Raw genomic sequence first — 72,089 nt, 5'->3', positions numbered from 1 at the left:
AAGCACTCATCCTCTCGCTAGAAAAATGAAAAGACTTAAGCTGGCAAAAGCACAGCAAAGAACTGTGCGTTCTTCTAAATCACAAATCCCCAAGGAGAGTCCAATTGTGTCGGTTGCGATGCCTGACCTTCCCAAGACTGGACGGGAAGAGCTTGCGCCTTCCACCATTTGCACGCCCCCTGCAAGTGCTGGAAGGAGCACCCGCAGTCCAGTTCCTGATAGTCAAATTGAAGATGTCACTGTTGAAGTACACCAGGATGAGGATATGGGTGTTGCTGGCGCTGGGGAGGAAATTGACAAGGAGGATTCTGATGGTGAGGTGGTTTGTTTAAGTCAGGCACCCGGGGAGACACCTGTTATCCGTGGGACGAATATGGCCATTGACATGCCTGGTCAAAATACAAAAAAAATCACCTCTTTGGTGTGGAATTATTTCAACACAAATGCGGACAACAGGTGTCAAGCCGTGTGTTGCCTTTGTCAAGCTGTAATAAGTAGGGGTAAGGACGTTAACCACCTAGGAACATCCTCCTTTATACGTCACCTGGACCGCATTCATCAGAAGTCAGTGACAAGTTCAAAAACTTTGGATGACAGCGGAAGCAGTCCACTGACCACTAAATCCCTGACCACTAAAGCTGTTGTTGCTGCTGGGAGTCGATCGTCATCCCAGAGGGGAAGTCAGAAGACCACTTGTACTACTTCCAGTAAGCAATTGACTGTCCAACAGTCCTTTGCGAAGAAGATGAAATATCACAGTAGTCATCCTGCTGCAAAGCAGATAACTCAGGCCTTGGCAGCCTGGGCGGTGAGAAACGTGGTTCCGGTATCCACCGTTAATTCAGAGGCAACTAGAGACTTGATTGAGGTACTGTGTCCCCGGTACCAAATACCATCTAGGTTCCATTTCTCTAGGCAGGCGATACCGAAAATGTACACAGACGTCAGAAAAAGAGTCACCAGTGTCCTAAAAAATGCAGTTGTACCCAATGTCCACTTAACCACGGACATGTGGACAAGTGGAGCAGGGCAGACTCAGGACTATATGACTGTGACAGCCCACTGGGTAGATGTATTGCCTCCCGCAGCAAGAACAGCAGTGGCGGCACCAGTAGCAGCATCTCGCAAACGCCAACTCGTTCCTAGGCAGGCTACGCTTTGTATCACCGCTTTCCAGTAGAGGCACACAGCTGACAACCTCTTACGGAAACTGAGGAAGATCATCGCAGAATGGCTTACCCCAATTGGACTCTCCTGGGGATTTGTGACATCGGACAACGCCTGCAATATTGTGCGTGCATTACATCTGGGCAAATTCCAGCACGTCCCATGTTTTGCACATACATTGAATTTGGTGGTGCAGAATTATTTAAAAAACGACAGGGGCGTGCAAGAGATGCTGTCGGTGGCCCGAAGAATTGCGGGCGACTTTCGGCATTCAGCCACCGCGTACAGAAGACTGGAGCACCACCAAACAATCCTGAACCTGCCCTGCCATCATCTGAAGCAAGAGGTGGTAACGAGGTGGAATTCAACCCTTTATATGCTTCAGAGGACGGAGGAGCAGCAAAAGGCCATTCAAGCCTATACATCTGCCCACGATATAGGCAAAGGAGGGGGAATGCACCTGACTCAAGCGCAGTGGAGAATGATTTCAACGTTGTGCAAGGTTCTGCAACCCCTTGAACTTGCCACATGTGAAGTTAGTTCCGACACTGCCAGCCTGAGTCAGGTCATTCCCCTCATCAGGCTTTTGCAGAAGAAGCTGGAGACATTGAAGGAGGAGCTAAAACAGAGCGATTCCGCTAGGCATGTGGGACTTGTGGATGGAGCCCATAATTCACTTAACCAGGATTCACGGGTGGTCAACCTGTTGAAATCAGAGCACTACATTTTGGCCACTGTGCTCGATCCTAGATTTAAAACCTACGTTGTATCTCTCTTTCCGGCAGACACAAGTCTGCAGAGGTTCAAAGACCTGCTGGTGAGAAAATTGTCAAGTCAAGCGGAACGTGACCCGTCAACATCTCCTCCTTCACATTCTCCCGCAACTGGGGGTGCGAGGAAAAGGCTGAGAATTCCGAGCCCACCCGCTGGCGGTGATGCAGGGCAGTCTGGAGCGAGCGCTGACATCTGGTCCGGACTGAAGGACCTGCCAACGATTACTGACATGTCGTCTACTGTCACTGCATATGATTCTCTCACCATTGAAAGAATGGTGGAGGATTATATGAGTGACCGCATCCAAGTAGGCACGTCAGACAGTCCGTACGTATACTGGCAGGAAAAAGAGGCAATTTGGAGGCCCTTGCACAAACTGGCTTTATTCTACCTAAGTTGCCCTCCCTCCAGTGTGTACCCCGAAAGAGTGTTTAGTGCAGCCGCTCACCTTGTCAGCAATCGGCGTACGAGGTTACTTCCAGAAAATGTGGAAAAGATGATATTCATCAAAATGAATTATAATCAATTCCTCCGTGGAGACATTCACCAGCAATTGCCTCCAGAAAGTACACAGGGATCTGAGATGATGGATTCCAGTGAGGACGAATTAATAATCTGTGAGGAGGGGGATGTACACAGTGAAAGGGGTGAGGAATCGGAGGATGATGATGAGGAGGACATCTTGCCTCTGTAGAGCCAGTTTGTGCAAGGAGAGATTGATTGCTTCTTTTTTGGTGGGGGCCCAAACCAACCAGTCATTTCAGTCACAGTCGTGTGGCAGACCCTGTCGCTGAAATGATGGGTTCGTTAAAGTGTGCATGTCCTGTTTATACAACATAAGGGTGGGTGGGAGGGCCCAAGGACAATTCCATCTTGTACCTCTTTTTTCTTTCATATTTCTTTGCATCATGTGCTGTTTGGGGACAATTTTTTTGAAGTGCAATCCTGTCTGACACTGCAGTGCCACTCCTAGATGGGCCAGGTATTTGTGTCGGCCACTTGTGTCGCTTAGCTTAGTCACACAGCGACCTTGGTGCACCTCTTTTTTTCTTTGCATCATGTGCTGTTTGGGGACAATTTTTTTGAAGCGCCATCCTGTCTGACACTGCAGTGCCACTCCTAGATGGGCCAGGTGTTTGTGTCGGCCACTTGTGTCGCTTAGCTTAGCCATCCAGCGACCTCGGTGCAAATTTTAGGACTAAAAATAATATTGTGAGGTGTGAGGTGTTCAGAATAGACTGGAAATGAGTGGAAATTATGGTTATTGAGGTTAATAATACTATGGGATCAAAATGACCCCCAAATTCTATGATTTAAGCTGTTTTTTAGGGTTTTTTGAAAAAAAACACCCAAATACAAAACACACCCGAATCCGACAAAAAATTTTCGGTGAGGTTTTGCCAAAACGCGTCCGAATCCAAAACACGGCCGCGGAACCGAATCCAAAACCAAAACACAAAACCCGAAAAATGTCCGGTGCACATCACTAGTTTCAATAAAACGAGTTGCCTTAATAAATTGATGTACAGGTCATCTAAAGCTATAATTAGGAACATTGTTTACAGACTGTAACCAGGATTAGTTAACCACTTAACTGGCTACATTTTTTCCCCAAAATGTCCAAAACAGTGTAATTTTTATTTGTTATCAAATTATGTAAATTAGAGGTATTCTGACCCGATCGCACCTCTGCGATAAACTGCAGCGTGGGATCGGGTCAGAATGACCCCCATAGTGTTTCACAGGATATACTGCCTTGGTATTTTTCTCTGTGTATTTCAGTCACCATATGCCACTTAAATCCTCTGTTTGTGTTCTGCATCTGCAGTCACACTCTACAGGGATTTTTTGTCTGGTACTTTGTCTGGCTAATTGTACAGTTACGCCCTAAGGCAACATTTCCAAATAATGTCTGCTATACAGGGCGGGGGATCCGTGGTGGATCCTGCGTCATGCAGTGCTGACGCCGCGGATGCACCTGAGGAAAATATTCCAGCTGAGGGTTCAGGTACTGGGGGTCCACTACCCCTTGGTCAGCCTGCAGCACCGGTGGCGCACCAAGACCCAACTTGGGCTGCTTTTTCTAATCTGCTGACTACGCTAGTAATGAGACTTATGCCCCCTGTGGGACCTCCTGTGCCATTGCAGCCACATATTGTCCCTGCAGTTAATCCGCCATGGGCGGATACTCTGTCAACTCAGTTACAGCAATTAAATCAGTCTTTGTTTAAAGAAAAACCTAACCCTCGCCCTCCTAGGACCAAAGGGTCATCTAAGCGGGCCATTACTTTCTCACAATCCACGCATGTTTCGGATACTTTATCCGATGAAGATGGCGTATACACTGACCTCTCAGACAATGATGCAGATGCTTCTGAAGGGGAATCTATTTCACAGGTGGATGTTCCTGACCTTTTGGAGGCTATCAAACTGATTCTTCAGATTGATGATGAATCTGCACCTCCAGATATGTCTAAGAAACCTGATAAGTTCAAACATCAGAAGGTCACTAAATTAGTCTTGCCCCATTCTGACCATTTAGTTGACATACGTCAGGAATCCAGGGAGTCTCCAGGAAAGAAATTCTCCCTGTCTAAGAAGATGCTAGCTTGTTATCCCCTCACTGCAGAGTTATGTAAAAATTGGGAAACGCTGCCGCCGGTAGACTCACATGTCGCACGTCTGGTGGTGTCATCTACTCTGCCTGTTACTACTGTCACCTCTCTGAAGGAACCAATGGATAAACATGTGGAGGATTGCTTGAAGTCTATTTACACCCTTGCAGGTGCTGTGCATCGACCCACTATAGCGGCTTCTTGGGTGGCAAAGGCTATTGAAGCCTGGGCTCAAGAAGTTGAAGCGGAGCTACCTACTACTTTCACTGATAATACCAGACAGTATCATTCATATATTATCACAGCCTCCCATTATATTCAGGAGGCGGCCTCTGATGCCGGTGTCCTGTCGGCCAAAGCGTCTACTACGTCTATTCTGGATTGCCGGATTCTGTGGTTGCGGTCATGGTCTGTGGATCTGGACTCTAAGGGAGACTCTCCTTTTAAGGGAGACATCCTTTTTGGGGAAGATCTAAACAAGATTGTTGCTGGCTTAGCGTCTACTAAAACCGCATGTCTGCCGAGTACCAATCCTTCGGCTCCGAAGGCTAAAAGTACCACCTTTCATTCCTTTCGATCTCCAAGTAAAGCAAAGGGTCAGGCATACCCAAAACAGGCTTAAACTTCCAAAACCTCCAAGCCCAAACCTAAACGTTCCTGGGCTGTCCGTCAGCCTGCTTCCAAACTAGACAAGCCTGCTGCATGACGGGGTGGGCCTCCTCCTGGGGGATCCCAGTGTGGGAGGCCGACGTCTAAGGTTTGCTCACTTCGGACGCCTGGGTGAGGGAAGTAGTCACTCAATGATATGCCATCTCTTTCAAGTACCGTCCCCCTCGCCAGTTTTGCTCAACAAATATCCCTTCAGATCTAGTGAAAGCAAAAACTCTCCATTTGGTGGTACAATCCCTCCAGGACACAGGAGTGGTAGTGCCGGTGCCTCTAGCTCAGAGAGGCAGGGGGTACTATTCAATGCTGTTCCTAGTTCCAAAACCGAATGGAACCTCACAGCCCATTCTCAACCTCAAGTCTTTGAACAAATTTTTGAAGGTTTCTAAATTCCGTATGGAAACTCTTCGCTCTATTGTTCTGGCTTTGGAGCCCAAGGACTATATGGTATCCCTGGACATTCAGGATGCTTACCTACATATACCTATTGCCATGTCGCATTAGCAGTACCTGCAGTTTGCTATTGGCAACCTACATTATCAATTTCAGGCCTTACCTTTTGTACTGGCCACGGCTCTGAGAATCTTCACCAAGGTCATGGCGGTTATGACGGGTCCCGGGGTTCTCCTTCGTCATCTGGAATTGACGGTCCAATTCCTGCAAGCCCACGGGAGGCTCATCAACTGGAAGACATCCTCCCTGGTCCCTGCTCAGAGCATGGTGCACCTGGGGGCATTGTTGGACACACACAACCAACGGTTGTTCTTGTCTCCGTAGAAAGTCCTGAAGCTTCAGGACAGGATAAGATACTTCCTTTCTCACCCAAGAGTGTCGATACACTCGGCGATGCAAGTACTGAATCTCATGGTGTCGGCTTTCGACATGGTAGAGTATGCTCAATTTCATTCCCGCCCTCTGCAGAGGTTAATCCTCTCCAAGTAGGACGGCCTGCCTCACTGGATCAGATCTCACATGATCTCCTTGACTCCTGAAGTTCATCTGTCACTGAGCTGGTGGCTTCAGGACCAACAACTGAGCAGGGGTTGTCCCTTCTGGTTCTCCAACTGGGTCCTTCTAATGATGGATGCCAGTCTGTGGAGTTGGGGCGCTGTGTTGGAGCAACACTCTCTCCAGGGTTGGTGGACCAGGGAGCAATATCCCCTCCTGATAAATATTCTGGAGTTGCGGGCAGTATTCAATGCTTTGGAACTGGCCCTGCCTCTGGTACAGAACAGGCCTGTTCAAGTACAGTCGGACAACGCCACCACGGTGGCATACATAAATCATCAAGGCGGCATTCGAAGCCGCATGGCGATGTTGGAAGTGTCAAAGATTCTTCAATGGGCAGAACGCCATCTGCCAGTCATATCGGAAGTGTTCATTCCGGGTGTCCTCAACTGGGAAGCGGACTTCCTCAGTCGTCAGGACGTACATGCCAGAGAGTGGAGCCTTCATCCAGAAGTATTTCAACTCCTAGTGGACAAGTGGGGCCTACCGGATGTAGACCTGATGGCGTCTTGACACAATCACAAGGTTCCGGTCTTCAGAGCAAGGACAAGGGATCCTCAAGCAGTCTTCTTGGATGCACTGGCAATTCCTTGGAACTTTCGGCTGCTGTTACAGAGTAATTTCCTTATATCCATTTTAGAGACAACCTGAGCCAATTAACACCTCTACACTGTAGCCTTGGACTAGTTAGCATTTGAATAGACAATCCCAGCTCACATGGCCTGAGCTGGCCATATGAGCTAGCCCACACACTCCCTGTGAAAGACACACCCACAAGTTGCAGATATGATATTACTGTACCTATTTGAAATCAGAGACCACTCTCCCTAAACCACTGAGACAGATGTACAGTAGCTGGACACAGCTACAAAGACTCTCTCAGAAGCATGGGCCTCCAAACATCGGGGATGCTTGGAAGTTATTCCCCTGGATGGCTAAGTATCATACTCTCTATATCTCATAGATAAATGGCATGGAATAGTTAAATATATGTTTGTGGTACAGTAGTTGTGAAACGATTGGCATAGAATAGTTAATTTGGAAATACATTTGACTTTAAGGTTAATGGTGCTCGTGCAATTATGTGATTGTTATGTGTTTGTGATAATACTCTGTGAAATCTGTAATGGTAATTGGAACATTAGACAATCTGTAGCATAGCATTCCTGGTATGGTGATTTATAACAGATTGTAGTGGTTTTATATAGTGTATCTTGCTGAAATATAGAAGTCGGCACATACTTCCTTTTGTTACTGTAGTCATGTGCTTGTAGCAATGGCATGCTGACATTTGTGGTTACTTGGTGATCTGATATTGGAAGGCTGAAGAGTTAGCATAATGTAGGATGTGTTTATTCCAAAGGTACAGGCCCGGGATTGGCATATAATTACAGGCTACATTATATAGCATAGCCAGCATAAAATATGCTCTGGTTATTGAGATACTGTGTTGGCTTGGAATTGTGAAATGTGATTAGATGGCTTGGTATTGTAAAATCAGCACATATGCATTATGTTGTAGCTTATACATTCTGGAATATAGTGGAGTCTTTCAGAGATATGTAGTTTATATATGGCTTCTGCTATGTGACTTTATGGCCTAGCAAAGAATGCCATGTGTTTGAACCTGCGAACCTAAAATGGCTGCTGGCATCCCCTTTTGAACCATGAGTTACAGACTTTGGAATCATGGGAGTTTTCCCAAAATGGAGTCTAGCTTCTGTCCCATGCGGTCTGTGGACCATGCAGTCACATGCTGCCCCTCCCCCCCCCCCCCCCACACACACACACACATAAACCAAAACCAATCCCCTAAGATATTTCTCTAAGGTTGATATTTTTCCAACATGTATCAATAAATCTAGGATTTCATTTTATGCAATCTGTGATTTAGCCGAGTGCTTTGAGTGATATCTCCCCAGTAATAAATACACACACACACACACACACACACACACACACACACACACACACACACACACACACACACACACACACACACACATTTCTCACTTATTTCATCCTGTTTCTTTCTTATATAGTTTGAATCTGTAATCTAGAAGGAGAAAAGAAGACTCTATTTTGGGGGCACTCTTCAAAATACAGACAAGGCCAAATGTATCCACAAGTACAAGCAGTGAAGTGAGCAAGCCTACGGGTGAAACGCGTTTGGCACGGCTGGTATCAGCATGGCAATGTCGCCCTGTTAAAGATAGAATCACTGGTTCTACAACCAACATACACTGCTCTGCCCAGAATCGACCGCTGCTATCAGTACGGTAATCTTTCTGTTCTCGGCTAGCGCTCATCCACGGATTGCTATGTCCTGTGATATCAAGGCGCCGCAACCTCTCTAACATGGATAGCAGTACAGCTACTTATCTTTCTTCCTGCCAGTAACACCCGAAGCGCTGCTGTTTTCCTATTTACCGTCCGCTGTACCGGTCCTAGTGACCAGAGTACATGACGGAAAAGTGATCTCAGCGGCAGGACTTGGTTTGCTGTCAAAAATTCTCTCTATTCTAGCTGGGTTTGCTGTTAAATCCTTCTCATTTAGCCCAATGCATACTGCTCAGTGACCTTTGTTTATACACTTTGGGTAATGTTAGAGAAAGTAATAGATTGTGTAAGGGTGAGCCTAACTATTATCAGCATGCCGATAATCTAATACTTGAAAATATTCATTTAAAGGAAAGTACACTGCCATTTGCTTATGTGGAGAACGGCTTAGTGGTGAAAATTATATCCAATGTGAGAATGTGCATGGCACTAGTTTAATGTTGAACCTCCCCATGTCACCTCTCTGTCGTCATCTACTATCTATTAGGCAGAAACTGTACCAAATGTCGGTTAACACTCATCCCCGGATTGCGGTGCAGTATCCTGCAATGTCCTAGGATATCAGGATATTCCATCCGCTCTAACAGGGAAAGCAGTGCGGCCATCTATCTTCCTTCTGGTCAGAATTTTCCAGGTTGCTACTAGAGATGAGCGGGTTCGGTTTCTCTGAATCCGAACCCGCACGAACTTCATGTTTTTTTTCACGGGTCCGAGCGACTCGGATCTTCCCGCCTTGCTCGGTTAACCCGAGCGCGCCCGAACGTCATCATGACGCTGTCGGATTCTCGCGAGACTCGGATTCTATATAAGGAGCCGCGCGTCGCCGCCATTTTCACACGTGCATTGAGATTGATAGGGAGAGGACGTGGCTGGCGTCCTCTCCATTTAGATTAGGAGAGAGAGAGAGAGATTGACCTGAGGCTGATACTGTAGAAGAGAGTGCAGAGTTTAGTGACTGACCACAGTGACCACCAGCAGTGCAGTTGTTTTATTTAATATATCCGTTCTCTGCCTGAAAAAAACGGTACACACAGTGACTCAGTCACATACCATATCTGTGTGCACTGCTCAGCCCAGTGTGCTGCATGCCTGCATCATCTATGTATATATTATATATCTGACTGTGCTCAGCTCACACAGCTTATAATTGTGGGGGAGACTGGGGAGCACTGCAGTGCCAGTTATAGGTTATAGCAGGAGCCAGGAGTACAAGACAGTCACATACCATATCTGTGTGCACTGCTCAGCCCAGTGTGCTGCATCATCTATGTATATATTATATATCTGACTGTGCTCAGCTCACACAGCTTATAATTGTGGGGGAGACTGGGGAGCACTGCAGTGCCAGTTATAGGTTATAGCAGGAGCCAGGAGTACATATTATATTAAAATTAAACAGTGCACACTTTTGCTGCAGGAGTGCCACTGCCAGTGTGACTGACCAGTGACCTGACCACACTGACCACCAGTATAGTTAGTAGTATACTATATTGTGATTGCCTGAAAAAGTTAAACACTCGTCGTGTGACTTCACTTGTGTGGTGTTTTTTTTTTAATTCTATAAAAAACTCATTCTGCTGACAGACAGTGTCCAGCAGGTCCGTCATTATATAATATATATACCTGTCCGGCTGCAGTAGTGATATATATATATTTTTTATATCATTATTTATCATCCAGTCGCAGCAGACACAGTACGGTAGTTCACGGCTGTAGCTACCTCTGTGTCGGCACTCGGCAGTCCATCCATAATTGTATGCCACCTACCAGTGGTTTTTTTTTCTTTCTTCTTTATACATACATACTACTACATCTCTTTATCAACCAGTCTATATTAGCAGCAGACACAGTACAGTACGATAGTTCACGGCTGTGGCTACCTCTGTGTCGGCACTCGGCAGTCCGTCCATAATTGTATACCACCTAACCGTGGTTTTTTTTTCTTTCTTCTTTATACATACATACTACGACATCTCTTTATCAACCAGTCTATATTAGCAGCAGACACAGTACAGTACGGTAGTTCACGGCTGTGGCTACCTCTGTGTCGGCACTCGGCAGTCCGTCCATAATTGTATACCACCTAACCGTGGTTTTTTTTTCTTTCTTCTTCATACATACATACTACGACATCTCTTTATCAACCAGTCTATATTAGCAGCAGACACAGTACAGTACGGTAGTTCACGGCTGTGGCTACCTCTGTGTCGGCACTCGGCAGTCCGTCCATAATTGTATACCACCTAACCGTGTTTTTTTTTTCTTTCTTCTTTATACATACCTACTACGACATCTCTTTATCAACCAGTCTATATTAGCAGCAGACACAGTACAGTACGGTAGTTCACGGCTGTGGCTACCTCTGTGTCGGCACTCGGCAGTCCGTCCATAATTGTATACCACCTAACCGTGGTTTTTTTTTCTTTCTTCTTCATACATACATACTACGACATCTCTTTATCAACCAGTCTATATTAGCAGCAGACACAGTACAGTACGGTAGTTCACGGCTGTGGCTACCTCTGTGTCGGCACTCGGCAGTCCGTCCATAATTGTATACCACCTACCCGTGGTTTTTTTTTCTTTCTTCTTTATACATACATACTACTACATCTCTTTATCAACCAGTCTATATTAGCAGCAGACACAGTACAGTACGGTAGTTCACGGCTGTAGCTACCTCTGTGTCGGCACTCGGCAGTCCATCCATAATTGTATACCACCTACCCGTGGTTTTTTTTTCTTTCTTCTTTATACATACATACTACTACATCTCTTTATCAACCAGTCTATATTAGCAGCAGACACAGTACAGTACGGTAGTTCACGGCTGTGGCTACCTCTGTGTCGGCACTCGGCAGTCCGTCCATAATTGTATACCACCTAACCGTGGTTTTTTTTTCTTTCTTCTTTATACATACATACTACGACATCTCTTTATCAACCAGTCTATATTAGCAGCAGACACAGTACAGTACGGTAGTTCTCGGCTGTGGCTACCTCTGTGTCGGCACTCGGCAGTCCGTCCATAATTGTATACCACCTAACCGTGGTTTTTTTTTCTTTCTTCTTCATACATACATACTACGACATCTCTTTATCAACCAGTCTATATTAGCAGCAGACACAGTACAGTACGGTAGTTCACGGCTGTGGCTACCTCTGTGTCGGCACTCGGCAGTCCGTCCATAATTGTATACCACCTAACCGTGGTTTTTTTTTCTTTCTTCTTTATACATACCTACTACGACATCTCTTTATCAACCAGTCTATATTAGCAGCAGACACAGTACAGTACGGTAGTTCACGGCTGTGGCTACCTCTGTGTCGGCACTCGGCAGTCCGTCCATAATTGTATACCACCTAACCGTGGTTTTTTTTTCTTTCTTCTTCATACATACATACTACGACATCTCTTTATCAACCAGTCTATATTAGCAGCAGACACAGTACAGTACGGTAGTTCACGGCTGTGGCTACCTCTGTGTCGGCACTCGGCAGTCCGTCCATAATTGTATACCACCTACCCGTGGTTTTTTTTTCTTTCTTCTTTATACATACATACTACTACATCTCTTTATCAACCAGTCTATATTAGCAGCAGACACAGTACAGTACGATAGTTCACGGCTGTGGCTACCTCTGTGTCGGCACTCGGCAGTCCGTCCATAATTGTATACCACCTACCCGTGGTTTTTTTTTCTTTCTTCTTCATACATACATACTACGACATCTCTTTATCAACCAGTCTATATTAGCAGCAGACACAGTACAGTACGGTAGTTCACGGCTGTGGCTACCTCTGTGTCGGCACTCGGCAGTCCGTCCATAATTGTATACCACCTAACCGTGGTTTTTTTTTCTTTCTTCTTCATACATACATACTACGACATCTCTTTATCAACCAGTCTATATTAGCAGCAGACACAGTACGGTAGTTCACGGCTGTAGCTACCTCTGTGTCGGCACTCGGCAGTCCGTCCATAATTGTATACTAGTATCCATCCATCTCCATTGTTTACCTGAGGTGCCTTTTAGTTGTGCCTATTAAAATATGGAGAACAAAAATGTTGAGGTTCCAAAATTAGGGAAAGATCAAGATCCACTTCCACCTCGTGCTGAAGCTGCTGCCACTAGTCATGGCCGAGACGATGAAATGCCAGCAACGTCGTCTGCCAAGGCCGATGCCCAATGTCATAGTACAGAGCATGTCAAATCCAAAACACCAAATATCAGTAAAAAAAGGACTCCAAAACCTAAAATAAAATTGTCGGAGGAGAAGCGTAAACTTGCCAATATGCCATTTACCACACGGAGTGGCAAGGAACGGCTGAGGCCCTGGCCTATGTTCATGGCTAGTGGTTCAGCTTCACATGAGGATGGAGGCACTCAGCCTCTCGCTAGAAAAATGAAAAGACTCAAGCTGGCAAAAGCAGTAGCACCGCAAAGAACTGTGCGTTCTTCGAAATCCCAAATCCACAAGGAGAGTCCAATTGTGTCGGTTGCGATGCCTGACCTTCCCAACACTGGACGTGAAGAGCATGCGCCTTCCACCATTTGCACGCCCCCTGCAAGTGCTGGAAGGAGCACCCGCAGTCCAGTTCCTGATAGTCAGATTGAAGATGTCAGTGTTGAAGTACACCAGGATGAGGAGGATATGGGTGTTGCTGGCGCTGGGGAGGAAATTGACCAGGAGGATTCTGATGGTGAGGTGGTTTGTTTAAGTCAGGCACCCGGGGAGACACCTGTTGTCCGTGGGAGGAATATGGCCGTTGACATGCCTGGTGAAAATACCAAAAAAATCAGCTCTTCGGTGTGGAACTATTTCAACAGAAATGCGGACAACAGGTGTCAAGCCGTGTGTTCCCTTTGTCAAGCTGTAATAAGTAGGGGTAAGGACGTTAACCACCTCGGAACATCCTCCCTTATACGTCACCTGCAGCGCATTCATAATAAGTCAGTGACAAGTTCAAAAACTTTGGGTGACAGCGGAAGCAGTCCACTGACCAGTAAATCCCTTCCTCTTGTAACCAAGCTCACGCAAACCACCCCACCAACTCCCTCAGTGTCAATTTCCTCCTTCCCCAGGAATGCCAATAGTCCTGCAGGCAATGTCACTGGCAATTCTGACGAGTCCTCTCCTGCCTGGGATTCCTCCGATGCATCCTTGCGTGTAACGCCTACTGCTGCTGGCGCTGCTGTTGTTGCTGCTGGGAGTCGATGGTCATCCCAGAGGGGAAGTCGTAAGCCCACTTGTACTACTTCCAGTAAGCAATTGACTGTTCAACAGTCCTTTGCGAGGAAGATGAAATATCACAGCAGTCATCCTGCTGCAAAGCGGATAACTGAGGCCTTGACAACTATGTTGGTGTTAGACGTGCGTCCGGTATCCGCCGTTAGTTCACAGGGAACTAGACAATTTATTGAGGCAGTGTGCCCCCGTTACCAAATACCATCTAGGTTCCACTTCTCTAGGCAGGCGATACCGAGAATGTACACGGACGTCAGAAAAAGACTCACCAGTGTCCTAAAAAATGCAGTTGTACCCAATGTCCACTTAACCACGGACATGTGGACAAGTGGAGCAGGGCAGGGTCAGGACTATATGACTGTGACAGCCCACTGGGTAGATGTATGGACTCCCGCCGCAAGAACAGCAGCGGTGGCACCAGTAGCAGCATCTCGCAAACGCCAACTCTTTCCTAGGCAGGCTACGCTTTGTATCACCGCTTTCCAGAATACGCATCACAGCTGAAAACCTCTTACGGCAACTGAGGAAGATCATCGCGGAATGGCTTACCCCAATTGGACTCTCCTGTGGATTTGTGGCATCGGACAACGCCAGCAATATTGTGTGTGCATTAAATATGGGCAAATTCCAGCACGTCCCATGTTTTGCACATACCTTGAATTTGGTGGTGCAGAATTATTTAAAAAACGACAGGGGCGTGCAAGAGATGCTGTCGGTGGCCAGAAAAATTGCGGGACACTTTCGGCGTACAGGCACCACGTACAGAAGACTGGAGCACCACCAAAAACTACTGAACCTGCCCTGCCATCATCTGAAGCAAGAAGTGGTAACGAGGTGGAATTCAACCCTCTATATGCTTCAGAGGTTGGAGGAGCAGCAAAAGGCCATTCAAGCCTATACAATTGAGCACGATATAGGAGGTGGAATGCACCTGTCTCAAGCGCAGTGGAGAATGATTTCAACGTTGTGCAAGGTTCTGATGCCCTTTGAACTTGCCACACGTGAAGTCAGTTCAGACACTGCCAGCCTGAGTCAGGTCATTCCCCTCATCAGGCTTTTGCAGAAGAAGCTGGAGACATTGAAGGAGGAGCTAACACGGAGCGATTCCGCTAGGCATGTGGGACTTGTGGATGGAGCCCTTAATTCGCTTAACAAGGATTCACGGGTGGTCAATCTGTTGAAATCAGAGCACTACATTTTGGCCACCGTGCTCGATCCTAGATTTAAAGCCTACCTTGGATCTCTCTTTCCGGCAGACACAAGTCTGCTGGGGTTGAAAGACCTGCTGGTGAGAAAATTGTCAAGTCAAGCGGAACGCGACCTGTCAACATCTCCTCCTTCACATTCTCCCGCAACTGGGGGTGCGAGGAAAAGGCTCAGAATTCCGAGCCCACCCGCTGGCGGTGATGCAGGGCAGTCTGGAGCGACTGCTGATGCTGACATCTGGTCCGGACTGAAGGACCTGACAACGATTACGGACATGTCGTCTACTGTCACTGCATATGATTCTCTCACCATTGAAAGAATGGTGGAGGATTATATGAGTGACCGCATCCAAGTAGGCACGTCACACAGTCCATACTTATACTGGCAGGAAAAAGAGGCAATTTGGAGGCCATTGCACAAACTGGCTTTATTCTACCTAAGTTGCCCTCCCACAAGTGTGTACTCCGAAAGAGTGTTTAGTGCCGCCGCTCACCTTGTCAGCAATCGGCGTACGAGGTTACATCCAGAAAATGTGGAGAAGATGATGTTCATTAAAATGAATTATAATCAATTCCTCCGCGGAGACATTGACCAGCAGCAATTGCCTCCACAAAGTACACAGGGAGCTGAGATGGTGGATTCCAGTGGGGACGAATTGATAATCTGTGAGGAGGGGGATGTACACGGTGATATATCGGAGGGTGATGATGAGGTGGACATCTTGCCTCTGTAGAGCCAGTTTGTGCAAGGAGAGATTAATTGCTTCTTTTTTGGGGGGGGTCCAAACCAACCCGTCATATCAGTCACAGTCGTGTGGCAGACCCTGTCACTGAAATGATGGGTTGGTTAAAGTGTGCATGTCCTGTTTTGTTTATACAACATAAGGGTGGGTGGGAGGGCCCAAGGACAATTCCATCTTGCACCTCTTTTTTCTTTTATTTTTCTTTGCGTCATGTGCTGTTTGGGGAGGGTTTTTTGGAAGGGACATCCTGCGTGACACTGCAGTGCCACTCCTAAATGGGCCCGGTGTTTGTGTCGGCCACTAGGGTCGCTAATCTTACTCACACAGTCAGCTACCTCATTGCGCCTCTTTTTTTCTTTGCGTCATGTGCTGATTGGGGAGGGTTTTTTGGAAGGGACATCCTGCGTGACACTGCAGTGCCACTCCTAAATGGGCCCGGTGTTTGTGTCGGCCACTAGGGTCGCTAATTTTACTCACACAGTCAGCTACCTCATTGCGCCTCTTTTTTTCTTTGCGTCATGTGCTGATTGGGGAGGGTTTTTTGGAAGGGACATCCTGCGTGACACTGCAGTGCCACTCCTAAATGGGCCCGGTGTTTGTGTCGGCCACTAGGGTCGCTAATCTTACTCACACAGTCAGCTACCTCATTGCGCCTCTTTTTTTCTTTGCGTCATGTGCTGATTGGGGAGGGTTTTTTGGAAGGGACATCCTGCGTGACACTGCAGTGCCACTCCTAAATGGGCCCGGTGTTTGTGTCGGCCACTAGGGTCGCTAATCTTACTCACACAGTCAGCTACCTCATTGCGCCTCTTTTTTTCTTTGCGTCATGTGCTGATTGGGGAGGGTTTTTTGGAAGGGACATCCTGCGTGACACTGCAGTGCCACTCCTAAATGGGCCCGGTGTTTGTGTCGGCCACTAGGGTCGCTAATCTTACTCACACAGTCAGCTACCTCATTGCGCCTCTTTTTTTCTTTGCGTCATGTGCTGATTGGGGAGGGTTTTTTGGAAGGGACATCCTGCGTGACACTGCAGTGCCACTCCTAAATGGGCCCGGTGTTTGTGTCGGCCACTAGGGTCGCTAATCTTACTCACACAGTCAGCTACCTCATTGCGCCTCTTTTTTTCTTTGCGTCATGTGCTGTTTGGGGAGGGTTTTTTGGAAGGGACATCCTGCGTGACACTGCAGTGCCACTCCTAAATGGGCCCGGTGTTTGTGTCGGCCACTAGGGTCGCTAATCTTACTCACACAGTCAGCTACCTCATTGCGCCTCTTTTTTTCTTTGCGTCATGTGCTGATTGGGGAGGGTTTTTTGGAAGGGACATCCTGCGTGACACTGCAGTGCCACTCCTAAATGGGCCCGGTGTTTGTGTCGGCACTAGGGTCGCTAATCTTACTCACACAGCTACCTTTGGAATTCTGGGCAGGTTCAGTAGTTTTTGGTGGTGCTCCAGTCTTCTGTACGTGGTGCCTGTACGCCGAAAGTGTCCCGCAATTCTTCTGGCCACCGACAGCATCTCTTGCACGCCCCTGTCGTTTTTTAAAAAATTCTGCACCACCAAATTCAAGGTATGTGCAAAACATGGGACGTGCTGGAATTTGCCCATATTTAATGCACACACAATATTGCTGGCGTTGTCCGATGCCACAAATCCACAGGAGAGTCCAATTTGGGTAAGCCATTCCGCGATGATCTTCCTCAGTTGCCGTAAGAGGTTTTCAGCTGTGTGCGTATTCTGGAAAGCGGTGATACAAAGCGTAGCCTGCCTAGGAAAGAGTTGGCGTTTGCGAGATGCTGCTACTGGTGCCGCCGCTGCTGTTCTTGCGGCGGGAGTCCATACATCTACCCAGTGGGCTGTCACAGTCATATAGTCCTGACCCTGCCCTGCTCCACTTGTCCACATGTCCGTGGTTAAGTGGACATTGGGTACAACTGCATTTTTTAGGACACTTGTGAGTCTTTTTCTGACGTCCGTGTACATTCTCGGTATCGCCTGCCTAGAGAAGTGGAACCTAGATGGTATTTGGTAACGGGGGCACACTGCCTCAATAAATTGTCTAGTTCCCTGTGAACTAACGGCGGATACCGGACGCACGTCTAACACCAACATAGTTGTCAAGGCCTCAGTTATCCGCTTTGCAGTAGGATGACTGCTGTGATATTTCATCTTCCTCGCAAAGGACTGTTGAACAGTCAATTGCTTACTGGAAGTAGTACAAGTGGGCTTACGACTTCCCCTCTGGGATGACCATCGACTCCCAGCGGCAACAACAGCAGCGCCAGCAGCAGTAGGCGTTACACGCAAGGATGCATCGGAGGAATCCCAGGCAGGAGAGGACTCGTCAGAATTGCCAGTGACATGGCCTGCAGGACTATTGGCATTCCTGGGGAAGGAGGAAATTGACACTGAGGGAGTTGGTGGGGTGGTTTGCGTGAGCTTGGTTACAAGAGGAAGGGATTTACTGGTCAGTGGACTGCTTCCGCTGTCACCCAAAGTTTTTGAACTTGTCACTGACTTATTATGAATGCGCTGCAGGTGACGTATAAGGGAGGATGTTCCGAGGTGGTTAACGTCCTTACCCCTACTTATTACAGCTTGACAAAGGGAACACACGGCTTGACACCTGTTGTCCGCATTTCTGGTGAAATACCTCCACACCGAAGAGCTGATTTTTTTGGTATTTTCACCTGGCATGTCAACGGCCATATTCCTCCCACGGACAACAGGTGTCTCCCCGGGTGCCTGACTTAAACAAACCACCTCACCATCAGAATCCTCCTGGTCAATTTCCTCCCCAGCGCCAGCAACACCCATATCCTCCTCATCCTGGTGTACTTCAACACTGACATCTTCAATCTGACTATCAGGAACTGGACTGCGGGTGCTCCTTCCAGCACTTGCAGGGGGCGTGCAAATGGTGGAAGGCGCATGCTCTTCACGTCCAGTGTTGGGAAGGTCAGGCATCGCAACCGACACAATTGGACTCTCCTTGTGGATTTGGGATTTCGAAGAATGCACAGTTCTTTGCTATGCTGCTTTTGCCAGCTTGAGTCTTTTCATTTTTCTAGCGAGAGGCTGAGTGCTTCCATCCTCATGTGAAGCTGAACCACTAGCCATGAACATAGGCCAGGGCCTCAGCCGTTCCTTGCCACTCCGTGTGGTAAATGGCATATTGGCAAGTTTACGCTTCTCCTCCGACAATTTTATTTTAGGTTTTGGAGTCCTTTTTTTTCTGATATTTGGTGTTTTGGATTTGACATGCTCTGTACTATGACATTGGGCATCGGCCTTGGCAGACGACGTTGCTGGCATTTCATCGTCTCGGCCATGACTAGTGGCAGCAGCTTCAGCACGAGGTGGAAGTGGATCTTGATCTTTCCCTAATTTTGGAACCTCAACATTTTTGTTCTCCATATTTTAATAGGCACAACTAAAAGGCACCTCAGGTAAACAATGGAGATGGATACTAGTATACAATTATGGACTGCCTGCCGACTGCAGACACAGAGGTAGCCACAGCCGTGAACTACCGTACTGTACTGTGTCTGCAGCTAATATAGACTGGTTGATAAAGAGAAGATGTCTATGTAACTATGTATGTATAAAGAAGACTGAAAAAAATCCACGGTTAGGTGGTATACAATTATGGACGGACTGCCTGCCGAGTGCAGACACAGAGGTAGCCACAGCCGTGAACTACCGTACTGTACTGTGTCTGCAGCTAATATAGACTGGTTGATAAAGAGAAGATGTCTATGTAACTATGTATGTATAAAGAAGAATGAAAAAAAACCACGGTTAGGTGGTATACAATTATGGACGGACTGCCTGCCGAGTGCAGACACAGAGGTAGCCACAGCCGTGAACTACCGTACTGTACTGTGTCTGCAGCTAATATAGACTGGTTGATAAAGAGAAGATGTCTATGTAACTATGTATGTATAAAGAAGAATGAAAAAAATCCACGGTTAGGTGGTATTACAATTATGGACGGACTGCCTGCCGAGTGCAGAGACACAGAGGTAGCCAAAGCCGTGAACTACCGTACTGTGTCTGCTGCGACTGGATGATAAATGATATAAAAAATATATATATATCACTACTGCAGCCGGACAGGTATATATTATATATTATATAATGACGGACCTGCTGGACACTGTCTGTCAGCAGAATGAGTTTTATTTTTATAGAATAAAAAAAAAAAAAACACACAAGTGAAGTCACACGACGAGTGTTTAACTTTTTCAGGCAATCACAATATAAGTATACTACTAACTATACTGGTGGTCAGTGTGGTCAGGTCACTGGTCAGTCACACTGGCAGTGGCACTCCTGCAGCAAAAGTGTGCACTATTTAATTTTAATATAATATGTACTCCTGGCTCCTGCTATAACCTATAACTGGCACTGCAGTAGTGCTCCCCAGTCTCCCCCACAATTATAAGCTGTGTGAGCTGAGCAGTCAGACAGATATATAATATATATAGATGATGCAGCACACTGGCCTGAGCCTGAGCAGTGCACACAGATATGGTATGTGACTGACTGAGTCACTGTGTGTATCGCTTTTTTCAGGCAGAGAACGGATATATTAAATAAACTGCACTGTGTGTCTGGTGGTCACTCACTATATAATATATTATGTACTCCTGGCTCCTGCTATAACCTATAACTGGCACTGCAGTAGTGCTCCCCAGTCTCCCCCACAATTATAAGCTGTGTGAGCTGAGCAGTCAGACAGATATATATAATATTATATATAGATAATAGATGATGCAGCACACTGGCCTGAGCCTGAGCAGTGCACACAGATATGGTATGTGACTGACTGAGTCACTGTGTGTATCGCTTTTTTCAGGCAGAGAACGGATATATTAAATAAACTGCACTGTGTGTCTGGTGGTCACTCACTATATAATATATTATGTACTCCTGGCTCCTGCTATAACATATAACTGGCACTGCAGTAGTGCTCCCCAGTCTCCCCCACAATTATAAGCTGTGTGAGCTGAGCAGTCAGACAGATATATATAATATTATATATAGATAATAGATGATGCAGCACACTGGCCTGAGCCTGAGCAGTGCACACAGATATGGTATGTGACTGACTGAGTCACTGTGTGTATCGCTTTTTTCAGGCAGAGAACGGATATATTAAATAAACTGCACTGTGTGTCTGGTGGTCACTCACTATATAATATATTATGTACTCCTGGCTCCTGCTATAACCTATAACTGGCACTGCAGTAGTGCTCCCCAGTCTCCCCCACAATTATAAGCTGTGTGAGCTGAGCAGTCAGACAGATATATATAATATTATATATAGATAATAGATGATGCAGCACACTGGCCTGAGCCTGAGCAGTGCACACAGATATGGTATGTGACTGAGTCACTGTGTGCTGTGTATCGCTTTTTTCAGGCAGAGAACGGATTATAAAGTAAACTGCACTGTCCTCACTAGTAAACTCTCTCCACTCAGTCTCTACACTTCTACAGTAACAGTACTCCTCCTAGTCAGCTCCAGTAAATCTCTCTCAGTCTCTTATAATCTAAATGGAGAGGACGCCAGCCACGTCCTCTCCCTATCAATCTCAATGCACGTGTGAAAATGGCGGCGACGCGCGGCTCCTTATATAGAATCCGAGTCTCGCGATAGAATCCGAGCCTCGCGAGAATCCGACAGCGTCATGATGACGTTCGGGCGCGCTCGGGTTAACCGAGCAAGGCGGGAAGATCCGAGTCGCTCGGACCCGTGAAAAAAAACATGAAGTTCTGGCGGGTTCGGATTCAGAGAAACCGAACCCGCTCATCTCTAGTTTAAATATGTATGTGTGTTTTTTCTCCCTTTTCCCCCCCTATTTTAAGGAACAATTAAAGGTTATATTTTAACGATACTTGTGGGTACATTTGGCCTTGTCTGTATTTTGAAGAGTGCCCCCAAAATAGAGTCTTCTTTTCTCCTTCTAGATTACTTGTTTTTCTGACTCTGGGGAGCAACGCCAACCCTGTATTATGATGAATCAACCTCAGTAATTATAGGCATTTGGTTTTCGCTGTAGAATTACCCCTTGTATGTTTATATTGTTTGAAATTTTGTCATCCATTTACTAACAAGGGGGTATCTTGTTGCGGATCATCACAAATGTTTCTCTCTATAGTTTGAATCTGTGAAACTATTATATGGTGACTTGCATTGTGTTTGACCAATACTGTTTAATGATAAAAGTGAATTCTATGAGTAGCAATTGTTTGTTGAAATACATTCTTACGTTTTACATTCTATATGACTGGCGTGCATTCTTCCATGAACAGAATATTCCTAATGATTTAAAGATATATATGTCTAGATGCAACCTCTGCGGGTTTGTTATTAAAAGGTACACAATTAGTGATGGATTATTATAAATCACTAAAAGAGTTAAAATTATACATTTGCTTCAAAGATATGAAATATAGTAATATAATACAAACAATAGAATCAGACAGAGAAAAGGAGGGGAAGAAAAAAGAATAAAATATACCCCTTATCAGCTGCCATACGTGGTCCCTCCAGTGTCACTCCTGCCCAGGGTAATTCAGAAGTTCAAGCAAGTAGGAGGAATGCTTCTTCTACTCGCTCCAGCGTGGCCCAGACGGCATTGGTTCTCAGACCTGCAGGGTCTCCCGATAGAGCGTCCTCTTCTACTTCCTCAACGCCTAGACCTCCTCGTTCTTGGCCCCTCTGTATACCAGGATTTGGCCCAACTGGCTTTGACGGCGTGGCTCTTGAAGCTTCAGTCCTGAGGGCCAAAGGCTTTTCTGAGGCGGTCATTCAGACGATGTTGAAAGCCTGCAAACCGGCTTCGGCTCGGATTTATCATAGAGTCTGGAATTCTTACTTCACCTGGTGTGTGGCTAAGAATTTTGATGCATACAAGTTCAGTACTGCCAAACTTTTGGCGTATATGCAACAGGGCCTGGACTCAGGCCTTTATCTGGCCTCCCTCAAGGTTCATATATCTGCCTCGTCAGTGTAGTTTCAGAGAAAAATTGCAACTCTGCCTGACGTTCATACCTTCACTCAGGGTATTTTATGGATTCAACCTCACTATGTCCATCCTGTGGCTCCTTGGGATTTGTCGGTTGTTCTGGATGCCCTGCAAGAGTCTCCGTTTGAACCTCTTGAGTCTGTGGACCTTAAATGGCTTACGCTTAAGGTCTTGTTTTTGTTGGCTATTGCCTCTGCTAGAAGGGTTTCAGAATTGGGTGCCTTATCCTGTAGGTCTCCCTTTCTGATTTTTCACTGTGACCGTGTGGTTCTTAGAACTCGCCCTGGTTATCTACCTAAGGTGGTGTCATTGTTCTTGGGTGGCCCGCCGTGGCGCGTCCCTAGAACAATTGTTCAAGGTGGCTACATGGTCCTCAGTGAATATGTTCATCAGGTTCTATGTCTTTGATACTTCCGCCTCCCAGAATGCTTCCTTTGGACGCTGGGTTCTTGTGCCCGCTACAGTGCGTCCCCTCCCATGAGGAACTGCTTTAGGACATCTCCGATATTATTCCCTGTGAAATACCAGTGTACCCCTCTGCAGAAAAGGAGATTTATGGTAAGAACTTACCTTTGTTAAATCTCTTTCTGCAGGGTACACTGGATTCCACTGGGCGTCCACCCTGACGGACTTAGATTCTTTGGTTATGTATGGCATTAGCCACTGGTACCTTCTCCTGTCATGAGAATGTGGTTCGCTGTGGCTACTAACTGTTATCGTCTCTTTTAGTTGCTACTGCATTGGACTGGTTAACACAACTGAGCTCCAGTACCTGGAGGCAGGGATATAGCGGAGGCGGTGCAAGGCATCCTGGGAACAGTCAAAGCTTTAGCCTATTGGTGCCTCAGATCAAGATCCAACTCTACACCCCGATGTTATTCCCTGTGGAATCCAGTGTACCTCGCAGAAAGAGATTTAACAAAGGTAAGTTCTTACCATAAATCTCCTTATTTGGTCACATATTCAGATGTAAAATTGGGAGCAAAGCTTATTAGAATGTACCTAAACCCTCAAACAGGTATTACACCCCATGGAAAGTTCAGACTTCCCTTATTAATTTGCACTTTTTGCTAGTTATAAATAAAGCAAAGTGTTTTTTTTGGAGCTGTTATCATCACCATACCGGCATACAGATGTGTCCTCTTACCTCCTTGCTGCAGTCACGCTAAACAGCCTTTGAAGTCGCGGCATGCCGTGGCAGGACCTGGTAGAAACTGGGACTGTGGCTGACAAGTCACGGAGTGGTCATCCAAAAAGTGCTACTGACGAAACAACCTCAACAATGGTTTCGGCATCCATTGTGAAAAGCCCACAACGCAGCACACAATGGGGGTAATTCTGAGTTGATCGCAGCAGCAAGTTTGTTAGCAGTTGGGCAAAACCATGTGCACTGCAGGGGGGGGGGGGGGGCAGATATAACATTTGCATAGAGAGTTAGATTTGGGTGGGTTATTTTGTTTCTGTGCAGGGTAAATAGTTACTGGCTGCTTTATTTTTACACTGCAATTTAGATTTCAGTTTGAATACACCCCACCCAAATCTAACTCTCTCTGCACATGTTATATCTGCCCACCCTGCAGTGCACATGGTTTTGCCCAACTGCTAACAAATTTGATGCTGCGATCAACTCAGAATTAGGCCCAATGTTTGACTCTTCAGTTACATGCAACAAAAAAAGTGTTGTAACTTTTGAACCATAAGTGCTACAGCAATAAACTTTTCAGCAAATTCTGATGTTGTTTGACATGTTACACGACCCCCTTTCCATTTGAAAAAACTGACTGAGATTCAAGATGGCCAATTTTAACATGGAGCCCATGTTCAGTACATACCCTAAAAGATAGCCCACCTGACCAATACCTTACTGGAGTATTCAGTTTTCCCATTTCCTGCCAGTTTTTGAAACAAAAGGGTGTACTGCGACTTTTGAATCACCCTGTACTGCCATATACCCAGTTGCATTCCAGTGAAACACTCTACTCATTGGTCTATTTGATCCTGCATAGAAACTACGAGATTTCTAGCAATATAAAGCTTCTAAAAAAATTATCAGCATTGCAATTGAGCAGATCTATGTAATGTGCTGGCACACATCCAATCCCTTGCAGCCACACACTACATAGATCTGCTCAGCTGCAATGCTGATCACTTTTTCACAAAGTACAAGGTGAGCTTCAAATAGAATTCTCTAGCTTTCTATGTAGTGCTGGCCGTTGCCTGGCCATCATGGACACACGAGTGACACAGAATGTGCTAAAGACCTGTCGTTAACTGATCGATTGTGTGCCTCAGAAAAAAAAAAGTCCAGAAAAATGCCACTCAAAACCGTACGATGTATCATATGTCCATAAAACATGGAAAGATGTGCATACAATTATATGAGCTGCAGGTACAGTATGATCTGAGGAAGCAACGTTCGACCCGCAGGACAACGCAGTCGCATCGCAATTGTACCCAAAATATGCATGATGTGCACACGATGCATCGTATGAGGCATCTAAATCACGTATTCATACACAGTATCAACCTAGTGTATGGCTAGATTAAGAGCAGATAGATCAATGAATAGAGTGTCTGACTGCAATACCCAAGGCAATGGGTTCAAATCCTGGATATGTCAGCATCTTGAAATGTACTAAAGGACAGTGTGACTGAATAACAAAGTGCTGTTAAGTTCATGAATGTTGTATAGGAGTTAGCGACAGAAGGGGTTGGGGTAGGACACAAGGGCAGTTAGGAGTTGCTGGGCTTCAAAAAGGGAGGAAGCTGCAAGTGACAGCAATTCAAACAGAAAATTGACAAGTGCTGCCAACAGCGTCCCCTACCCTACAGCACTATGGGGGTTATTCCAAGTTGATCGCAGCAGGATTTTTGTTAGCAGTTGGGCAAAACCATGGCCCTCATTCCGAGTTGTTCGCTCACTAGCTGCTTTTAGCAGCTTTGCACGTGCTAAGCCGCCGCCTACTGGGAGTGAATTTTAGCTTTGCAGAATTGCGAACGAAAGATTTGCAGAATTGCGAAGCGAAATTTCTTTGCAGTTTCTGAGTAGCTCGAGACTTACTCTGCCACTGTGATCAGTTCAGTCAGTTTCGTTCCTGGTTGGACGTCACAAACACACCCAGCGTTCGCCCAGACACTCCCCCGTTTCTCCAGCCACTCCCGCGTTTTTCCCAGAAACGGCAGCGTTTTTTCACACACACCCATAAAACGGCCAGTTTCCACCCAGAAACACCCACTTCCTGTCAATCACACTCCGATCACCAGAACAAAGAAATTTCTTCGTTAAGCCGTGAATAAAATACCAAACTTTTTTGCAAATTTACTTGGCGCAGACGCACTGCGAACATAGCGCATGCGCAGTTTGTGACTAATCGCTCCATTGCGCAAAACACTAACGAGCGAATAACTCGGAATGAGGGCCCATGTGCACTGCAGGGGAGGCAGATTTAACATGTGCAGAGAGAGTTAGATTTGGGTGTGGTGAGTTCAATCTGCAATCTAATTTGCAGTGTAAAAATAAAGCAGCCAGTATTTACCCTGCACAGAAACAATATAACCCACCCAAATCTAACTCTCTCTGCAAATGTTATATCTGCCTCCCCTGCAGTGCACATGGTTTTGCCTAACTGCTAACAAAAATCCTGCTGCGATCAATTTTGAATTACCCCCCATGTGCGGTGCACACACACAGTCACCGCCCTAATCAGGGCTAATTAAATTCTCCATCTTTGCCCATTGAAAAGGCATCCAGCATCTGATTTGTAAACTGCATCTGACCTGCACTGACATATGGTAGCAGCTGAACACAGGGCCTAATTCAGATCTGTTCGCTCACTAGCTATTTTCTGCAGTGCTGCGAACAGATAGATGCCGCCTATAGTGGAGTGTATTAAAGCTTTGCAAGTGTGCAAACGCGTGTGCAGCCGCCCTGTACAAAAACAGCTTGTGCAGTTTCTGAGTAGCTCTGACCTTACTCAGCCGCTGCGATCACTTCAGCCTATTCGAGCCCAGAATTAACACCAGACACCCGTCCTGAAAACGCTTTGAGACTCCTGCGTTTTTCCAACCACTCCCAAAAAACGGTCAGTTGCCACCCACAAATGCCCTCATCCTGTTAATCTCCTTGCGAACAGCTGTGCAAATGGTTTCTTCGCTAGAACCGGTGCACAACAATGATCCGCTTTGTAACCGTACGGTGCGCCTGCGCATTTCGGTGCATACACAAGCGCAGTAGTTACCTGATTGCTGCGCAGCGAAAAATGCTAGCGAGCGAACAGATCTGAATTAGGCCCATAGTCTGAACATATTTTCTGAAGACATTTCCGCATTATCTCCTATATAATAGGCCAGATCTGTGACTCTGTGCCTAGCCAGTAATGCTGGGCGGAGTCACACAGTCACAGACCTGGGTGGCTGGATGCAGGACAAGAACAGTCCCCTCCCTCTGTCCGCCCTGTACCCTCCCCATCTCCGCCCAGTCCCCTTTCTCCCTCCTCCCCGTACACTCCCTGAACCCTGGTGACACTGCAGCTGGTGACTGTAAGCGGGACTCGCAGTAAACGCCTCAGTCTTGCGGCTGCCGCACAGTCCGGAAGAGAATGCCAATGTGCCGCACCCGGCCCCCCTCCTACCCGCGGCACCCACAGCATCCACCACATCCGCCCCCACCCATGGCACATGCCCCTCCCCAACCCGTGGCACTCCCGCCCCTCCCCCACCCGCAGCCCCACCCCACCCCTCCCCCACCCGCGGCACCCACAACATCCACCCTTCACCCGCGGCACTCCTTCCCCCACCCGTAGCACCCACACCCGCAGCACCCCACGCCCGTGGCACCCCTGCAGCTCCCCCCATACCCACCTCTCCCCCCGCAACACCACCGCATCTGCCCCTCCTGCACCTGCGGCACCCACAGCATCCACCACATTCGCCCCCCACCCATGGCAAACTCCCCTCCCCCACCCGCGGCACACCCGCCCCCTCCCCCACCCGTAGCACCTACACTACAGTAGCCACCTGCCCCTCCCCATCCCCACCTCTCCCCCCCTCCACCCCACCTGCCCCTCCCCCACCCGCAGCACCACCGCATCTGCCCCTTCTGCACCTGCCCCTCCCCCACCCGCAGCACCCCTGCTCCCGCCACCCAACTGCAGCACCCCACCCCTCCCCCATTTGCGCCACCCCCAACCCTCGGAACCCCCACAGCTGCCTCCCACCCCCCATCCGCAGCACCACCGCACCTACCCCTGCCCCCCAGCACCTGTACCCCAACCCATGGCACTACGCCCCCCCCCTGCAGCCCCCCCCCACCCACAGCCCCCCCTCCCCCTCGCCTCCCCCACCCCCATACCCACCTCTTCCCCCCGCTACACCTCCGCCCCTCCCCCACCCACAACACCACCGCATCTGCCCCTCCTGCACCCACGGCTCCCACAGCATCCACCACATCCACCCACGGCACACGCCCCTCCCCCACCCGCGGCACTCTTGCCCCCGCTGGACCACCACCCGCAGCACCTCTGGACCCCCTCCCCATCCACGGCTCCCATGCAGCCACCCCTCCTCCACCAGCAACATCTACATATCCCATCCGCACCATCCTGCACCCACACCTCCCCAACCCGCAGCACTTCTAGAACCCATCACCCAACCTCACCTCCCCAAACGCACCCCACTACATCGCCCCTCCCCCACGCACAGCACCTTCAGACTCCCTCCTTCATCCACAGCCACCCGCACCTGCCCCTCCACCACCTGCAGCATCTACAGACCCCATCCGCACCCCCTTCGCCCCTGGCACGCCGCCCCCACCCGCAGCGTTTTTGTACATTCCCTTTCTCCCCCGCTACGCCTCTCAGTCTTTTCTCAACAAGACACCATTTCTGTATGCCCTCTATAGTGCCTTGCCCCTGTGAGCACTCTCGTACCTTACCTCCCCTTACAGTTCACCTATGTCTGTTTTTGGGGATGCTGTCTGCCGTAATGTGTAAAAGGGGGACGCTGTCTGCCGTATGTGTAAAAAGGGGGATGCTGTCTGCCGTGACGTGTAAAAAGGGGGACGCTGTCTGCCGTAACGTGTAAAAGGGGGACGCTGTCTGCCGTAATGTGTAAAAGGGGCTCCACCTGGTGTAGTGACGCTACTGTGCAGCGTATTTTGAATAATGGAGACTCTTGTGCACCGTAGTATGAATTGGTATTCTTTTGTGACCACGCCCCTTCCCGATGAAGCCACGCCCTATATATTTTTTGCGCGCCTACGACGCGCACTGCCCCTATCTTGCATGGGGGGAGCGCCAATGCCGTCTCTTGTACACAGCGCTAAAATGCCTAGTTACGGCACTGGTGTCCAGGGTTGCAATGTCTAGGCCTGAGCAGGCTCCTACCACCATTTGCATGCTCCCCGCAAGTGCTGGGAAGAGCACCGCCAGTCCAGTTGCTGATATTGAAATTGAGGATGTCACTGTATACGTACATCAGGAAGAGGAGGATATTGGTATAGCTGGCAATGAGGAGGAAGTTGACGATGAGGATTCTGTTGGTGATGTGGTTTGTTTGAATAAGGCACCAGTGGAGACAGTTGTTGTGCTTGGGATGAGAAAGCCCATTGTCATGCCTGGGCAAAATACCATAAAAGCCACCTCTTCGGTGTGGAATTATTTCACCACAAATGTGTACAACAGGTGTCAAGCCATGTGTTGCCTTTGTCAATCCATAATAAGTAGGGGTAAGGACGTTAACCACCTAGGAACATCCTCCCTTATACGTCACCTGCAGCACATTCATCAGAAGTCATTGTCAAGTTCAGAAACTTTGGGTAAGAGCGTAAGCAGTCCACTGACACCTAAATCCCTTCTTCCAGTTGTACCCAAGCTCCTGCAAGCCACACCACCAACTCCCTCAACGTCAATTTCCTCCTCAGTCAAGAATGGAAGTAGTCCTGCAGACAATGTCACTGGCATGATTGACGAGTGCTCTCCTAACAGGGATTCCTCCAGAGGATCCTTGAGTGATGCGCCTGCTGCCGCTGCTGTTGTTGCTGCTGGGAGTTAATCGTCATACCAGAGGGGAAGTCGGAAGACCACTTGTACTACTTCAACTGAGCAATTGACTGTCTAACAATATTCCTTTGCAAGGAAGATTAAATATGACAGCAGTCACCCTGTTGCAAAGCGGAATACTGGGGCCATAACAACTATGCTGGTGTTAGACGTGCATCCGGTATCCACCATTAGTGCAGTGGAGTTTAGACAGTTGATGGACGTACTTTGTCCCTGGTACCAAATCCCGTCTAGATTCCACTTCAAGCGATTCCCGGACTGTACAATGCGGTTGTACCCAGTGTTCACTTAACCATGGACATGTAGACAAGTGGAGCAGGACAAACTAAGGATTACATGACTGTCTCAGCCCACTGGGTAGATGTATTGCTTCCCGCAGCAACAACAGCAGCAGCACCAGTGGCAGCATCTCATAAATGCCCACTCATTCCTAGGCAGGAAAAGCTGTGTATCACCAGTTTCCATAAGAGGCACACTGCTGACAACCTCTTATGGAAACTGAGGGACATCATCCCACAATAGCTTACCCCACTTAGACTCTTCTGGAGATTTGTGATATCGGACAATGCCACCAATATTGTGCTTGCATTACATCTGGGCAAATTCCAGCACGTCCCATGTTTTGCACATACAATTAATTTGGTCTTGCAGAATTTTTTTAAAAATGACAGGGGCGTGCAGGAGATGCTGTCGGTGGCCCGAAAAATTGTGGGCCACTTTCGACATTCAGCGACTGCGTGCCGAAGACTAGAGAGCCAGCAAACACTCCTGAACCTGCACTACCATTACCTGAAGCAAGAAGTGCTAACGAGGTGGAATTCAACACTCTATATGTTACAAAGGATGGAGGAGCAGCAAAAGGTCATTCAAGCCTATACATCCACCTACGATATAGGCAAAGGAGGGGGAATGCACCTGACACAAGCGCAGTGGAGAATGATTTCCGTGCTTTGCAAGGTTCTCCAACACTTCGGGCTTGCTACACATGAAGTCAGTTCAGACACTGCCAGCTTGAGTCAGGTCATTCCCCTAATCAGGCTTTTGCAGAAGCAGCTGTAGAAATTGAAGGAGGAGCTAAGACGGAGCGATTCCGCTAAGTATGTGGTACTTGTGGATGGAGCCCTTCATTCACTTTGCCAGGGTTCAAGGATGGTCAATTCGTTGAAATCAGAGCACTACAGCCACTGTGCTCAATCCTAGGTTTAAAGCCTACATTGTATCTCTCTTTCCAGCAGACACAAGTCTGCAGAGATTCAAAGACCTGCTGGTGAGAAAATTGTCAACTCAAGCTGAACGTGACCCATCATCAGCTCCTCCTTCATTTTCTTCGCAACTGGGGCTGCGAGGAAAAGGATAACATTTCCGAGCCCACCCGCTGGTGGTGATGCAGGGCAGTCAGGAGCAAGTGTTGACATCTGGTCCGGACTGAAGGAGCAATAACTACAATAACTGACATGTCTACTGTCACTGCATTTGATGCTATCACCATTGAAAGAATGGTGGAGGATGATATGGGTGACAGCATCCAAGTAGATATGTCAGACAGTCTGTATGTGTACTGGCAGGAAAAAGAGGCAATTCGGAGGCCATTGCACAAACTGGCTTTATTTTACTAAAATTGCTATTTTTTTTTGTTCTATTTATTTTACTCTAATTTGCCCCCCTTCCAGTGTGTACTCCGAAAGAGTGTTTAGTGCAGCCAGTAACCTTGTCAGCGGTCGGCGTAGGAGGTTACTTCCACAAAATGTGGAGAAGATGATGTTCCTCAAAATTAATTATAAATTCCTTCAGGAAGACCTTTACCAGCAATTGCAGAAAGTACACAGGGGCCTGTGATTATGGATTCCAGTGGGGACGAATTAATACTCTGTGAGGAGGAGGATGTACACACTGAAAGGGGTGAGGAATCGGAGGATGAGGATGAGGACGACATCTTGCCTCTGTAGAACCAGTTTGTGCAAGGAGAGAGTAATTGCTACTTTTTTGGTGGGGGGATTAATTGCTTCTTTTTTTGTGGGGGTCCAAACAAACCAATAATTTCAGCCACAGTTGTGTGGCAGACTCTGTTGCTGAAATTATTGGTTTGTTAAAGTGTGCAGGTCCTGTTTATACAACATAAGTGTGGGAGGGCCTAAGGACAATTCCATCTTACACCTCTTTTTTTCCCCCTTTGCATTATTTGATCTTTGGGGCCTAGTTTTTAAAACTGCCATCTTGTCTGCCACTGCAGTGCCACTCCTAGATGGGCCAGGTGTTTGTGCCGCCCACTTGTGTCACTTAGCTTAGTCATCCAGCAACCTCGTGCAACCTTTTGGCCTAAAAACAATATTGTGAGGTGTGAGGTTTTCAGCATAGACTGCAAATGAGTGGAAATGAACGTTATTGAGGTTAATAATGGCATAGGATCAAAATTACCCCCAAATTCTGTGATTTTAGCTATTTTTATGTTTTTTTCAAAAATCATCCAGATTGAAAACCAAAACCAAAACCCGAAAGGGTGGTTTTGGCAAAACCAATCCAGATTCAAAACATGAGCTGGGATCCAGATCAAATATTAGTTATAGAAATATTAGTTTTGAGCAATGAAATATAATGCTTAAAGTTATATTTACAGTATAATTACAATGTAATTATTACAAAACTGATTCCTATCAAACATAACACAGTTTACAGAGTAGGATCTAGCTAGTAATTTTCTGCTTTCACAAATCAGATTAAACAGCACCAATTAAAATCCATACTGACATTAAACTAATTCCTACCGACTCATTTATTACTCACTTTAGATTGATATATGTTAGAAAGTAGGAAAGAGTCTACCATTCTGCTTGCCGATACTGTGTTATATTCTGCGGAGCCCCAATGCTCCTTTATTCTTCTGGACATTTATGAAGTTGGCCAGATGCTATGGGCGTCCAGCAGATGGAGAGGTAGGATCCGAGATTGTGGTCACTAGCACACACTCAATTACTACAAATTTGGAAATTACCTGACAATCGGCATTAGGTGATTACCTTTCATGCCTTGGAATTTTGCCACATCACTGTACAGTATGTATGATACGTGTTATCAATTCTTGGCTTTCCATTGACAACCCTTCTGTGTGCTTAACTACAGTGTACCTTGCAGGTCCTGTTTGTACTGACCAGGCTTCTGAAATACACTTTACAATCAGTACTTGGGTTAGGGTTACCTTATATGCCTTAGAACCGTCCCACATGGCGTGTTTTGCATTGAATAGTATTGTTTTTACATTGCCTTCTTAAACATGCAAAGAAGTGGTGGCTTTTGCATGCTGCCACTTATTAAATTTACCCCTTAGTACCCAGGCTGAATTTCATTCTACTACTCAGTGTGACAGTGTTTCTGGGAAACCTTTTATATTCTATCTTTGCCTTGATTACTTTTCTGTTGTAAATACAGTTCTTTACACTAGTCACACGCATGCATTATAAACTCCTGCAGTTTTACAAAATAAAATAAATGTGCCTAAGAAAACAATGGAATGAAATGTAGGAAAATATGACTCACTGATTTTCTATTAGGTTAGTCTCATGATGGAACAATAGAAAGTTAAATATACAATCTGGAATACAAAAATAAAATCTAAAATAAATGTGCACAAAGCATGTTCAATCCAGTACAGTTTGTATTTCTTACATCCATTAAAAATCGAAGCTACTAATACAAAATACTTTCCTTAATATTTAAATAATGCCCATACTTTACTTAATGGGGATTACTGGGAAATAAGTAAACATCCTCTCCTTGTTTTTTTATTTTGTTGAGCCCTAAACGTTTAACATATTAGTGGTCTCTACATATCAAAAGAAAGGAGTGCTGGTACATGGGGCATGGCTTGTTAAGTAGATGAACAGCACAACAGTCTCCCACAACATACTGTACTTGAGCAGAGGTGTTTTGAGGCATATGTGGTTGCTAGGATCCGTACTAGAAGCCATGCACGTCCATGACCCAGAGATCTCCAACGATAACCTGAATTTGGCCAACCAACTCGATAAGTGAGTTGTCTGAAGGGGACATGGTACACAGTATTACAGTATGGAGGCCTGGGCTTTGCAATCTAAGTTGCATTTGACTAATAAATCAGGGACGTGCAGTGAGGTAAATGGCTGAGGAGGCACTGGCTAGTAACAGATACAGATTTACACACAATATATGAGCCAAAGGGTGCATGTGGGATTTATGCAAAGGTGCAGAGGTATAAACGCCTGGAAATTTGGTGAGGTTTGAACAGAGATGTGCAGAAAAGATAGGTAGGGGAGGCGCTGGCTCACCTGTCATAGACTTTTTACTCTAAAAAATTATTAGAATAATACAGAGAAGATATTTCTAACATTCTTTGTATTTTTCATATACTTTATACAGTCAAAACTCTGGCACAAACATTAGTATGACAGGAAAGGCTCTGCTTTACCTGCCTCACCCCACCGCACGTCAATGCTAACAATGGATTTGGGGTGGATGGTGATAGCATGAGGCTCCAGCTAGGTAAGTGTGTGTTTATTTGAAGGTGTAGAACACTGACGTGTAAATTGTTTTGTGTATATAACATTAAATGTACTGAAAATATCTGCTGTTGGCCTACTGTGACAAGTTTTCCGGGGGTTTTAAGCAGGGCCGGATTAAGCCATGGGGGTGCCCGGGGCACTTAAGACAAGGGGGGCCCCGGTAGAAGGCGGGGAAGTGTATTTTAGATTGTGCATAACCCCCAACATGACCCATTTCAGGAGGGACAAACTGCTCTCTATCTGGACTTCCCTCTTAATATATGATTGCTGTCACCTGTGTTGAACTATTTAATAGATAAGAAAGGTGTTTCAACACAGGTGATTGCAGTCATAACTTAAGACAGCATGTTATCCCTCCAGGACTGGGTCATGTTAACATGTATGGATCATGTATATTAAATTTAATCCAATGGGGTATATTAGATTTAAATTAATAGTTTAATAATGCCTGGTTGCTGTTTATAGTGCCACCTAATTGAATGACAACTATTTTATAACTTTTTTTGTAGTGGAACAAAGACAACTTAAACATCCTTAGAGTACACATATAATTTTTTTCATTTTTTTTTATAATTTATCTTGCCACACGCAAGAATAGCAGCAGCAGCCTCTATACTACTTACACACTGGTACAGGACTCAGGAGGACTGTGTGTGTCTTACTCTCTCTAGACTCTGATTAGATAACAGATTACACAGGACTCAGACACCCAGTTGAGGAGGAGGAGATGCTGGGGTCCCTGTGTCGCTTACAGCTCCCTACCCCCTATACCTCTGGTCGGAAAGCTCTATCGGTAGCTCATAAAACCTGATACACTGCCTGCAATACATACTGCCCTGCTAGAATTCTGGCTGTCTGGGTCTGCTACTGTATTAGAGGGAAAGCTAGCGAAGTCGGTGTGCTCTGGCTGGGGGGCCCCCTAACAAAGAGTCTCCAGTAACAAAATCCAGCATTTACTATAAAGCGGGCGATTATCGATTGACTGCGCATACGTATGCAATGTAATGCGCACTCGCGTCAGCAAACAGGCATTGCCAAACAGCGATAAGCTGGTGTGAAAATTTTAATTGCGCAGCCATTCGCAACTAGAGATGAGCGGGTTCGGTTCCTCGGAATCCGAACCCCCCCGAACTTCAGCCTTTTTACACGGGTCCGAGGCAGACTCGGATCTTCCCGCCTTGCTCGGCTAACCCGAGCGCACCCGAACGTCATCATCCCGCTGTCGGATTCTTGCGAGGCTCGTATTCTATCGCGAGACTCGGATTCTATATAAGGAGCCGCGCGTCGCCGCCATTTTCACACGTGCATTGAGATTGATAGGGAGAGGACGTGGCTGGCGTCCTCTCCGTTAGAATAGATAGAGACACTTGAGTTGATTTACTACTAACTTAGTAATTTTGGGGAGCATTAGGAGTACTCAGAGTGCAGAGTTTTGCTGATAGTTACTAGTGACCACCACCAGTTTTATTTATTATTTAATATAATCCGTTCTCTGCCTGAAAAAAAACGATACACAGTCACATACCATATCTGTGCTCAGCCTCAGTGTGCTGCATGATAATATCATCTATATGTATATCTGACTGTGCTGAGTGCTCACTGCTCACACAGCTGAATTGTGGGGGAGACTGGGGTGCAGTTATAGCAGGAGTACAGTGCACACTTTTGCTGCCAGTGTGACTGACCAGTGACCACCAGTATATTGTCTGCCTGAAAAAGTTAAACACTCCTGTGGTGTTTTTTTTTTGTATTCTATAAACGCATTCTGCTGACAGTGTCCAGCAGGTCCGTCATTCATTATATTATATAAATATTTACCTGCAGTAGTGTTATATTTTTTTTGTTCATCTCTATCATCTTTATCATCTCTATATTAGCAGACGCAGTACGGTAGTCCACGGCTGTGGCTACCTCTGTGTCGTCAGTGCTCGTCCATAATTGTATACCTACCTGTGGTGGGGTTTATTTTTCTATCTTCTTCATACTAGTAGTTTAGGAGTCTGCTGACAGTGTCCAGCAGGTCCGTCATTATATTATATATACCTGCAGTAGTGATATATATATATTTTTTATATCATTATCATCTCTATACTAGCAGACGCAGTACGGTAGTCCACGGCTGTAGCTACCTCTGTGTCGTCAGTGCTCGTCCATAATTGTATACCTACCTGTGGTGGGGTTTTTTTTTTCTATCTTCCTCATACTAGTAGTTTAGGAGTCTGCTGACAGTGTCCAGCAGGTCCGTCATTATATTATATATACCTGCAGTAGTGATATATATATATTTTTTATATCATTATCATCTCTATACTAGCAGACGCAGTACGGTAGTCCACGGCTGTAGCTACCTCTGTGTCGTCAGTGCTCGTCCATAATTGTATACCTACCTGTGGTGGGGTTTTTTTTTCTATCTTCTTCATACTAGTAGTTTAGGAGTCTGCTGACAGTGTCCAGCAGGTCCGTCATTATATTATATATACCTGCAGTAGTGATATATATATATATATTATATCATTATCATCTCTATACTAGCAGACGCAGTACGGTAGTCCACGGCTGTAGCTACCTCTGTGTCGTCAGTGCTTGTCCATAATTGTATACCTACCTGTGGTGGGTTTTTTTTTTCTATCTTCTTCATACTAGTAGTTTAGGAGTCTGCTGACAGTGTCCAGCAGGTCCGTCATTATATTATATATACCTGCAGTAGTGATATATATATATTTTTTATATCATTATCATCTCTATACTAGCAGACGCAGTACGGTAGTCCACGGCTGTAGCTACCTCTGTGTCGTCAGTGCTCGTCCATAATTGTATACCTACCTGTGGTGGGGTTTTTTTTTCTATCTTCTTCATACTAGTAGTTTAGGAGTCTGCTGACAGTGTCCAGCAGGTCCGTCATTATATTATATATACCTGCAGTAGTGATATATATATATTTTTTATGCATTAATCTACTAATATCAGTATATTCAGGCTCTGAATTGCTGAAGGCTCACTGTTTAAAATCAGGATCCATTTCCAGGACACGTTATCACTACTACCCCCACAGAAAAAAAAAAAAATCTACTTCAAAGGCCTCTCACACTGAGACTTTTCACACCTACACAGTAGGAATTGGCTTCTAACACCTTCCAAAAGACTACCTATCCTAGGATAATTGACTAAATCAGCAGTTATTTTATTTATTACTTGCTTCAAACACACCCAATAGATTATAGCAATAACTTTGTTCATATGCCATTATAATTTTGGATCACATACCAAACTGGGGGAAAACAAAACACAAAAAGGAAAAAAAACAAAAAACAAAAACAAAACAAAACACTGCTTTCTCTCCCTCTCTCATCATCATATGCAGCTCAAACTTATAGTAATCTGTCATTGATGACCAAATGTATACGTATTGCTCCAGCTTCATTCTTTCACTCCGCCCACCACGTTCTGCAGTTCCTATCACACCATCACAGGCTTCTATTCTCCAATCCCTTGGCATTTTAAAAAGAAAACACTGGCGCATTCGTGGGAAGCGAGCAGGCCGGAAATGTATTTCCCCCGGTAACCATCTAAGTCCTTTGCCCACCTTCTCACCCTCATACTCAAAGAACAATCAAATAGAAGTGATACCCAAAAGACGGCCCTGTGTTTGGAAGGACAGAACTGTCAACTCTCACTTTGTGACCCCCATACCCAGAGCTCCTGCACTTAACATAAAGAAAACTGAAGGCCCTCTGGTATGCCCAATCAGGTCAGTCCTTTGTAATGCCAGATCTATAAGAAACAAGACTGCAACAATTGCTGACCTTATTGAATCTGCAGATCTAGCCTGTATTACAGAGACCTGGCTAGATGAAAATGCAGCACCTATATTGGAGGCTGCAGTACCAACAAACTACTCTGTCATCCACAACCCAAGACTGGACCGCAGGGGTGGCGGGGTGGCTATCTGCTTCAAAAAAGAACTTAAACTTAGGGTCCACCCTATTGAAACTACTCGCTCATTCGAGTGCATTGCTGCCCGGAGTTCAACAGGATTAGGTTTCAGAGTACTTCTCATTTACCGGCCACCTGGAGATGGAAAGATATTTCTACAAGAAATTGCAGACACTGTTGCTGGCCTGGTTCTGGAACATCAAAGATGGCTCATCCTCGGGGATTTCAATGCATGGGTGGATGATGAGCTCTCACGCCTTGGCCAAGACCTCCTGTGCACAATGAATGGTCTGGGCTTCACACAGGTCGTTCCCTCTGCTACACATAAAAGTGGTCACACTCTCGACCTTGTCTTTCAGATTGGATTAGAAGTCACTAACCTAAAAATAAACCAAGTCATCTGGTCAGACCACTACTCCCTCTGGTTCTCAGTTGCAACCCCTCAAATAAGATCTCTGCCCGTGGAGTTGACCAGGTATCGTCCAAGGAGGGGTATGACTCCCCAGGCTCTTGCAGCAAATCTGGATCTCTCTGCTATACTGGGTGCCTGTGAAGATCCCTGTTCCCTAGTCCGTTATTATAATAGGGATGTTATGGCTGCAATTGATGTTATCGCCCCTGTGCGTTTAAGACCTCGTAAACCACAACGTCAAGCTCCATGGTTCGACAACAGTGTTAGTGAGCTCAAGAAAAGGGGGCGTAGACTGGAAAGACGGTGGAGGAAGACTAACCTAGTGGATGACAAAATAAAACTAATAAAGCATAACGAAGAATATCAATCGACAATCACTCGTAAGAAGGCACAGTTCCTGTCAAATGAGATCACAGCAGCAAACAATAGGCCAGCTCAGCTTTTCCGCACAGTGGAGTTGCTTTGCAAGCCAGCATGCCTGCAGACTGATGAGACCCTCTCCCAGGCAAGATGCAACGAGTTTGCAAACTTCTTTGCAGATAAAATATCCACCATCCGGGCTGGAATCTCCACAGTGCCATCAAAGGAGTGCCAAACAACAAAGCCTGCCAATATAAGCTACCTGCCTTCATGGACCAGCTTTGACCCAGTGGATGTAAAGGACACTGCTGAAATTGCTCGAATTTTGCGTCCCACCACCTGTGATCTGGACCCAGCCTCAACCAAGCTTCTAATAGGTTGTAAGGATATAATTGGTCCTGTCTTTACAAAAATTGTTCAATGCTCTTTGCAGACAGGCATTTTTCCTGGACCCCTAAAGGAAGCAATTGTTAGACCGCTTCTTAAAAAACCTAATTTAGATCCCGACTGCATGACCAACTACAGACCGGTATCAAACCTTCCTTTCCTAGGAAAGGTTATTGAGAAAGTCGTTGCAAATCAACTGGAAACCCGCCTGACAACCCATGATATTTATGATCCATTTCAATCAGGATTCAGGAGAAGACATAGCACTGAAACAGCCCTGGTGTGTGTGTTAAATGCTCTTCTGATGGCAAAAGACAGAGGTGACTGTTCAATATTAATCCTTCTGGATCTCTCGGCAGCATTTGATACCGTGGACCATGGGCTTCTGATTGAGCGACTGATACATTTCTGTGGTCTGGATGGCACAGTCCTAAGCTGGTTAAAATCATTTCTCACAGGCAGGTCACAGAGAGTATCATCTGGATTATACTCATCACCACCAGTGCCATTGCCATCTGGTGTCCCACAAGGTTCTATACTATCCCCCATGCTTTTTGCAGTATACATGCTCCCAGTGGGCGAAATAATCAGGCGCCATGGCCTGGTCTACCACTGCTATGCAGATGATACACAACTGTACTTGTCCTTTGCTCCGGGCACTGATAACCCAATAGCAACCCTAAATGGCTGTCTAGCTGAACTACAGGAGTGGATGAGCGCCAGTTGGCTGCGACTGAACCCGGATAAAACAGAGGTCCTTTTGATACGACCGCAACATCAAAGGACAAGACTGCAGCATAGCCAACCAACTGGACTTACACTGGGGGATTCAGAATTACAGATCAGTGATCGTGTGCGGAATCTTGGCGTTGTCCTGGATGGTGGCTTGACACTTAAACATCAGATATCAGCCACAATCAAATCCTCATTCTTTCACCTGAGGAACATAGCCAGAATCAAGCACTTAATTCCCTCAGATGACATGCCAAAAGTCATACATGCATTTGTATCATCTCGTTTAGACTACTGTAATGCCCTCTACCTTGGTCTACCAGCAAAAGAATTGCAACGCTTACAGCTGGTGCAAAACACAGCTGCCAGGCTATTAACCAACCAGCCCCGTTCTAGCCACATAACACCCATCCTCTACTCCCTTCACTGGCTGCCTGTAAGATGGCGAATCATCTTCAAGATTGGCTTACTGAGTTTCAAAGCATTACATGACCAAGGCCCAAGGTACCTGAAACAGCTTCTGACCCCATACTGCCCCACTCGATTACTGCGATCTGTAGATGAAGGACTTTTAGCAGTACCTAGAATCTACCGTAATTCATCTGGGGGTCGAGCTTTTAGTCATGCGGCTCCGACTCTATGGAACTCACTTCCCCACACAGTGCGAGAGGCCCCAACTATAGAATCCTTCAAAAGTAGACTCAAGACTTTTCTGTTTACTAAAGCATTTCCATAGTGTCCCTTTTAGTATCTTCATGCTTCTGTATTTTATGAAAATGTACTTCATTATTTTCTGTACTATATTATGCTATGTATCTGTTAAGCGCCTTGAGTCCTATTGGAGAAAGAGCGCTATATAAATAAAATTATTATTATTATTATATCATTATCATCTCTATACTAGCAGACGCAGTACGGTAGTCCATGGCTGTAGCTACCTCTGTGTCGTCAGTGCTCGTCCATAATTGTATACCTACCTGTGGTGGGTTTTTTTTTTCTATCTTCTTCATACTAGTAGTTTAGGAGTCTGCTGACAGTGTCCAGCAGGTCCGTCATTATATTATATATACCTGCAGTAGTGATATCTATATATTTTTTATATCATTATCATCTCTATACTAGCAGATGCAGTACGGTAGTCCATGGCTGTAGCTACCTCTGTGTCGTCAGTGCTCGTCCATAATTGTATACCTACCTGTGGTGGGGTTTTTTTTTCTATCTTCTTCATATTAGTAGTTTAGGAGTCTGCTGACAGTGTCCAGCAGGTCCGTCATTATATTATATATACCTGCAGTAGTGATATATATATATATTTTATATCATTATCATCTCTATACTAGCAGACGCAGTACGGTAGTCCACGGCTGTAGCTACCTCTGTGTCGTCAGTGCTTGTCCATAATTGTATACCTACCTGTGGTGGGGTTTTTTTTTCTATCTTCTTCATATTAGTAGTTTAGGAGTCTGCTGACAGTGTCCAGCAGGTCCGTCATTATATTATATATACCTGCAGTAGTGATATATATATATATTTTATATCATTATCATCTCTATACTAGCAGATGCAGTACGGTAGTCCACGGCTGTAGCTACCTCTGTGTCGTCAGTGCTCGTCCATAATTGTATACCTACCTGTGGTGGGTTTTTTTTTTCTATCTTCTTCATACTAGTAGTTTAGGAGTCTGCTGACAGTGTCCAGCAGGTCCATCATTATATTATATATACCTGCAGTAGTGATATATATATTTTTTTTATATCATTATCATCTCTATACTAGCAGACGCAGTACGGTAGTCCACGGCTGTAGCTACCTCTGTGTCGTCAGTGCTCGTCCATAATTGTATACCTACCTGTGGTGGTTTTTTTTTTTCTATCTTCTTCATACTAGTAGTTTAGGAGTCTGCTGACAGTGTCCAGCAGGTCCGTCATTATATTATATATACCTGCAGTAGTGATATATATATATTATTTATATCATTATCATCTCTATACTAGCAGACGCAGTACGGTAGTCCACGGCTGTAGCTACCTCTGTGTCGTCAGTCACTCGTCATCCATAAGTATACTAGTATCCATCCATCTCCATTGTTTACCTGAGGTGCCTTTTAGTTGTGCCTATTAAAATATGGAGAACAAAAATGTTGAGGTTCCAAAAATAGGGAAAGATCAAGATCCACTTCCACCTCGTGCTGAAGCTGCTGCCACTAGTCATGGCCGAGACGATGAAATTCCATCAACGTCGTCTGCCAAGGCCGATGCCCAATGTCATAGTACAGAGCATGTAAAATCCAAAACACAAAATATCAGTAAAAAAAGGACTCAAAAATCTAAAATAAAATCGTCGGAGGAGAAGCGTAAACTTGCCAATATGCCATTTACCACACGGAGTGGCAAGGAACGGCTGAGGCCCTGGCCTATGTTCATGGCTAGTGGTTCAGCTTCACATGAGGATGGAAGCACTCAGCCTCTCGCTAGAAAAATGAAAAGACTTAAGCTTTCAAAAGCACAGCAAAGAACTGTGCGTTCTTCGAAATCACAAATCCACAAGGAGAGTCCAATTGTGTCGGTTGCGATGCCTGACCTTCCCAACACTGGACGTGAAGAGCATGCGCCTTCCACCATTTGCATGCCCCCTGCAAGTGCTGGAAGGAGCACCCGCAGTCCAGTTCCTGATAGTCAGATTGAAGATGTCAGTGTTGAAGTACACCAGGATGAGGAGGATATGGGTGTTGCTGGCGCTGGGGAGGAAATTGACAAGGAGGATTCTGATGGTGAGGTGGTTTGTTTAAGTCAGGCACCCGGGGAGACACCTGTTGTCCGTGGGAGGAATATGGCCATTGACATGCCTGGTGAAAATACCAAAAAAATCAGCTCTTCGGTGTGGAAGTATTTCAACAGAAATGCGGACAACAGGTGTCAAGCCGTGTGTTGCCTTTGTCAAGCTGTAATAAGTAGGGGTAAGGACGTTAACCACCTCGGAACATCCTCCCTTATACGTCACCTGCAGCGCATTCATCATAAGTCAGTGACAAGTTCAAAAACTTTGGGCGACAGCGGAAGCAGTCCACTGACCAGTAAATCCCTTCCTCTTGTAACCAAGCTCACGCAAACCACCCCACCAACTCCCTCAGTGTCAATTTCCTCCTTCCCCAGGAATGCCAATAGTCCTGCAGGCCATGTCACTAGCAATTCTGACGAGTCCTCTCCTGCCTGGGATTCCTCCGATGCATCCTTGCGTGTAACGCCTACTGCTGCTGGCGCTGCTGTTGTTGCTGCTGGGAGTCGATGGTCATCCCAGAGGGGAAGTCGTAAGACGACTTTTACTACTTCCACCAAGCAATTGACTGTCCAACAGTCCTTTGCGAGGAGGATGAAATATCACAGCAGTCATCCTGCTGCAAAGCGGATAACTGAGGCCTTGGCATCCTGGGCGGTGAGAAACGTGGTTCCGGTATCCATCATTACTGCAGAGCCAACTATAGACTTGATTGAGGTACTGTGTCCCCGGTACCAAATACCATCTAGGTTCCATTTCTCTAGGCAGGCGATACCGAAAATGTACACAGACCTCAGAAAAAGACTCACCAGTGTCCTAAAAAATGCAGTTGTACCCAATGTCCACTTAACCACGGACATGTGGACAAGTGGAGCAGGGCAGACTCAGGACTATATGACTGTGACAGCCCACTGGGTAGATGTATTGACTCCCGCCGCAAGAACAGCAGCGGCGGCACCAGTAGCAGCATCTCGCAAACGCCAACTCTTTCCTAGGCAGGCTACGCTTTGTATCACCGCTTTCCAGAATACGCACACAGCTGAAAACCTCTTACGGCAACTGAGGAACATCATCGCAGAATGGCTTACCCCAATTGGACTCTCCTGTGGATTTGTGGCATCGGACAACGCCAGCAATATTGTGTGTGCATTAAAAATGGGCAAATTCCAGCACGTCCCATGTTTTGCACATACCTTGAATTTGGTGGTGCAGAATTATTTAAAAACGAGAGGGGCGTGCAAGAGATGCTGTCGGTGGCCAGAAGAATTGCGGGACACTTTCGGCGTACAGGCACCACGTACAGAAGACTGGAGCAACACCAAAAACGCCTGAACCTGCCCTGCCATCATCTGAAGCAAGAAGTGGTAACGAGGTGGAATTCAACCCTCTATATGCTTCAGAGGTTGGAGGAGCAGCAAAAGGCCATTCAAGCCTATACAACTGACCACGATATAGGAGGTGGAATGCACCTGTCTCAAGCGCAGTGGAGAATGATTTCAACGTTGTGCAAGGTTCTGCAACCTTTTGAACTTGCCACACGTGAAGTCAGTTCAGACACTGCCAGCCTGAGTCAGGTCATTCCCCTCATCAGACTTTTGCAGAAGAAGCTGGAGACATTGAAGAAGGAGCTAACACTGAGCGATTCCGCTAGGCATGTGGGACTTGTGGAAGGAGCCCTTAATTCGCTTAACAAGGATTCACGGGTGGTCAATCTGTTGAAATCAGAGCACTACATTTTGGCCACCGTGCTCGATCCTAGATTTAAAACCTACGTTGTATCTCTCTTTCCGGCAGACACAAGTCTGCAGGGGTTCAAAGAACTGCTGGTGAGAAAATTGTCAAGTCAAGCGGAACGCGACCTGTCAACATCTCCTCCTTCACATTCTCCCGCAACTGGGGGTGCGAGGAAAAGGCTCAGAATTCCGAGCCCACCCGCTGGCGGTGATGCAGGGCAGTCTGGAGCGACTGCTGATGCTGACATCTGGTCCGGACTGAAGGACCTGACAACGATTACGGACATGTCGTCTACTGTCACTGCATATGATTCTCTCACCATTGAAAGAATGGTGGAGGATTATATGAGTGACCGCATCCAAGTAGGCACGTCTGACAGTCCGTACGTATACTGGCAGGAAAAAGAGGCAATTTGGAGGCCCTTGCACAAACTGGCTTTATTCTACCTAAGTTGCCCTCCCACAAGTGTGTACTCCGAAAGAGTGTTTAGTGCCGCCGCTCACCATGTCAGCAATCGGCGTACGAGGTTACTTCCAGAAAATGTGGAGAAGATGATGTTCATTAAAATGAATTATAATCAATTCCTCCATTGAGACATTCACCAGCAGCAATTGCCTCCACAAAGTACACAGGGAGCTGTGATGGTGGATTCCAGTGGGGACGAATTGATAATCTGTGAGGAGGGGGATGTACACGGTGATGAATCGGAGGATGATGATGAGGTGGACATCTTGCCTCTGTAGAGCCAGTTTGTGCAAGGAGAGATTAATTGCTTCTTTTTTGGTGGGGGTCCAAACCAACCCGTCATTTCAGTCACAGTCGTGTGGCAGACCCTGTCACTGAAATGATGGGTTGGTTAAAGTGTGCATGTCCTGTTTATACAACATAAGGGTGGGTGGGAGGGCCCAAGGACAATTCCATCTTGCACCTCTTTTTTCTTTCATTTTTCTTTGCGTCATGTGCTGTTTGGGGAGTGTTGTTTGGAAGGGCCATCCTGCGTGACACTGCAGTGCCACTCCTAGATGGGCCAGGTGTTTGTGTTGGCCACTAGGGTCGCTTATCTTAGTCACACAGCTACCTCATTGCGCCTCTTTTTTTTCTTCTTTGCGTCATGTGCTGTTTGGGGAGTATTTTTTGGAAGGGCCATCCGGCCTGACACTGCAGTGCCACTCCTAGATGGGCCAGGTGTTTGTGTCGGCCACTAGGGTCGCTTAGCTTACTCACACAGCTACCTCATTGCGCCTCTTTTTTTCTTTGCGTCATGTGCTGTTTGGGGAGTGTTTTTTGGAAGGGCCATCCTGCGTGACACTGCAGTGCCACTCCTAGATGGGCCAGCTGTTTGTGTCGGCCACTAGGGTCACTTATCTTAGTCACACAGCTACCTCATTGCGCCTCTTTTTTTTCTTCTTTGCGTCATGTGCTGTTTGGGGAGTATTTTTTGGAAGGGCCATCCGGCCTGACACTGCAGTGCCACTCCTAGATGGGCCAGGTGTTTGTGCCGGCCACTAGGGTCGCTTAGCTTACTCACACAGCTACCTCATTGCGCCTCTTTTTTTCTTTGCGTCATGTGCTGTTTGGGGAGTGTTTTTTGGAAGGGCCATCCTGCGTGACACTGCAGTGCCACTCCTAGATGGGCCAGGTGTTTGTGTCGGCCACTTGGGTCGCTGAGCTTAGTCACACAGCTACCTCATTGCGCCTCTTTTTTTCTTTGCGTCATGTGCTGTTTGGGGAGTGTTTTTTGGAAGGGCCATCCTGCGTGACACTGCAGTGCCACTCCTAGATGGGCCAGGTGTTTGTGTCGGCCACTTGGGTCGCTGAGCTTAGTCATCCAGCGACCTCGGTGCAAATTTTAGGACTAAAAATAATATTGTGAGGTGTTCAGAATAGACTGAAAATGAGTGGAAATTATGGTTATTGAGGTTAATAATACTTTGGGATCAAAATGACCCCCAAATTCTATGATTTAAGCTGTTTTTTTAGGGTTTTTTGAAAAAAACACCCGAATCCAAAACACACCCGAATCCGACAAAAAAAATTCGGTGAGGTTTTGCCAAAACGCGTTCGAACCCAAAACACGGCCACGGAACCGAACCCAAAACCAAAACACAAAACCCGAAAAATTTCCGGTGCACATCTCTATTCGCAACCTGAATGACATGAAGTGGCCGTATGTGGGTGGTAACTGACTATTTTCTGGGAGTGTCAGGGGAAACGCAGGTGTTCCCAAGCATTATCATGGAGGGTATGTGACATCAGCTCCGGACCCGATTAGCCTGTTCTCTTCACACTAGGAGTAAGTACTGGGCTGCGCACAGACTGCACACAGTGGAAAAATCATTACATGGTGAGTGTGGTGCAAAAGGATTTGCAGCTGTCCGCTGACTAAGGGACATTTTTAGTACGGCGTACACATGCGATTGCACACTTGCACAGGCAAATTTATATCCCAGTGGTTGGGATATAGATGCAGCGTTGGTCACAGATCAGTCAGTTATCAAAGTTCTGTGTAGTCCTACTGGCCGCAGGAAGTAAGACCCTGGAGCAATTGTATCTGGATACAGGATCATAGTCACAGGCTGAGGCACGGCCTGAAAACGTTCATGACATGCCTGCATTTTTGCTGCCATCCTCCTGTTACCTTCCCCAAACGGTCCATATAAGTTTGAATCCTCTCTGTGACTGACAAGCAAGACCATTGCGGCACTTGCACAGTGAGACTTAGTTGCATGCACAGCATAGTTGCCAACCCTCCCGCAACCCGTGGGAGACTCCCGGTTCACTGTGGAGTCTCCCACTGCCCCGGAGAATGAAACAATCCTTCCGGCCATTGCGAAGATGTACTGTCGGAAGCGACACTGCCGTTGCAGGGAGTAATAGGACCACCACACAGGACTGCCTGCCTTCCCGACCGCATGCATGCCCAGCCACCCTCAGCCTGCCACAATTCCAGATAGGGGGAGAAGGCAGCACAGGAGCCGGAGCTGGACAGCATCCTCCGGCGCTCATGTACAGCCTCACACTGCCCCAGACAAGCCTGACACAGCCTGCACTGCTGGCAGTGAGACTCCAGCCCACACGCAGCAAGTTTATTCACAGCTCCCAGAACCTGCATTCCACAGTAGAGATGAGCGCCTGAAATTTTTCGGGTTTTGTGTTTTGGTTTTGGGTTCGGTTCCGCGGCCGTGTTTTGGGTTCGAACGCGTTTTGGCAAAACCTCACCGAATTTTTTTTGTCGGATTCGGGTGTGTTTTGGATTCGGGTGTTTTTTTCAAAAAACACTAAAAAACAGCTTAAATCATAGAATTTGGGGGTCATTTTGATCCCAAAGTATTATTAACCTCAAAAACCATAATTTACACTCATTTTCAGTCTATTCTGAATACCTCACACCTCACAATATTGGCCCTCATTCCGAGTTGATCGCTCGCAAGGCGAATTTAGCAGAGTTGCTCACGCTAAGCCTACGCCTACTGGGAGTGTATCTTAGCTTCTTAAAATTGCGACCGATGTATTCGCAATATTGCGATTACAAACTACTTAGCAGTTTCAGAGTAGCTTCAGACTTACTCGGCATCTGCGTTCAGTTCAGTGCTTGTCGTTCCTGGTTTGACGTCATAAACACACCCAGTGTTCGCCCAGACACTCCCCCGTTTCTCCGGCCACTCCTGCGTTTTTTCCGGAAACGGTAGCGTTTTTATCCACACGCCCCGAAAACGCTGTGTTTCCGCCCAGTAACACCCATTTCCTGTCAATCACACTACGTTCGCCAGAGCGAAGAAAAAGCCGTGAGTAAAAATACTATCTTCATTGTAAAATTACTTGGCGCAGTCGCAGTGCGAATATTGCGCATGCGTACTAAGCGGAATTTCACTGCGATGCGAAGAAAATTACCGAGCGATCAACTCGGAATGAGGGCCATTATTTTTAGTCCTAAAATTTGCACCGAGGTCGCTGTGTGAGTAAGATAAGCGACCCTAGTGGCCGACACAAACACCGGGCCCATCTAGGAGTGGCACTGCAGTGTCACGCAGGATGTCCCTTCCAAAAAACCCTCCCCAAACAGCACATGACGCAAAGAAAAAAAGAGGCGCAATGAGGTAGCTGTGTGAGTAAGATTAGCGACCCTAGTGGCCGACACAAACACCGGGCCCATCTAGGAGTGGCACTGCAGTGTCACGCAGGATGTCCCTTCCAAAAAACCCTCCCCAAACAGCACATGACGCAAAGAAAAAAAGAGGCGCAATGAGGTAGCTGACTGTGTGAGTAAGATTAGCGACCCTAGTGGCCGACACAAACACCGGGCCCATCTAGGAGTGGCACTGCAGTGTCACGCAGGATGTCCCTTCCAAAAAACCCTCCCCAATCAGCACATGATGCAAAGAAAAAGAAAAGAAAAAAGAGGTGCAAGATGGAATTGTCCTTGGGCCCTCCCACCCACCCTTATGTTGTATAAACAAAACAGGACATGCACACTTTAACCAACCCATCATTTCAGTGACAGGGTCTGCCACACGACTGTGACTGATATGACGGGTTGGTTTGGACCCCCCCCAAAAAAGAAGCAATTAATCTCTCCTTGCACAAACTGGCTCTACAGAGGCAAGATGTCCACCTCATCTTCACCCTCCGATATATCACCGTGTACATCCCCCTCCTCACAGATTATCAATTCGTCCCCACTGGAATCCACCATCTCAGCTCCCTGTGTACTTTGTGGAGGCAATTGCTGCTGGTCAATGTCTCCGCGGAGGAATTGATTATAATTCATTTTAATGAACATCATCTTCTCCACATTTTCTGGATGTAACCTCGTACGCCGATTGCTGACAAGGTGAGCGGCGGCACTAAACACTCTTTCGGAGTACACACTTGTGGGAGGGCAACTTAGGTAGAATAAAGCCAGTTTGTGCAAGGGCCTCCAAATTGCCTCTTTTTCCTGCCAGTATAAGTACGGACTGTGTGACGTGCCTACTTGGATGCGGTCACTCATATAATCCTCCACCATTCTATCAATGTTGAGAGAATCATATGCAGTGACAGTAGACGACATGTCCGTAATCGTTGTCAGGTCCTTCAGTCCGGACCAGATGTCAGCATCAGCAGTCGCTCCAGACTGCCCTGCATCACCGCCAGCGGGTGGGCTCGGAATTCTGAGCCTTTTCCTCGCACCCCCAGTTGCGGGAGAATGTGAAGGAGGAGATGTTGACAGGTCGCGTTCCGCTTGACTTGACAATTTTGTCACCAGCAGGTCTTTCAACCCCAACAGACCTGTGTCTGCCGGAAAGAGAGATCCAAGGTAGGCTTTAAATCTAGGATCGAGCACGGTGGCCAAAATGTAGTGCTCTGATTTCAACAGATTGACCACCCGTGAATCCTTGTTAAGCGAATTAAGGGCTGCATCCACAAGTCCCACATGCCTAGCGGAATCGCTCCCTTTTAGCTCCTTCTTCAATGCCTCCAGCTTCTTCTGCAAAAGCCTGATGAGGGGAATGACCTGACTCAGGCTGGCAGTGTCTGAACTGACTTCACGTGTGGCAAGTTCAAAGGGCATCAGAACCTTGCACAACGTTGAAATCATTCTCCACTGCACTTGAGACAGGTGCATTCCACCTACTATATCGTGCTCAATTGTATAGGCTTGAATGGCCTTTTGCTGCTCCTCCAACCTCTGAAGCATATAGAGGGTTGAATTCCACCTCGTTACCACTTCTTGCTTCAGATGATGGCAGGGCAGGTTCAGTAGTTTTTGGTGGTGCTCCAGTCTTCTGTACGTGGTGCCTGTACGCCGAAAGTGTCCCGCAATTTTTCTGGCCACCGACAGCATCTCTTGCACGCCCCTGTCGTTTTTTAAAAAATTCTGCACCACCAAATTCAAGGTATGTGCAAAACATGGGACTTGCTGGAATTTGCCCATATTTAATGCACACACAATATTGCTGGCGTTGTCCGATGCCACAAATCCACAGGAGAGTCCAATTGGGGTAAGCCATTCCGCGATGATCTTCCTCAGTTGCCGTAAGAGGTTTTCAGCTGTGTGCGTATTCTGGAAAGCGGTGATACAAAGCGTAGCCTGCCTAGGAAAGAGTTGGCGTTTGCGAGATGCTGCTACTGGTGCCGCCGCTGCTGTTCTTGCGGCGGGAGTCCATACATCTACCCAGTGGGCTGTCACAGTCATATAGTCCTGACCCTGCCCTGCTCCACTTGTCCACATGTCCGTGGTTAAGTGGACATTGGGTTCAACTGCATTTTTTAGGACACTGGTGAGTCTTTTTCTGACGTCCGTGTACATTCTCGGTATCGCCTGCCTAGAGAAGTGGAACCTAGATGGTATTTGGTAACGGGGGCACACTGCCTCAATAAATTGTCTAGTTCCCTGTGAACTAACGGCGGATACCGGACGCACGTCTAACACCAACATAGTTGTCAAGGACTCAGTTATCCGCTTTGCAGTAGGATGACTGCTGTGATATTTCATCTTCCTCGCAAAGGACTGTTGAACAGTCAATTGCTTACTGGAAGTAGTACAAGTGGGCTTACGACTTCCCCTCTGGGATGACCATCGACTCCCAGCGGCAACAACAGCAGCGCCAGCAGCAGTAGGCGTTACACGCAAGGATGCATCGGAGGAATCCCAGGCAGGAGAGGACTCGTCAGAATTGCCAGTGACATGGCCTGCAGGACTATTGGCATTCCTGGGGAAGGAGGAAATTGACACTGAGGGAGTTGGTGGGGTGGTTTGCGTGAGCTTGGTTACAAGAGGAAGGGATTTACTGGTCAGTGGACTGCTTCCGCTGTCACCCAAAGTTTTTGAACTTGTCACTGACTTATTATGAATGCGCTGCAGGTGACGTATAAGGGAGGATGTTCCGAGGTGGTTAACGGCCTTACCCCTACTTATTACAGCTTGACAAAGGGAACACACGGCTTGACACCTGTTGTCCGCATTTCTGGTGAAATACCTCCACACCGAAGAGCTGATTTTTTTGGTATTTTCACCTGGCATGTCAACGGCCATATTCCTCCCACGGACAACAGGTGTCTCCCCGGGTGCCTGACTTAAACAAACCACCTCACCATCAGAATCCTCCTGGTCAATTTCCTCCCCAGCGCCAGCAACACCCATATCCTCCTCATCCTGGTGTACTTCAACACTGACATCTTCAATCTGACTATCAGGAACTGGACTGCGGGTGCTCCTTCCAGCACTTGCAGGGGGCGTGCAAATGGTGGAAGGCGCATGCTCTTCACGTCCAGTGTTGGGAAGGTCAGGCATCGCAACCGACACAATTGGACTCTCCTTGTGGATTTGGGATTTCAAAGAACGCACAGTTCTTTGCGGTGCTTTTGCCAGCTTGAGTCTTTTCAGTTTTCTAGCGAGAGGCTGAGTGCTTCCATCCTCATGTGAAGCTGAACCACTAGCCATGAACATAGGCCAGGACCTCAGCCGTTCCTTGCCACTCCGTGTGGTAAATGGCATATTGGCAAGTTTACGCTTCTCCTCCGACAATTTTATTTTAGGTTTTGGAGTCCTTTTTTTACTGATATTTGGTGTTTTGGTTTTGACATGCTCTGTACTATGCCATTGGGCATCGGCCTTGGCAGACGACGTTGCTGGCATTTCATCGTCTCGGCCATGACTAGTGGCAGCAGCTTCAGCACGAGGTGGAAGTGGATCTTGATCTTTCCCTAATTTTGGAACCTCAACATTTTTGTTCTCCATATTTTAATAGGCACAACTAAAAGGCACCTCAGGTAAACAATGGAGATGGATGGATTGGATACTAGTATACAATTATGGACGGGCTGCCGAGTGCCGACACAGAGGTAGCCACAGCCGTGAACTACCGCACTGTACTGTGTCTGCTGCTAATATATAGACTGGTTGATAAAGAGATAGTATACTCGTAACTAGTATGTATGTATAAAGAAAGAAAAAAAAACCACGGTTAGGTGGTATATACAATTATGGACGGGCTGCCGAGTGCCGACACAGAGGTAGCCACAGCCGTGAACTACCGCACTGTACTGTGTCTGCTGCTAATATATAGACTGGTTGATAAAGAGATAGTATACTCGTAACTAGTATGTATGTATAAAGAAAGAAAAAAAAACCACGGTTAGGTGGTATATACAATTATGGACGGGCTGCCGAGTGCCGACACAGAGGTAGCCACAGCCGTGAACTACCGCACTGTACTGTGTCTGCTGCTATTATATAGACTGGTTGATAAAGAGATAGTATACTCGTAACTAGTATGTATGTATAAAGAAAGAAAAAAAAACCACGGTTAGGTGGTATATACAATTATGGATGGGCTGCCGAGTGCCGACACAGAGGTAGCCACAGCCGTGAACTACCGCACTGTACTGTGTCTGCTGCTAATATATAGACTGGTTGATAAAGAGATAGTATACTCGTAACTAGTATGTATGTATAAAGAAAGAAAAAAAAACCACGGTTAGGTGGTATATACAATTATGGACGGGCTGCCGAGTGCCGACACAGAGGTAGCCACAGCCGTGAACTACCGCACTGTACTGTGTCTGCTGCTAATATATAGACTGGTTGATAAAGAGATAGTATACTCGTAACTAGTATGTATGTATAAAGAAAGAAAAAAAAACCACGGTTAGGTGGTATATACAATTATGGACGGGCTGCCGAGTGCCGACACAGAGGTAGCCACAGCCGTGAACTACCGCACTGTACTGTGTCTGCTGCTAATATATAGACTGGTTGATAAAGAGATAGTATACTCGTAACTAGTATGTATGTATAAAGAAAGAAAAAAAAACCACGGTTAGGTGGTATATACAATTATGGACGGGCTGCCGAGTGCCGACACAGAGGTAGCCACAGCCGTGAACTACCGCACTGTACTGTGTCTGCTGCTAATATAGACTGGTTGATAAAGAGATAGTATACTACTAATATTATATATACTGGTGGTCAGGTCACTGGTCACTAGTCACACTGGCAGTGGCACTCCTGCAGCAAAAGTGTGCACTGTTTTAATATAATATTATGTACTCCTGGCTCCTGCTATAACCTATAACTGGCACTGCAGTAGTGCTCCCCAGTCTCCCCCACAATTATAAGCTGTGTGAGCTGAGCAGTCAGACAGATATATAATATATATTTATATATAGATGATGCAGCACACTGGCCTGAGCCTGAGCAGTGCACACAGATATGGTATGTGACTGACTGAGTCACTGTGTGTATCGCTTTTTTCAGGCAGAGAACGGATATATTAAATAAACTGCACTGTGTGTCTGGTGGTCACTCACTATATAATATATTATGTACTCCTGGCTCCTGCTATAACCTATAACTGGCACTGCAGTAGTGCTCCCCAGTCTCCCCCACAATTATAAGCTGTGTGAGCTGAGCAGTCAGACAGATATATATAATATTATATATAGATAATAGATGATGCAGCACACTGGCCTGAGCCTGAGCAGTGCACACAGATATGGTATGTGACTGAGTCACTGTGTGCTGTGTATCGCTTTTTTCAGGCAGAGAACGGATTATAAATAAAACTGGTGGTCACTATCAGCAAAACTCTGCACTGTACTGAGTACTCCTAATGCTCCCCAAAATTAGTAAATCAAGTGTCTCTCTAATCTATTCTAAACGGAGAGGACGCCAGCCACGTCCTCTCCCTATCAATCTCAATGCACGTGTGAAAATGGCGGCGACGCGCGGCTCCTTATATAGAATCCGAGTCTCGCGATAGAATCCGAGCCTCGCGAGAATCCGACAGCGTCATGATGACGTTCGGGCGCGCTCGGGTTAACCGAGCAAGGCGGGAAGATCCGAGTCGCTCGGACCCGTGAAAAAAAACATGAAGTTCTGGCGGGTTCGGATTCAGAGAAACCGAACCCGCTCATCTCTATTCCACAGTATGTAACCTCGATCTCCCGTTATTGTCGGCACCCCCTCCTCCTCTTACAGTCCACAGACTTGTCCATATCTGCTCAACCTTCCTCACCCCCACCCTATATCACTGCCTTTTGCCCTGTGTATGATCTTATGTTAATTGTTACACACCCTGGCCGGGTGTCATTTAGATTTAGTGCAGCTGTAGTCTGGCTTGTCCTGACACTTGAATGTAAGCTCGTCTATAGGAGTCCTTATAGAATACCCGGCAGAGGGGGGAGTGAGAGTTAGAGGCAGGTATCGGAATGTCGTCCGTCTGCATAATGCCGGCTGTCGGGATTCAGGCGTAGGTCTCCTGAACGCTGGAATCCTCGACCACCAGCATTTTCACTGCATTCCCTCTATAGATCTGGCAACCATATAGAGGGCTGTTTAATGGAAGCATAATGCAATTGTCCAAACCCAGGGGTCTAAACTGCAACCCAAAATCATAGATGCTGACCGTTTTTCTTCGGAGTATCATGCTGCCCGAGCAAATTACCCTACAGCTCCCGGATTCCCTCCTATCAACATAAGGGACTTGGGTCTGTGATGGTGGTATATTTAGAATGGAGTCAATTGGGGTCAAATGTATCTGAGCTAAGAAGATTTCCCCCTGCTATGTAATGTAACTGTGATGTTGTGTGTAGCCCTGCTATGTAATGTAGGTGTGAAGTCGGTGTGTGAGCACTGCTGTGTAATATAACTGTGATGTCGGTGTGTAGCCCTGCTGTGTAATGTAGGTGTGATGTCAGTGTGTAGCACTGCTATGTAATTTAACTGTGATGTCAGTGTGTAGCCCTGCTGTGTAATTTAGGAGTGATGTCGGTGTTTAGCACTGCTGTGTAATGTAGGTGTGATGTCGGTGTGTAGTCCTGCTGTGTAATGTAGGTGTGATGTCAGCGTGTAGCACTGCTGTGTAATGTAGGTGTGATGTCTGTGTTTAGCACTGCTGTGTAATGTAGGTGTGATGTCGGTGTGTAGCACTGCTGTGTAATATAACTGTGATGTCAGTGTGTAGCCCTGCTGTGTAATGTAGGTGTGATGTCGGTGTGTAGCACTGCTATGTAATGTAACTGTGATGTCGGTGTGTAGCACTGCTGTGTAATGTAAGTTTGATGTTGGTGTGTTGCCCTGCTGTGTAATGTCGGTGTGTAGCCCTGCTGTGTAATGTAGGTGTGATGTCGGTGTGTAGCCCTGCTGTGTAATGTAACTGTGATGTTGGTGTGTAGAACTGCTGTGTAATGTAGGTGTGATGTCGGTGTGTAGCCCTGCTGTTTAATGTATGTGTGATGTCAGCGTGTGGCACTGCTGTGTAATATAACTGTGATGTTGGTGTGTAGCCCTGCTGTGTAATGTAGGTGTGATGTCAGTGTGTAGCACTGCTGTGTAATATAACTGTGATGTTGGTGTGTAGCCCTGCTGTGTAATGTAGGTGTGATGTCGGTGTGTAGCACTGCTATGTAATATAACTGTGATGTCGGTGTATAGCACTGCTGTGTAATGTAGGTGTGATGTCAGTGTGTAGCACTGCTGTGTAATATAACTGATGTCAGTGTGTAGCCCTGCTGTGTAATGTAGGTGTGATATCGGTGTGTAGCACTGCTATGTAATATAACTGTAATGTCAGTGTGTAGCCCTGCTGTGTAATATAGGTGTGATGTCGGTGTGTAGTACTGCTGTGTAATGTAGGTGTGATGTCGGCGTGTAGCCCTGCTGTGTAATGTAGGTGCGATGTCGGTGTGTAGCCCTGCTGTGTAATGTAGGTGTGATGTCGGTGTGTAGCCCTGCTGTGTAATGTAGGTGTGATGTTGGTGTGTAGCACTGCTGTGCAATGTAGGTGTAATGTCAGTGTGTAGCCCTGCTGTGTAATATAACTGTGATGTCGGTGTGTAGCCCTACTGTGTAATGTAGTTGTGATGTCGGTGTGTAGCACTGCTATGTAATGTAACTGTGATGTCGGTGTGTAGCCCTGCTGTGTAATGTATGTGTGATGTCAGCATGTAGCACTGCTGTGTTATGTAGGTGTGATGTCGGTGTGTAGCCCTGCTGTGTAATGTAGGTGTGATGTCGGTGTGTAGTACTGCTGTGTAATGTAGGTGTGATGTAGGTGTGTAGCCCTGATGTGTAATGTCGGTGTGTAGCACTGCTGTGCAATGTAGGTGTAATGTCACTGTGTAGCCCTGCTGTGTTATATATGTGTGATGTCAGCATGTAGCACTGCTGGGTAATGTAGGTGTGATGTCGGCATGTAGCACTGCTATGTAATGTATGTGTGATGTTGGCGTGTAGCACTGCTGGGTAATGTAGCTGTGATGTCGGCGTGTACCATTTACTGCGCTTTCTAAAGTTATTATCTGCCACAGGACACACCCCTGAGTGACAGTAGATACACCCAAAGGTGGAGATAGACACGCCCCTTAAGTGGAACGTGACACGCCCCCTCAATGGCGCGGGCATTAGAATGCAATCTATAATCTCCCTGAAACTACTGTTCAAAAGTAGGAAAGTATGATGCACAGACCACCAATAATTGTTATAATCAGTTGTGAAAAAAACAGATTTGTGACCAGCTATAAATTAGGCCCTCAGTCCCATATATAGAAAAGCAGTTACTATGATGCTCTCTACATTGTATTTGGGTCCTTACAAAGGGCCTAATTCAGACCTAATCGCAGCAGCACATTTGTTAGCTAATGGGCAAAACCATGTGCACTGCAGGAGGGGCATATATAACATGTGCAGAGAGAGTTAGATTTGGGTGGGTTATTTTGTTCAGTTTGAACACACCCCACCCAAATCTAACTCTCTCCGCACATGTTATATCAAACCCCCCCCCCCTGCAGTGCATATGGTTTTGCCCATTAGCTAACAAATTTGCTGCTGCAATCAGATCTGAATTAGGCCCTCAGACCAGTTCACAGCAGCAAATTTGTTCTCCAATGGGCAAAACCATTTGCACTGCAGGTGGGGCATATATAACACGTGCAGAGAGAGTTAGAAAAAAAACGATACACAGTGTGACACAGTCACATACCATATCTGTGCTGAGTGTGCTCAGCCTCAGTGTGCTGCATCATCTATGTAATACTGTATATCTGACTGTGCTGAGTGCTCACTGCCCACACAGCTTAATTGTGGGGGAGACTGGGGAGCAGTTATAGCAGGAGTACATATTTTAACAGTGCACACTTTTGCTGCCAGAGTGCCACTGCCAGTGTGACTGACCAGTGACCACTGACCACCAGTATATTGTGATTGTCTGCCTGAAAAAGTTAAACACTCGTCGTGTGGTGTTTTTATTCTATAAACGCATTCTGCTGACAGTGTCCAGCAGGTCCGTCATTATATAATATATACCTGTCCGGCTGCAGTAGTGATATATATATATTTTTTATATCATTATCATCCAGTCTATATTAGCACTGCAGCAGACGCAGTACGGTAGTCCACGGCTGTAGCTACCTCTGTGTCGGCAGTCGCTCGTCCATCCATAATTGTATACCACCTACCCGTGGTGTTTTTTTTTTTTCTATCTTCTTGATACTAGTAGCTTACTTTAGGAGTCTGCAGTGCTGAGCTGACAGTGTCCAGCAGGTCCGTCATTATATAATATATACCTGTCCGGCTGCAGTAGTGATATATATATATTTTTTATATCATTATCATCCAGTCTATATTAGCAGCAGACGCAGTACGGTAGTCCACGGCTGTAGATACCTCTGTGTCGGCAGTCGCTCGTCCATCCATAAGTATACTAGTATCCATCCATCTCCATTGTTTACCTGAGGTGCCTTTTAGTTGTGCCTATTAAAATATGGAGAACAAAAATGTTGAGGTTCCAAAAATAGGGAAAGATCAAGATCGACTTCCACCTCGTGCTGAAGCTGCTGCCACTAGTCATGGCCGAGACGATGAAATGCCAGCAACGTCGTCTGCTAAGGCCGATGCCCAATGTCATAGTACAGAGCATGTAAAATCCAAAACACCAAATATCAATAAAAAAAGGACTCAAAAATCTAAAATAAAATTGTCAGAGGAGAAGCGTAAACTTGCCAATATGCCATTTACCACACGGAGTGGCAAGGAACGGCTGAGGCCCTGGCCTATGTTCATGGCTAGTGGTTCAGCTTCACATGAGGATGGAAGCACTCAGCCTCTCGCTAGAAAAATGAAAAGACTCAAGCTGGCAAAAGCACAGCAAAGAACTGTGCGTTCTTCGAAATCACAAATCCACAAGGAGAGTCCAATTGTGTCGTTTGCGATGCCTGACCTTCCCAACACTGGACGTGAAGAGCATGCGCCTTCCACCATTTGCACGCCCCCTGGAAGGAGCACCCGCAGTCCAGTTCCTGATAGTCAGATTGAAGATGTCAGTGTTGAAGTACACCAGGATGAGGAGGATATGGGTGTTGCTGGCGCTGGGGAGGAAATTGACCAGGAGGATTCTGATGGTGAGGTGGTTTGTTTAAGTCAGGCACCCGGGGAGACACCTGTTGTCCGTGGGAGGAATAGGGCCATTGACATGCCTGGTGAAAATACCAAAAAAATCAGCTCTTCGGTGTGGAAGTATTTCAACAGAAATGCGGACAACATTTGTCAAGCCGTGTGTTGCCTTTGTCAAGCTGTAATAAGTAGGGGTAAGGACGTTAACCACCTCGGAACATCCTCCCTTATACGTCACCTGCAGCGCATTCATCATAAGTCAGTGACAAGTTCAAAAACTTTGGGCGACAGCGGAAGCAGTCCACTGACCAGTAAATCCCTTCCTCTTGTAACCAAGCTCACGCAAACCACCCCACCAACTCCCTCAGTGTCAATTTCCTCCTTCCCCAGGAATGCCAATAGTCCTGCAGGCCATGTCACTGGCAATTCTGACGAGTCCTCTCCTGCCTGGGATTCCTCCGATGCATCCTTGCGTGTAACGCCTACTGCTGCTGGCGCTGCTGTTGTTGCTGCTGGGAGTCGATGGTCATCCCAGAGGGGAAGTCGTACTCGTAAGACCACTTTTACTACTTCCACCAAGCAATTGACTGTCCAACAGTCCTTTGCGAGGAAGATGAAATATCACAGCAGTCATCCTGCTGCAAAGCGGATAACTGAGGCCTTGGCATCCTGGGCGGTGAGAAACGTGGTTCCGGTATCCATCATTACTGCAGAGCCAACTAGAGACTTGTTGGAGGTACTGTGTCCCCGGTACCAAATACCATCTAGGTTCCATTTCTCTAGGCAGGCGATACCGAAAATGTACACAGACCTCAGAAAAAGACTCACCAGTGTCCTAAAAAATGCAGTTGTACCCAATGTCCACTTAACCACGGACATGTGGACAAGTGGAGCAGGGCAGGCTCAGGACTATATGACTGTGACAGCCCACTGGGTAGATGTATGGACTCCCGCCGCAAGAACAGCAGCGGCGGCACCAGTAGCAGCATCTCGCAAACGCCAACTCTTTCCTAGGCAGGCTACGCTTTGTATCACCGCTTTCCAGAATACGCACACAGCTAAAAACCTCTTACGGCAACTGAGGAAGATCATCGCAGAATGGCTTACCCCAATTGGACTCTCCTGTGGATTTGTGGCATCGGACAACGCCAGCAATATTGTGTGTGCATTAAATCTGGGCAAATTCCAGCACGTCCCATGTTTTGCACATACCTTGAATTTGGTGGTGCAGAATTATTTAAAAAACGAGAGGGGCGTGCAAGAGATGCTGTCGGTGGCCAGAAGAATTGCGGGACACTTTCGGCGTACAGGCACCACGTACAGAAGACTGGAGCACCACCAAAAACGCCTGAACCTGCCCTGCCATCATCTGAAGCAAGAAGTGGTAACGAGGTGGAATTCAACCCTCTATATGCTTCAGAGGTTGGAGGAGCAGCAAAAGGCCATTCAAGCCTATACAACTGACCACGATATAGGAGGTGGAATGCACCTGTCTCAAGCGCAGTGGAGAATGATTTCAACGTTGTGCAAGGTTCTGCAACCTTTTGAACTTGCCACACGTGAAGTCAGTTCAGACACTGCCAGCCTGAGTCAGGTCATTCCCCTCATCAGGCTTTTGCAGAAGAAGCTGGAGACATTGAAGGAGGAGCTAACACTGAGCGATTCCGCTAGGCATGTGGGACTTGTGGATGGAGCCCTTAATTCGCTTAACAAGGATTCACGGGTGGTCAATCTGTTGAAATCAGAGCACTACATTTTGGCCACCGTGCTCGATCCTAGATTTAAAACCTACCTTGGATCTCTCTTTCCGGCAGACACAAGTCTTCTGGGGTTCAAAGAACTGCTGGTGACAAAATTGTCAAGTCAAGCGGAACGCGACCTGTCAACATCTCCTCCTTCACATTCTCCCGCAACTGGGGGTGCGAGGAAAAGGCTCAGAATTCCGAGCCCACCCGCTGGCGGTGATGCAGGGCAGTCTGGAGCGACTGCTGATGCTGACATCTGGTCCGGACTGAAGGACCTGACAACGATTACGGACATGTCGTCTACTGTCACTGCATATGATTCACTCCCCATTGAAAGAATGGTGGAGGATTATATGAGTGACCGCATCCAAGTAGGCACGTCAGACAGTCCGTACTTATACTGGCAGGAAAAAGAGGCAATTTGGAGGCCCTTGCACAAACTGGCTTTATTCTACCTAAGTTGCCCTCCCACAAGTGTGTACTCCGAAAGAGTGTTTAGTGCCGCCGCTCACCTTGTCAGCAATCGGAGTACGAGGTTACATCCAGAAAATGTGGAGAAGATGATGCTCATTAAAATGAATTATAATCAATTCCTCCGTGGAGACATTGACCAGCAGCAATTGCCTCCACAAAGTACACAGGGAGCTGAGATGGTGGATTCCAGTGGGGACGAATTGATAATCTGTGAGGAGGGGGATGTACACGGTGATATATCGGAGGATGATGATGAGGTGGACATCTTGCCTCTGTAGAGCCAGTTTGTGCAAGGAGAGATTAATTGCTTCTTTTTTGGTGGGGGTCCAAACTAACCCGTCATTTCAGTCACAGTCGTGTGGCAGACCCTGTCACTGAAATGATGGGTTGGTTAAAGTGTGCATGTCCTGTTTATACAACATAAGGGTGGGTGGGAGGGCCAAAGGACAATTCCATCTTGCACCTCTTTTTTCTTTCATTTTTCTTTGCGTCATGTGCTGTTTGGGGGGTGTTTTTTGGAAGGGCCATCCTGCGTGACACTGCAGTGCCACTCCTAGATGGGCCAGGTGTTTGTGTCGGCCACTAGGGTCGCTTAGCTTACTCACACAGCTACCTCATTGCGCCTCTTTTTTTCTTTGCGTCATGTGCTGTTTGGGGAGTGTTTTTTGGAAGGGCCATCCTGCGTGACACTGCAGTGCCACTCCTAGATGGGCCAGGTGTTTGTGTCGGCCACTAGGGTCGCTTAGCTTACTCACACAGCTACCTCATTGCGCCTCTTTTTTTCTTTGCGTCATGTGCTGTTTGGGGAGTGTTTTTTGGAAGGGCCATCCTGCGTGACACTGCAGTGCCACTCCTAGATGGGCCAGGTGTTTGTGTCGGCCACTAGGGTCGCTTAGCTTACTCACACAGCTACCTCATTGCGCCTCTTTTTTTCTTTGCGTCATGTGCTGTTTGGGGAGTGTTTTTTGGAAGGGCCATCCTGCGTGACACTGCAGTGCCACTCCTAGATGGGCCAGGTGTTTGTGTCGGCCACTAGGGTCGCTTAGCTTACTCACACAGCTACCTCATTGCGCCTCTTTTTTTCTTTGCGTCATGTGCTGTTTGGGGAGGGTTTTTTGGAAGGGCCATCCTGCGTGACACTGCAGTGCCACTCCTAGATGGGCCAGGTGTTTGTGTCGGCCACTAGGGTCGCTTAGCTTACTCACACAGCTACCTCATTGCGCCTCTTTTTTTCTTTGCGTCATGTGCTGTTTGGGGAGTGTTTTTTGGAAGGGCCATCCTGCGTGACACTGCAGTGCCACTCCTAGATGGGCCAGGTGTTTGTGTCGGCCACTAGGGTCGCTTAGCTTACTCACACAGCTACCTCATTGCACCTCTTTTTTTCTTTGCGTCATGTGCTGTTTGGGGAGTGTTTTTTGGAAGGGCCATCCTGCGTGACACTGCAGTGCCACTCCTAGATGGGCCAGGTGTTTGTGTCGGCCACTTGGGTCGCTTAGCTTACTCACACAGCTACCTCATTGCGCCTCTTTTTTTCTTTGCGTCATGTGCTGTTTGGGGAGTGTTTTTTGGAAGGGCCATCCTGCGTGACACTGCAGTGCCACTCCTAGATGGGCCAGGTGTTTGTGTCGGCCACTTGGGTCGCTTAGCTTAGCCATCCAGCGACCTCGGTGCAAATTTTAGGACTAAAAATAATATTGTGAGGTGTGAGGTGTTCAGAATAGACTGAAAATGAGTGGAAATTATGGTTATTGAGGTTAATAATACTTTGGGATCAAAATGACCCCCAAATTCTATGATTTAAGCTGTTTTTTAGGGTTTTTTGAAAAAAACACCCAAATCCAAAACACACCCGAATCCGACAAAAAAAATTCGGTGAGGTTTTGCCAAAACGCGTTCGAACCCAAAACACGGCCGCAGAACCGAACCCAAAACCAAAACACAAAACCCGAAAAATTTCCGGTGCTCATCACTAATATATATATATATATTTTTTTTAAGTGGCCAAACATATGAGCCCCAATAGGTGACATTAGTGTTAAAAAGTATATATTTCACTGAGATAATCAGTGAGGAGGCAGACTGTTATACTTGATGTATTCCTGCAGCTACAGTACTTCCCTGCCAAGTTCCTTCTAAAACTGTGTGCAAGTGAAGAATTGATGCTGTTTTGAAGGCAAATGGTAGTCACACCAATTGTTGATCCGATTTAGATTTCTCTTCTGTTTATTCAAATTGCATTTTGTTAATTGATAAAAATAAATTATTAACATTTCTATTTTGAAAGCATTCTTACTTTGCAGCATTTTGGTCCACACCTGCCTAAAACTTAGGCACAGTACTGTATATCAGATATATTTGAGTTTAAAAGAAAATATAGGGGCTGATTCAGAGGTGGACGCAATGCCAATGTTTGCTCAGTTGCCCAATGTTTTATGTACTGGGCTTGCACATGGGTTGCCAGAGGCAGAACTACCATTGGTGCAGCAGGTGCATTGCACCAGGGTCCCTGGCAGAGCAGGTCCTAGGCATAGGCAAACTAGGCAAATGCCTAGGGCATTTGATATGCCATGGGGCACAAGCAGCTTCTGCTGATTAAAATGATATGCGGCACGCCTATATTCTGTGTGTGACTGCTGCTGTATTTGCATACGAAATGCTACAGTGTATTCATGGAAATCATTGTAACGTAGCATTTCATATGCAGATACAATCACAGTTGCACACAGAAAATAGGCATGCCACATATAATTTTAATCAGCAGAGACTGCTTGTGCATCCTAGCCACACAGTAATGCAAATAAGACGCATTTTCATAAAAAAGGCCCGACATTAGCAGAGCTGCCAGCAGGCATCTCCTGCTGCATGGCGTATTGAGTATGAGGACACATCTGTATCCAAGCAGAGGCAGAGGTCACAGTGTTAGCAGCCATGATTGTGCTGTGTGTGGGTGGGTTGGTTGTGCAGTAGTGTTCGGCATATGTGTAAGAGGCATTATGTGTGTCATGTGTATAAATGCATTAATAATGTGCGGCAAACGTGTAAGGGGCAGTATGTGTGTCATTAGGTGTATAAGGGCATTAATAATGTGCGGCATATGTGTAAGGGACATTGGGGGTAATTCTGAATTGATCGCAGCAGGAACTTTGCTAGCAGTTGGGCAAAACCATGTGCACTGCAGGGGATGTAGATATAACATGTGCAGAGAGAGTTAGATTTGGGTGTGGTGTCTTCAATCTGCAATCTAAATTCCAGTGTAAAAATAAAGCAGCCAGTATTTACCCTGCACAGAAACAAAATAACCCACCCAAATCTAACTCTCTCTGCACATGTTATACCTGCAGTGCACATGGTTTTGCCCAACTGCTAACAAAGTTCCTGCTGCGATCAACTCAGAATTACCTCCATTATGTGTATAAGGGCATTAATAAAGGTTGGCATAATGTGTAAGGGATATTACTATATGGTATTATGTCTATAAAGGCATTACTAATGTGTGGCATTATGTGTATTAGGTGCTCTACTGTGTGGCGTAGCGTATAGAAAGGGCACTATTGTGTGGTCTAATGTGACTAAAGAGCAATATGGTGTGGTATAATGTGAATAAGGGGCACTACTGTGAGGAGTAACATTTATAAAGTAATGTGGTACTACTGTGTGATGTAACGTGAATTAGGGACACTATCACATGATAAAATGTGAATAAAGTTGCACTACTGTGTGGCGTAATTTGAATTGGGGGTACTATTGTGTGGCCATGCCCCTTCCCATCAAGAACACACCCCTTTTTGGGCTGTGCACCGAATGTGCGCACTGTTCCTATTTAAAATATAGGGGGTAGGAACACCAAAATGAGGACTGCTATGGGTGAGGGGTGATGGTGCTGGGAAAGGGGTGCAGGGTCAGAGGTGGAACTAGCGGTGGTGCTAGGGGGCACCTGCCAAAATCTTGCCTAGGGCATCATATTGGTTTGGGCCGGCTCTGGTCCCTGGGGATTAAGGGGCTCACAGCTCCCCATACTAGCAATGAGTTTTACCCCCTGGGTCACTGCACAACTATTTTAAGTCAGATGACAGGTTCAGCAAAGGGACAGGGGGGCCCCAGTGGCAACGAGAGTGGGAGAGTGGATTGGCCTGGGCTGCTGGATTGGCCGGGTTAATCATTTTTTTTACATTTTATTATTTTTAGGGCCCCTCTTTTTAGGTCCCCCCCATTCATTACCGGGACACTGCATATCTCTCTATGCCACCTGGGGGCCCCACTGCTTAAAGGAACCCGCCCCTTATCTCAGGAAGGAGGGGTTGACATTGAGTGTATGTTGCTGTATTACTATGCTATGTGCCCAGAGTAATAGAAGCAAACACCAATGGATGTCTAAAACTATGAACAGCCCAGTTACTTAACCAGTGGTGTTGGCTTAATGATAGATAGCAGGTACAGCTATACCTACTGTTACATGCACACTGGTGATTGAGTGAAGCTGAAGAGGATCAGGGGTTCATACAGATCACCAGATGGTGAGTGTATACTGCAAACAGGTAGCTGTATAGGGTTGCTGGAAAAGCTAAGTGTTAACCAGATCTATCATAGGAGCTAAGTAGGAGACTTCTGTCCCACAGCATGTCACTGCAAAGTCTGATATAGTAAAGAAAGGTCCCTGGACATTCTCAGGAGTGATCATGGTGGCAGGGGTGTATCTTCCTATTGGCCAGGATGGCACTTGCCAGGGGCGCCAGCCAAGGAAGGGGGGGGAGGGGGTAACACCCGGCAGTGCCACCCACACCAGGTGGTAGAATTACATAGCAGTTCTCACTGAGTACATCCCTTAGCGGCACTCATCCACTGCTGGACTCTCAGAAGCGTATTGCAGTCTGACACTCTCTGTGACTACGGTCACAATGACGGTGAATATAGCCTGGGAGCGGGGTACTTCCAGGTATGGGGAGGTGCGAGGCACCTCCTCTTCCTCATCCGCTCCCCTTCTCATTGGTCCCACATGGTCTGTCACCAAACAGCAGCCACTACAATCAGCACCAGTCAGCAGTGCAGCATGAGCACACCTGTACATTTTCTGGGGGTACCGTAGCTGCACTGCATGGTCTATCCTGGCAGCAGTGCCGTTTCTAGCGGCGGGCGAGCCGTGCAACCGCACGGGGCGCCCGCCGCGGCACTTTGTGTGTCCTTATCTCCTCTCCTTCCTCTTCCCGAGCGCTCCGGCTCGGGGGGCGGGGTTTCACGGAATGACGCGTTTGCGTAGTGACGTCACGACGCAAACGCGTCATTCCACGAAGCCCCGCCCCCGGAACAGGAGCGCTCGGGAAGAGGGAGGAGAGGAGATAAGCCTGGAAGGAGGAGGCGGCCGGCGCGAGGGACGTGAGGCGGCCGGACCCGAAGAGCGGGAAGATGTAAGTATTCTCTCTCTCTCTCCCCCTTCCTTCCCTCCCCCACTTGACACCTGCCTGCCGCACTGTGTAAAATGGGGATACCTGCCTGCCGCACTGTGTAAAATGGGGATACCTGCCTGCCGCACTGTGTAAAGTGGGGGCACCTGCCTGCGTACTGTGTAAAACGGGGATATCTGCCTGCCGCACTGTGTAAAATGGGGGCACCTGCCTGCGTACTGTGTAAAATGGGGATACCTGCCTGCCGTACTGTGTAAAATGGGGGCACCTGCCTGCGTACTGTGTAAAATGGGGATACCTGCCTGTCGTACTGTGTAAAATGGGGATACCTGCCTGCGTACTGTGTAAAATGGGGATACCTGCCTGCGTACTGTGTAAAATGGGGATACCTGCCTGCCGCACTGTGTAAAATGGGGATATCTGCCTGCCGCACTTTGTAAAATGGGGATATCTGCCTGCCGTGCTGTGTAAAATGGGGGCACCTGCCTGCGTACTGTGTAAAATGGGGATATCTGCCTGCCGTACTGTGTAAAATGGGGATACCTGCCTGCCGCACTTTGTAAAATGGGGACACCTGCCTGCCGTGCTGTGTAAAATGGGGGCACGTGCCTGCCGCGCTGTGTAAAATGGGGACACCTGCCTGCCGCGCTGTGTAAAATGGGGACACTTGCCTGCTGTAATGTGTAAAATGGGGACTTTTTTTATGTTTATTCTTTTCCCCCTGTGGTGGGCGTGATGATATCAGATGAGGCCATGCCCACTTTAATGAGACCACGCCCATTTTAATCAGGCCACACACCCTTGTCGGGCGCGCGCATGCTTTTTCTTTTTATAGCTATGTGGGGGGGGGCACGTTATTTTTTTTTTAGAGCAATGGGGGGGGGGGGGGCGCATTTTGAAATCTCGCACTGGGAGCCAAATTGTCTAGAAACAGCCCTGCCTGGCAGTCAGGATCACAGCTTACAAAGAGCTCTGTGTGGAGAGGTATCTAGACCAGTGACTGCCTGTCCAGCTGTGTTGAGACTACAAGTCCCAGCACACCTTGTCAACTGGATTTTCTGGGACATGTAGTGCCACCACACCTAGAGAGGGATTTTTAACTGTATGTATGTGTGCATATATCCCCTCGGTGTCCCTGTCCGCACCCTCCTTGTAATTCCCCCTTAGCGTCCCTGCCCGCACCATCCCTGTAACTGCCGCCTCAGTGACCCTGCCCATACACTCCTGTAATTCCCTCAGTTTCCCTGCCCACACTCTTCCCATAATTCCCCCTCAGTATCCCTGCCCGCACTCTCCCCGTAATTCCCTCTCAGTGTCCCTACCCGCACCCTAACCGTAATTCCCCCTCAGTGTCCCTGCCTGCACACTCCTCGTAATTCCCTCTCACTGTTCCTAACCGCACCCTAACCGTAATTCCCCCTCAGTATCCCTGCCCGCACCCTCCCCGTAATTCCCTCTCAGTGTCCCTACCCGCACCCTAACCGTAATTCCCTCTCAGTGTCCCTACCAGCACCCTAACCGTAATTCCCCCTCAGTGTCCCTGCCTGCACCCCTCCCTGTAATTCTCCCTCAGTGTTCCTAACCTCAGCCTCCCTGTAACTCCCCCCTCAGTGTCCCTGCCCGCACACTCCTGTAATTCCCTCTCAGTGGGGGTCATTCCGAGTTGTTCGCTCGCAAGCTGCTTTTAGCAGCTTTGCACACGCTAAGCCGCCGCCTACTGGGAGTGAATCTTAGCTTCTTAAAATTGCGAACGAAAGATTCGCAATGTTGCGATAAGACATCTCTGTGCAGTTTCTGAGTAACTTGAGACTTACTCGGCATCTGCGATCAGTTCAGTGCTTGTCGTTCCTGGTTTGACGTCACAAACACACCCAGCGTTCGCCCAGACACTCCTCCGTTTCTCCAGCCACTCCCGCGTTTTTCCCAGAAACGGTAGCGTTTTTCCCCACACACCCATAAAACGGCCAGTTTCCGCCCAGAAACACCCACTTCCTTTCAATCACACTCCGATCACCAGAACGAAGAAAAAACCGTGAGTAAAATTCCTAACTGCATAGCAAATTCACTTGGCGCAGTCACAGTGCGGACATTGCGCATGCGCACTAAGCGGAAAATAGCTGCGATGCGAAGAAATTTACAGAGCGAACAACTCGGAATGACCCCCAGTGTCTCTTCCCACACCCTCCCCATAATTCCCTCTCAGTATCCCTACCCGCATCCTAACCATAATTCCCCCTCAGTGTCCCTGCCTGCACACTCCTTGTAATTCCCCCTTAGTGTCCCTGCCTGCACCCCTCCCTGTAATTCTCCCTCAGTGTTCCTAACCTCAGCCTCCCTGTTACTCCCCCCTCAGTGTCCGTGCCCGCACACTCCTGTAATTCCCTCTCTGTGTCCCTTCCAGCACCCTCCCTGTAATTGCCCCTCAGTGTCCTTGACCTCAGCCTCCCTGTAGCCCCTCCCTCTCATTTTCACTATCCAAACCCTCTCTGTAATTCCCCCTCATGGTGTGGGCAGGGACACTGAGGGGGAATTACAGGAGGGTGTCCCTGCCCAGACCCTCCTGTAATTCCCCCTCAGTGTCCCTGCCCACACCCTCCTGTAATTTAACCTCAGTGTCCCTGCCCACACCCTCCCCGTAATTCCCCCTCAGTATCCCTGCCTGCACACTCCTGTAATTCCCCCTCAGTGTCCCTGCCCACACCCTCCCTGTAATTGTTCCTCAGTGTCCCTGACCTCAGCCTCCCTGTAAGCCCTCCACCTCAGTGTCCCTACCTGGACATAGGAAAATGCAGGGAGTGGAGGTTCCGGGCAAGGTTCCGGTTGCCCCGAAACCCCCCTACTCTTGGCAAGTGACTCAAATTACGAATGCAATAGCAATGGTATATAATACGATGACTAGAGCTACCACCACATAATGCAGTTTAAGGGACAGGGCAAAGCTGCTGCACATGCCCAGTAGTAGCATCTTCTTCTACCAAGTTTGCTGTGTGAATCCTCAATCAGTACACTGGACAAGAGAGTAGCTACCAGGAAGAAAAGACAGGAGCCTTACCATGAGGTGGGAGAATGTGTGCTTAAAAAGTGCAGGACTGGTTCTATTATGTCTGTGTATTTATTTATCATGGTATGTTTAATCTTTTTCCTGACCACTTATTTATATTATTTAAATGTGTGATACAGCCTATACTATAGACCATCTATAGTGTTAAATATTAATACTGTATTCCATACAGTATACATTAATGTCCAGGGACTTTACTAGGTTCTTCTACCGCTCCCCCAGACTCCCACAATTGCTCCAACGTTCCGCAGAGTGGGAGATTGTGTGCTGCATTTGGAACCCCCCCTCTATAAATCCTGCATTTGCCACTGTACCCGCACCCTCCCTGTAATTCTCCCTCAGTGTCCCTGACCTCAGCCTACCTGTAACTCCCCCCTCTGTGTCTCTGGGTGGGGGGGGGGGGGGGGGCAGTTCCTTACTTTGCCAGGGGTGCTCAGACCCCTAGATACACCCTTGCATGGTGGCCATCTTGGGATAGGGCATTAGATTTCCTGGAAGGACAGGAAGATTAGTATCTGTGTATTAGCACACTTCTTTCAACATCCCCCCCCCCCACACACACACCAAGATGCCCCCCCCCCCCCCGCCCTGGGGGTATATTTACAAAGATTCGTGTTTTTGCCATTTTGAAGGGTGTTTGAACTCGAATGGTATCGGGTGCATTTTACTGCAACTTTTTGAATCCTGATACGATCATTCACTAAGCTGCTGAGTTTTGCACAATCGTTTTTTCCGATGTCAATGTGATTCGTAATATCAGGCAGTGTTTTACGGGAGTGATGAGTAAAACACTGCCTGACAAAACACAAGGGATCCCGGCCGGATCTGTGAGATCCGTGCAGGGCTTCATTGTGTACCTTAAAAAGTTGTTTAAAGTCTTAAAAAATATGAAAAAAATTGCGTGGGGTCCCCCCTCCTAAGAACAACTAGCCTCGGGCTCTTTGAGCCGGTCCTGGTTGAAAAAATATGGTGATAAAAATGACAGGGGTTCCCCCATATTTAATCAACCAGCACCGGGCTCTGCGCCTGGTCCTTGTTCCAAAAATACGGGGGACAAAAAGCGTAGGGGTCCCCCGTATTTTTGAAACCAGCACCGGGCTCCACTAGCCAGGTATATAATGCCACAGCCGGGGGACACTTTTATACTGGTCCCTGCGGCCCTGGCATTACATACCCAACTAGTCACCCCTGGCCGGGGTACCCTGGAGGAGTGGGAACCCCTTAAATCAAGGGGTCCCCCCCCTCCAGCCACCCAAGGGCCAGGGGTGAAGCCCGAGGCTGTCCTCCCCATCCAAGGGCGGCGGATGGGGGGCTGATAGCCTTTTTAAAAAATGTGAATATTGTTTTTAGTAGCAGTACTACAAGTCCCAGCAAGCCTCCCCCGCAAGCTGGTACTTGGAGAACCACAAGTACCAGCATGTGGTGGAAAACCGGGCCCGCTGGTACCTGTAGTACTACTACTAAAAAATACCCCCCAAAAAACAGGACACACACACACCGTGAAAGTATAAGTTTATTACATACATGCACACCTCCATACATACATACTTACCTATGTTCCCACGAGGCTCTGTCCTCTTCTCCATGTAGAATCCTTGGGGTACCTGTGAAAAAAATTATACTCACATAATCCAGTGTAGAATCAGACCTATGTATAATCCACGTACTTGGCAAAATAATAAAACGGAAACCCGACCACGCACTGAAAGGGGTCCCATGTTTACACATGGGACCCCTTTCCCCGACTGCCAGGACCCCCCCTGACTCCTGTCAAAGAGGGTCCCTTCAGCCAATCAGGGAGTGCCACGCCGTGGCACTCTCCTGATTGGCTGTGTGCTCCTGTAGTGTTTGTGAGGCAGCACACGGCACAGATACAATGTAGCGCCTATGCGCTCCATTGTAGCCAATGGTGGGAACTTTGCGGTCAGCGGTGAGGTTACTTTCGGTCAACCGCTGACCGCAAAGTTCCCACCATTGGCTACAATGGAGCGCATAGGCGCTACATTGTATCTGTGCCGTGTGCTGCCTCACAAACACTACAGGAGCACACAGCCAATCAGGAGAGTGCCACGGCGTGGCGCTCCCTGATTGGCTGAAGGGACCCTCTTTGACAGGAGTCAGGGGGGGTCCTGGCAGTCGGGGAAAGGGGTCCCATGTGTAAACATGGACCCCTTTCAGTGCGTGGTCGGGTTTCCGTTTTATTATTTTGCCAAGTACGTGGATTATACGAAGGTCTGATTCTACACTGGATTATGTGAGTATAATTTTTTTCACAGGTACCCCAAGGATTCTACAGGGACAAGAGGACAGAG

This window comes from Pseudophryne corroboree, chromosome 4 (assembly GCF_028390025.1).
Source record: "Pseudophryne corroboree isolate aPseCor3 chromosome 4, aPseCor3.hap2, whole genome shotgun sequence".
Taxonomy (NCBI): Eukaryota; Metazoa; Chordata; class Amphibia; order Anura; family Myobatrachidae; genus Pseudophryne; species Pseudophryne corroboree.
This window is presented reverse-complemented; position numbering follows the sequence as displayed.